General features: G+C 39.3%; 2 protein-coding genes across 3 annotated transcripts; one reads left to right on the top strand and one right to left on the bottom strand.

Moving 5' to 3' along the window:
• Positions 1-43,943: 43,943 nt before the first annotated feature.
• Positions 43,944-46,120, top strand: LOC133818290 (protein HIGH ARSENIC CONTENT 1, mitochondrial). Of its 2 annotated transcripts, XM_062251070.1 has the most exons (6): positions 43,944-43,994; positions 44,083-44,160; positions 44,942-45,015; positions 45,187-45,257; positions 45,687-45,740; positions 45,816-46,119. In XM_062251070.1, the coding sequence occupies exons 1-6, from the start codon at positions 43,978-43,980 to the stop codon at positions 45,927-45,929; spliced, it is 408 nt and encodes a 135-aa protein (XP_062107054.1). In that variant the 5' UTR covers positions 43,944-43,977; the 3' UTR covers positions 45,930-46,119. The 2 variants fall into 2 exon arrangements, with proteins under 2 accessions (XP_062107054.1, XP_062107053.1); XM_062251069.1 differs by lacking the exon at positions 43,944-43,994 and having other exon boundaries at positions 43,997-44,160; positions 45,816-46,120.
• A 130-nt stretch (positions 46,121-46,250) lies between these two features.
• Positions 46,251-48,674, bottom strand: LOC133818289 (cold shock domain-containing protein 3-like). Its single transcript, XM_062251068.1, has 3 exons — positions 47,991-48,674; positions 47,724-47,918; positions 46,251-46,826 (listed from the first exon to the last, which is right to left on the bottom strand). Exons 1-3 carry the CDS (start codon positions 48,486-48,488, stop codon positions 46,524-46,526), a joined length of 996 nt encoding a protein of 331 aa, XP_062107052.1. The 5' UTR covers positions 48,489-48,674; the 3' UTR covers positions 46,251-46,523.
• Between the last annotated feature and the right edge of the window lie 23,415 nt (positions 48,675-72,089).

Genomic DNA, 72,089 nt, shown 5'->3' with positions numbered 1-72,089 from the left:
GTGCAAGTTTGTAGGTGCCCGGATGAAGGACTTCTTCAATCTGGTAAGGTCCTTCCCAATTAGGTCCGAGTACTCCAGCAGTGGGGTCGCAGGTGTTTAAGAAAACTCGTCGTAGCAACAATCTCCGACGTTGAATTTTCTTTCTTTAACTTTGGAGTTAAAGTACCGGGCGACTTTTTGCTGGTATGCAGCAACTCGGAGTTGGGCCTTCTCCCGTATCTCGTCAATCGAGTCTAGGGACTCCATCATCAGTTGGCTGTTTCGGTCCTGGTCGTATGTTAGGCGTCGATGTGAGGGGGGATCTAACTCGACAGGTAACATAGCCTCATATCCGTAGGCCAAGGAAAATGGGGTATGACCTGTCGCTGTTCAGTGAGACGTTCTATACGACCAGAGGACTTCAGGCAGCTGCTCTGGTCATGCTCCTTTAGCTTCTTCAAGCCTCTTCTTCAGGGTGTCTTTAAGAGTTTTATTCACGGCCTCGACCTGCCCGTTTTCTTGGGGATGTGCGACTAAAGAACATCTTTTAATAACTCCATGTCTTTCGCAGAAATCGGTGAATAAGTCGCTGTCAAATTGGGTTCCGTTGTCTGAAACAATCTTTCGGGGTAGACCATACCGGCAAATAATGTTTTTGATGACAAAATCAAGAACTTTCTTGGTCGTGATGGTCGCGAGTGGTTCAGCTTCGGCCCATTTGGTGAAATTATCAACTGCCACAACTGCATACTTTACTCCGCCTTTCCCTGTAGGTAGGGATCTAATCAAATCTATCCCCATACTGCAAAAGGCCTCGGGCTTTGCATCTGTTTTAATTCGTTTGGAGCTGCTAGTGGAATCGTGGAGAACCTTTGACATTTATCACATCTTCGTACAAACTCCACCGAATCCTCGTTCATAGTTGGCTAGAAGTAGCCTTGCCTTAGAATCTTCTTTGCCAAACTCTGCCCCCCAGCGTGATCCCTGCAGAAGCCTTCATGCACCTCTTTCATGAGTTCTTTAGCTTTTTCCGGTGTAACGCATTTGAGTAGTGGCATTGAATATCCTCTTCGGTACATAATACCATCGACCAATATGTACCTAGCGGCTCACCTTTGTAGAGTTCTGGCTTTGTTTCTATCGGCTGGTAGCACACCGTTCGTCAAATACTCCAAGTAAGGTGCCTTCCACGTATTCTCCATTTGAATCTCCATATTGGTCTCGACCGCTTGTATGCTTGGCTTACTCAGTCTTTCTACTGGCATAATGTTCAAAGTGTTAGCATCCCTCGCGCTCGCGAGCTTTGCTAAGGTGTATGCGTTTGAATTCTGATCCCGCGGAATTTTCTGAAGCGTGTACTCCATGAACTGGGCTAGCAGGTCTTTTGTTTTATTCAAGTAGGCCACCATTTTTAAGCCTCGCGCTTGATATTCTCCTAGAACTTGATTCACCACCAGTTGTGAATCACTGTAAATATCAAGCGCCTTTATGCTCAAGTCTTTTGCCATTCTTAATCCAGCGAGGAGTGCTTCGTATTTTGCTTCATTATTTGACATGGTGAAGTCGAACCTAATAGCGCAGTGAAATTGATGCCCTTCCGACGTTATCAATATCACTCCTGCTCCAGCGTGGGATTCGTTGGATGACCCATCCATGAATAACTTCCACGAAGGAGCTTTGTCCTGAGGCTCAGGCGCTTTAGGCTGTTCGCACTGTTCGTTCTCTGAGAGTTCGGTGAATTCTGCAATAAGATCGGCCAAGACTTGTCCCTTTACTGCTGCTCGCGGTGAATAAGTTATATCGAATTGTCCTAGTTCGACTGCCCATTTTAATAATCGCCCAGCCGCCTCTGGTTTTTGGAGGACTTGCCGCAGGGGCTGGTCAGTTAAAACTGTGATAGGATGGGCTTGGAAGTAAAGGCGTAGCTTCCTAGAGGCCAGGATTAAGCAATATGCTAACCTCTCGATTGGTGGATATCTCAATTCTGCCCCGATCAGTCTCTTGCTGACATAGTAAACTGCTTTTTGTACGCCTTCTTCCTCTCGCACTAGTACCGTGCTAGCAGCAACTTCAGTAATCGCCAGGTAAATAAACAAAGTTTCTCCTTCGATCAACTTTGATAAGATGGGAGGTTGTGCCATATGGGCTTTCAAGGCCTGGAATGCTTGCTCGCAGTCTCCTGTCCATTCAAACTTCTTATTTCCCCTAAGTAGATTGAAAAAAGGGACGCACTTGTCTGTTGATTTTGAAATAAATCTACTTAGGGCTGCGATTCTCCCGGTTAAACTTTGTACATCTTTGATCCTTTCTGGTGACTTCATGTCGATCAGGGCTTTTATCTTGTCGGGGTTGGCCTCGATTCCTCTTGAATTTAAAATAACCCCAAAAACTTCCCTGATCCAACTCCGAAGGAACATTTGAGGGGATTTAACTTCATCTGGTATTTGTTCAATACATCAAAGCACTCTTGTAAATCCCTCACATGTCCTCCTACCTTCTTAGACTTTACCAGCATGTCGTCCATGTATACCTCCATGTTTACTCCGATCAGCTCCTTAAACATGTGGTTGACTAGCCGTTGGTAAGTCGCACCTGCGTTTTTCAGTCCGAAGGGCATTACTTTGTAACAGTATAAGCCCGTATCGGTCCGAAAGCTGGTGTGATCCTCGTCAGGGGGGTGCATGCTAATCTGGTTGTAGCCTGAATATGCATCCATGAACGAGAGGATCTCGTGCCCTGCCGTTGCATCGACCAGCTGGTCGATTCTTGGGAGTGGGAAGCAATCTTTTGGGCAGGCTTTATTGAGGTCTGTAAAATCCACGCAGGTCCACCACTTGCCGTTAGGCTTGGGAACCAGCACTGGATTGGAGACCCACGATGGATAAAATGCCACCCTGATGAACCCATTCTCCTTTAGTCTTTCAACTTCTTCTTTTAAGGCTCTCGATCTATCCTTATCAAGCAGCCTTCTTTTTTGTTGCACGGGTGGAAAAGTCTTGTCTATATTCAGGACATGGCTGATAACTGCAGGATCTATCCCAGCCATGTCTTTATGCGACCAGGCAAAAACCTCCTGGTTCTTCCGCAAAAATTCCACCAGTGCGTGCTTCGTGGTAGGTTCTAAGTTTTTCCCAACCTTTACGACTCGGGTCGGGTCTTTTTTGTTGAGTTGGACCTCCTCCAGGTCCTCGATGGATCCAACGTTTTCTTCAAAATCCCCAAAGCGAGGATCTAGATCTCTATCCTCACTTTGGGCAACACCCTATTTGGTGACTCCATCACCGGATTGGGCTTGTGTATCTAATGACATCTGCAACCTATCCGAAGTAATGCTCTTCGACATTCTGCTCTTCACCTTTGTGATTGAGGCGTTGTAGAATTCTCTGGCTTCCCTTTGGTTCACCAACACGCGTCCTACCCCTGCGTCTGTTGGGAACTTCATGGCCAAGTGCCACATAGAGATGACGGCCCGTAGATCAACCAATATAGTCCTCCCAATGACGGCATTGTACGCCGAAGGACAATCGACCACCACGAAAGTAGCGAGTAATGTCCTGGTAGCAGGCGTTGTACCTGTCGTCACTGGTAGTCTGATTAATCCTACGAGGGTGAGTCCTTCCCCAGAGAAGCCGTATATCATTTGGTTGCAAGGCTCCAAGTCCTTAACGGACAGTTTCATGCATTCCAGTGTAGACTTATACAGGATATTCACTGAACTTCCTGTATCGACCAGCACTATCTTCGCCATCATGTTGGCCATCTGGATATCCATGACCAGCGGATCGGAATGTGGGAAACGAACATGTTGGGCATCGCCATCAGAGAAGGTTATTTTGCCTTCCTCTGACCGAGCCTTTTTTGGTGCGCGGTCTTCCACAGTCATCATCTCGATGTCCTGGTCGTGGCGCAGAGTCCGAGCATATCGTTCCCTGGCCTTTCCACTATTTCCCGCGAGGTGCGGGCCTCCACAAATGGTCAATAAGGTGCCAGTCACGGGGGCAGGCTGTAAGGGTGGCGAGCGTTGGCGCGCGGGCACCTGCTCGTTGCTACCTGGAGCTTCTCGTTGGGAATTTCCCGAGGCCCGTACGTATCTTCTCAAGTCTTGTCTAATAAGGAACTCGATTTCGTCTTTCAACTGGTTGCATTCGTTGGTGTCATGTCCATAGTCGTTATGATAACGACAGAACTTGGTAGTGTCTCTCTTCGAAATATCCTTTCGAATGGGGCCAGGTTTCTTATAAGGCACACTAGAACTTGTGGCCTGATAAATCTCTCCCGGAGACTCAACGAGGGCAGTGTAGTTAGTGAACTGAGGTTCATAACAATTACCCTTGGCTCGTTTATTGTCGAAGGTGGAAGGCTCGTTATACGACCATTTTCCACCATTCTTGCCATTGCCGCTGCTGTTCCCGTTGTCGTTAGGTTTGGACCCATTGGCGCCTTTGGCAGGCTCAGCTACCTTCTTATCCTTGCTAGAAGGCTTTCCATCGTCGGCAATGGCATCTTCAAGCTTGATGTAACGATCAGCCCGGTCCAAGAATTCCTGGGTAGTTCTTACTCCTTCCTTTCGAAGGCTTTTCCAGAGAGGGGAGCGATGCCTAACCCCTCGGTTATGGCCATCATTTTGCCTTCGTCTCCCACCGTTTTCGCTCCAGCTGCTGCTCGCATAAAGCCCTGGATGTAGTCCTTCACTGATTCTCCATCCTGCTGGCGAATTTCAACCAGCTGGTTTGCCTCGGTCGGATGCACACGACCTGCATAGAACTGTCCATAAAACGCTCTTATGAACATTTCCCAGGAAACTATGCTTGCGGGAGGGAACTTAAAAAACCATTCTTGCGCGGCTTCAGAAAGTGTTGCAGGGAAGATCCTGCACCGAGCGTCTTCGGACACTTTCTGAATGTCCATTTGTATTTCAAACTTATTGACATGAGACACTGGGTCTCCATACCCGTCAAAGTTTTGAAGCGTAGGCATTTTGAACTTGCTTGGAGTTTCTGAATTAGCTATCCTCCATAGGAAAGGAGTGCCTTTCCTCCTATCGTGGTCGATATAAGATTTCCTTCCCCCGACCAGCTGTTGCACTGCCTGGTTGAGGGCATCTATCTGGGCCTGTACAGCGGCAGGTATCGCTGTGGCCTCTATTGCTGGGGTGACGTTCTTGCCATGCCGCTCACAGCGATCGTTGAGTACGTCTCTCAAATCCTCGTCTCTTCTCCGCTGCTCGCTACCCCCGAGCCGGTTGAAGACATTATTTTGCCTGGGCTGCCCCCCAGCATCCCGTCTATTGGGTTGGTCATCTTGAGGTACCTGGCTCCCGCCTCTACCTCCTTCTTCGTTCCTCCTACCAGCATTTCCCTTGCTTGAGTCGGCCTCATTATATCCATGGCCTTCTCTGAACCTCGATTGGCTATGGTGGGATCGACTGTTCCCTCGATTTCCATCCCTGGCTGAAACGTCCCGAGCGTTAGAGGGCGGCTTGCGCTGGTCGTGGTGTCCCCGTGCATTATCATGCCATGGGGGACCCCGAACCGCAGAGCCTAACTCTGAGTCCCTCCTGTTACCAGGGGGATACTGCCCTCTGTTCGGTAGGTTTGGCTCATCGCTCCTACGGCGTCTAGGACTACGAGGCTGATGCTCGGCCCTATTCTGCCTCTGTTGCGGGGGATTGCCGCGACCAGCCTAGGATGGAGGCTATGCCTCAGGGTCCATCGGGACATTGTCATGGGGCACCTGAGGTTGCTCGGGCCTTTGTGGGCTCGAGGGCTAGTTTGGTGGGCTAGGATTTGGACCCCTCTGGGGTGGCCCATTTGCAGGATGGTCAGGATACGAGACAGGTGCGACCTGATTCCTAGCCAGTTGCAAGGCTGCCTCGAGGGCTGCCATGGCTTCACTCTGGCGGCGGTCCATCTCCGCCTGCCTTTCGCTTAATTCTGCGTGCTGCCGTTCAATCTCCTGCTGCTGCCGCGCCACAACTTCGGCAGCAGTCTCTTGACTGGCTTTCAGATTAGCTAGCTCTTCCTGCAACGCCCCGAGGGTACTTTTCAGCGTTGCATCGTCCATCTCTTCCTCCTCGAAGTCCAGATGTGGCTCATCTTCTGCCACGCTTGCATGGGGAGGAGGAGGTGGGTTTGATGGCGCAGCAGCGGCCGCCTATCCAGCTTTCCTTCCAGTTTTTGCCATTGGTTTTCTCGACAATGATAAATCAAGCTCTCAATGAAAGCACCAGAATGTTGACCCAAGATTTGACCAACTGACACGGAGTCAGAATATGCTTGATGTGAATGAATATGTTGACAAGAATCAAATGACGAAAAGTAATAAGAATACGATATTTTATAGTGGTTCGGCCCCAGGATCTGGTAATGACCTTCGTCCACTTAGACTGTTATTGATATAAGAATCAAAGGAGTGATCAAAGAACTAGGGTTCAATGAGTTTCACCAACCTCTGAAGAACAATACAATATTTCAGATAGAATTATACTAGTATCCAGTAATTTGAAAGCCAAAAGTCCCTTTCTTGAGCTATCTTTCTCTATTTATAGGCTCAAGGGGGATACATGATTTAGTTGCCGATTTTCTCTCCTGAATAACCGGATATTCAGGAGATTTTGTGAGTTAAATTCAAGAACTACAAAGATCTTTACAGCAATATTACATTGCATGTGGAACTATCGACCAGACTGGTCGCAGGTATGACTGGGCTGTTTACTGCTTCTAATACGTCTTCTGGTCGATACACTAGCAGAGTTCCTCCAGGTGTCAGCTACGTGTCCAGGGATCACTTGCCACGTCATCAATGCCAATTTTTTGGATAACAACTACTATTGTGATTTCCGACATGGGCTTCGAGTAGGCTCATTTTCGTCCAATTTGAAAAACCCTTACTAACAAATGTGTTGCCACCATCTTGTTTTCCAATGCTTGATTTAAAAAGATAGCAACACAGACAAAATGCAGAATTCTTACTTATGCTATATTCCAACCAAGTAGAAAATTGATCAAACCATGCAATGTTGACTCGATGTTCCTTTGCTCCATAGAATTTCCTAGGAAATTCATGACTTCTTGGTTGACAAGGCCCTTGTTGTAGATAATGTCTATGAATTTCATCTTGAATATTTGGGTGGTAATTGGAAATTGGTGGTCGCAACCCAGGATCGATAGGAAGATTAGTCATATCAATTGAACTTGAAGTACAATTTCTTTTTGAATTGTCAAAATCTACTTCAGGAAAATGTGATATAATTGAAACTTTTGTCTTTTTCAATTGTCTACCTCCGCCTCAGGAAAATGTGACACATTTGAAGCTCTTTTATAATATTTTTCCATATCTGTGTCAAATATAACTATAAAATATCAATTTTATATAATTTGTATTCATATGTATGCTATATATGCAAGTACACACATTTATATTAATTAAAAATATCAAATAAATATAGCACAAATTTTTATATATAATTTGTATTCTTATGCATACATGTAATTACACATTTATATCAATAAAATTATCAAGTAAATATAGAACAATTTTTTTACATAATTTGTATTTATAAATTACACATTTATATTGATGAAGATAGCAAATAATTATAGGACAATTTTTTTTATGAACAATCACACATACGCATACATTTCTTACATAATTTGTATTCATAAATATACATTTATATTCATAAAAATATCAAATAAAATAGAGAAACAATTTTATTTTTATATAATTACAAATACATACCTGAAGAGATATCTCTTCTTCAAGTGATGAGTGAATCCCAACAATTCTTCTACTACAATTTTTTTTATATTATTATAATAATTTAAAATTAACTCAAAAAAACTACACTTCTTAAAAACTATAAAAGTTTCAAAGAAGTGTTTTTGATAAGCTAAAACCGAATTTGGTGATTATATAGATGAAAATTAGATAAAGTTTAACTCCAAAAATAATGTGGGACTTTGTAATTCTTTTTATTTTAGTGCTAGAAGCATGTTTACATGTAATTAAATATTAGCTATAACTACTCATTCCAAAGAAAGCAATTGGTGGGATGGAAAATGTGACTCTCACTCTCTTTATAAGGACCTAGGTTCGAATCACATGGGTCACATTTTTTTGTTTGCTATTTTTAACAAAAAAAATTCAAACACTTATATATGTAATATTTTTTTCAGTTGGTGCCTAGGCCCCAGCTAGTCTTTAGCTGGGTCCGCCCAGGTGCTAATTCAGAAAATATTAACGGTAGATATCCGTCATATCCGAGACGGCTGATCTCCGTCACACATCTTGTTTGATTTTATTATGTCCGGTTCACTACCGCGACGAGTGACCAAGAGGTGATGATTGCTGGTTTAAACCTAGGGGTGCCAAAATGAATGGGACCTAGGGGCCCTCATGCATACTTAATAATTGAACGGTTGGAACCCAATCAAGTGCTCTGATAAGTTATTCTCAGATAGTAGCTGTGAATATTGGCCATTCAGTGAGAGTGCCTAGAGATACTAGGGGTTGCCAAGTTTGAGTGAGGTTGAACACCCTAAGGGAAATTTCTCACCAGCACCACTGATTAACATAGAAGTCTTTGTAAACCCGTGTAACTTCGATTACACTCTTGAATAGTAGCAATGCCCTAGGTGACTTGATGGTTACCCTTGTGAGGGATTTACTCTTGGATAAGTAGCGATGCCCTATGTAACTTGATAGTTACCCTTAATGGGGATATTTATTGGCTAGATCTTAGTGTTGAGGCTCGATTCTCCTCTACTGATTAGCAAAATTGTTGGAGGGTTGGAAATTGTCGAGCGGTGGTCTCGAATTATATTGTGATATATTATATCTGCTTGCTCTAAGATTTTTTGAGTGCAGGGATTTATCTGTTTATATGAAATAGTTTGTTATTGGTTATCAAGCATAGCCATAAGTTTGCCAGGACGCTTTTGCGTTCTTGAAATTGATTGCGTAGGGTCCAGATGGATACGGAACCCTAATTTTTGTGAGCTATTGTTATTAATGGACAGTAACTTGGTCAGTGATCATCTGTCTTCTCTGCATGCTTTTGTTTAAAGTTGAACTTACTAAGTGTTTCACTTGCCTAGTTGTTTCCTGTTGTAGGTAAGAACAAGGGCAAAGCAGATCAGTGAGCGTTGGAGTCTACCTTGTGGATGTACATGTGGACTGACCTTTTGGGAAGCTGTTTTGTTTTTAGAAATGTTGTTTTATTTTCATAAACTAGGCTCAGTTTACTCTTCATAAACTATTTTTGTATTAAATATTAAGTATGGTCATACGACTTTTAAAAAAAGTTTTTTTTATACTGGTTTTTTTTAGGCATTTTGTTACATGAAAACGTTTATATTTCTGCATTTTCGAGTCTTAAAAATCTGGGATGTTAGAAATATATAATATGTTAATCAACAAAATATGTATACGTAAAATTTATAAGAAGTGATTTACCTCTTGTAGCCTATCAAGAGTCCTAGAATCTTTTCGTATATAATTCAATCTTCCTATCCTTGCTTGAGTACTCACACCAAGATCTTCCAAGAAGTTCTCTACACCACAAGATGTGGGTGGGCACATAGAGAACACTAATCAAATTTGTGAATCAAAAGTATTCTCAACACATGAGACTCTTGATTATTGGCTAGAAAGAGAGAGAGAAAGAGAGGTTTTTTTTTCTTTCGTGAGAAAATGGTGATCACTTGTACTGATACTTCAAAAAAAACTTCTCTTCATATTTTCTATCATAAAGAATATATATGTATTATCATAATAATAATAATAATAATAATAATAAGAAAATAGTGATCATTTTAATAATAATAAAAATAAATGAAGACAAAGTCTTACATTCCATTTTAAAATCCGTTTCAAAATGTTTTATTAATTAATTAAATAAAAGAAAAGACCAATAACTGATCACTATTAGTAGTGGTACACGCATAGGGTAGTCCAGGAAACCCTATGTGTGTAACTATTGGGGTTTTATGCCCTAATTAAAACTCAATTTCTTTGTAATCTCATTTTATTATCCATAAAAGAATAGAAATCAATTTTTTGACTTGTTCAATCACTTTGCTCACATGTTTTATTTTCATGAATTTTTTTTAATATAAACTTATATTAATTTATGACGTAATCACAATGGGATATAAATATGATTATATGTTCAAATATAAGTTAGTCCTAAGATTAGTCAATGCATATGATTTACATTGACTTGCCAATCTACGATATGATCTACTTACACATCGTAGTGCTATGTTCTTTCCAGAACATTAGCAAAGTAGATAAGATCGGATGTGTTTGTTACATCGGACTGGACCGACATTGACAGTTGATAGGATAAGTAAACATACCGTTATTATATATTCTAGTCATATCATATAGTTGACCATATGTCAATTCAATCTCAATTCTGAGTGGTTAGTATTCTAACTGATTGTATTATTTGAGTTCTTTGACTTGTTTGTTACCAGCATACCCTAAGGACTAGCCTATACTTACATCTTGGGATCTCAGTAGTATAATTGAGTGGGAGTGTTAATTAAAGACATGAACATCTATAGCTTCCAATAAAGAAGTGAAATGATGGTTTCCTTTTAGTTTGGTTCATGGTGGTAAATAATAGAGATCTCATTTCAGTAACTAATATTAGTTTACTGAAATATCATTTACAAGGAACTAAGTGTTTTACAGATAAAATAAAATGGGGGGTAAAACGTTATTTTAGTCCCATCTCATTGTAGACTGTCTATAGAGGATTGAGTGATAATTATGGTTGTAACAATGGATAATTAATAATGTATATATATTTTTATAGAGTGTTCTATGAATCCAAGAGTGCAATTCCGAGTCTTTAGTGGAGTCACAAGGAATTAATAAGTTAGTAAATTTATTTGTTAGATTTATGATAACTTATTGGAGTTTGATTTCATAGGCCCATGGTCCCACTGTACCTTGGATAAAATCATCTAGATAGTCTCAATTAATTGATTTAATTATCAATTAGAATTATGAAAGTTGATCAGGTCAATTTTGAATAGTTTCACAGAGTTATGTAATTTAGAGAAGAAAAGAGAACTTAGGGCAGATTTATTAATTAAGATAAATTGGTATCTAAATTAATAAATAAGTTTAAATCAATGTTCAAATTATAAAGAATTAATTTGATAAAATATTTAAATAATTAAATCAATAGAAAATAATACCGACCTTGATTTTAAGTCCAACAGACTTATAATCAAATGAGAAATTTCACGGGCCTAAAGCCCATGATAATTTCGACCTAGGACTATTAATTGGCTATTATTTTTTTATTTTTTAATTAAATAAATTACCTAAATAAGTCTATAAAAGAAATGGTTGGAGATAGTTGAAACATAAGTCAAAACACAAGTTGAAACACAAGTTTCTGATAGGTTTTAGATTTTCTCTGAACATAAGTCATTTTCTAAGCCTTATTGTCTTTTCTCTTCTTCTCTCTGCATCTATCTCATGTATTGATAATTGCCCACTCTAGTCTAGGTGATTCTAAGGATACTTTGGAAGGATTTGAAGAAAATTGAAGAACAGTTCAGTTTCTTGGTAATACTCTGCGACATAAATGATACAAGTGTTAGAGAAACTAAAGGAATGACTCATTCATTCTGCTGCGTATAATGTAAGTATTCTTATCATTATTTCTCTTTGAATTCAATTTTAGAAACATGTTCTAGGTTATCTCATATTAATTTGTTTAATATTAGATCTACATGAAAATAAATAAAGATCATGTATATGTTTTCCCAATAGACTCGTGGTGAGTCAAGGGGTATTTTGGGTATTTAGTACATTACCGGGATATTGGGTAATATGAATGAATATTTGATGATATATTTGGAGTTAGTGAGACCAGGACAGAATTCTAGGGTTTTTGACCATTTTATCATCGCAAACGTTTTTGGGTACCCGAGCCTTAGGATTTACTTGAGGTTACTTGAAGTCGAAGCAACCTCTCATAACTATAAAACTCAGAAAACTCTCTCGTTCTCTCTCCAGTTCTCTCATTTCTTGTCATTAGCATTTCTGGTCGAAGTAAACTCGAGTTTTAGGGCTCAGATCAAGCAAGGTTAGAGTCATAATAATTCTAGGGACAATTATAAGCTTGATAGCCAATGGATTTAGCTGGAAAACACCGTAATCAGAAATAATCAAAGCTTTAAGTTTCTGAGTTTCTGTTTCCTTAAGTTCCTTGAGTTTTGATTTGGATTTTATGGTTCGATGAGTTTTTGATCCATTTAAATGGCAGGTTTTGTTGCTTGGGACATTCTAGGGATGTTGTGAGATTGAATGGTGGGTTTCCTACAGATTTGGGGTGAGTTTTGAGAGGATTTGCATCTGAGAAATTTGGGATACCGGGGACGTTTTTCCTAAACTAGAAATACTATTCAATACGTCTTCTCTCTACCAAACCTCTTTAGATCTCATGTGTTGAGTACATCTAGAGAGTCCTAAATAAACCTGTTGAATCCTATGTGCCCACACACGCCCTTGTGTGTTTGAGGTTGGTCTGGAAGATCAAGGTGTGAGCCTTTAGAATCTGGATTGGAAGAATGTTGATCTATACAAAATGATCTATGGATTCTTGATAGGCTTCAAGAGGTAATCTCTAATCTATTTGTATATCATTTAATATATCTATATATGTATGATCCTGACTGGTATTAATAAATTTTCTAAGAAACTCATTCCATCGCGTATCTTTCATTTACACTTTTAATACCAACATAGGCACTGTCATTAAGTCAAACCAATAGGATTAAAGGTTTTGAACACATCATTTGGAGCTTAAAATATGTGTCTGTATGGACACATCAGGCGATGCATCCCCTACTAGCAGACGATGTGTCGCCAACTGCGATTCGCCAAACCCTAGGGTTTTAGGCGATGCATTGCTTCCAAGGAGGCGACGCAATGCCAAATGGGCAAGTCCAACTTCTCAAAAGTGATGTTAAACACCTCTAATTGCTCCCCAAAAATTTTGGGCATCCTTAGGTACCTTAATGTATCACTTTGGATCCAACAACACGATTTTTAAATGCCTACTAGGAAAGGTCAACTTTCACATCTTCACTATGTGAAACCATTTAGGCTTTTACACCTAGCTTGTGTAAGACCACTTGGACTTTGTATTTTAACAAATCCTATCACTTCTACTTTAGTCCTAGAACTCCTACAGTGTAATTGCGTATATTTAAGAAATAATCATCTCAGTACCAAATCTCCTATTACGAACTTTCAGTTTTTGACTTTTGAATTAAGATAATGAGCAACTTTTTGCTGCTATGCTACGACTCTAAGATTTCCTTGAAATCTTTTTTTCTTCAACCAAATCCAAGGATTCAGCCATTAGTTTATGATTTTGATCTATTTATTTTGTAATCTTCTCTAAAATGAGGGACTATGCTTGTAATGCCCCGGATTCCCTAATGTGGTTTAATGGCTGGATTAGTAGGCCGGGAGGGCCATAATTGTTTAATTATGCCATTAAATGTGTTTATTCATGTTTATGAGAATTATATTATAATATAATGTTAATTGTATGCATGTCGATAATATGTGTTGAGACCACATTATGATGTGGGTTTGTTCGAGCTATTCGACATGAGACGATCTTAGAATATTGATTAGCGGTTTAGTCACAACAGTTTTAAGTGTCGGGACTTGGGTTGAGTCTCGGGGTGATTTTGATGATTAGAGCGTTACCGGGAGATAAAGGGTAACGGGTTGTGAATTATTGGTGTTTGAGATTATTGAGGATAGCGAGAATTGGAGAGCGTTAATTATGATTAACGAGGTAGGAGGAAAATACCAAATATGCCCTTGGGAGTCTTTAGAAACTATTAATTGACCTAGGGGTAAAATGGACATTTCACCCCTAGGATAGATATAACCTTTGACAGCTGAAGAAGAAAGTGGAAAAATAGAGTATGCAAAAGAGTTCTCCCGTACCTTCTTCTCTTCTCCTTTCTTTGTGGTTTTTGAACCAATTTTGAGGATTCAAGCTTGGGAAGCAAGCCTTGGGAGTTTGGGAGTGTGTTCCACCATTGAAGACCATCATAAGCCGAGCTTTGGGTAAGTTTCTAACCGTGGTTTTCTCTGGTTTGCCCTGTTCTGCTTTTATTTTGAAACTGAGATTTCTAGGGTGAATTCATGGTTTTGTTGGGAGTTTTGGCTAGGGTTCCCATGCTTGTGATGTTTGGGGTGTGTTGGGATGGTTTTTGGGTTCATTTGGCATCAATAATAGGATTTGGAAGCTTGGAGATCGAGTTAGAATCGAAGGAGTTGAAGAAGGTCGGTTCAGGGGAGATTGGGTCTAGAGGTAGCGCTACAGCGCCCACCTTAGGGCGCTATAGCGCTCCTCAGAAGGCTTTCTGGCACTTGGGTGGTTCTGAGTGTAGCGCTGGGGCGCTAGGGGTTGAGCGCTATAGCGCTACCCTGTTCCTTCTTAGTCCCGTTTTGAGTGTTTTTAAGGGTTTTTGACTTGGGGTTTCAATCCTTAAGGCCCGGGATCGAATCTACTCACCGTGTGGGCATGTTTCAAGGTCCCGAGGGTGGTGCTTAAGTTAAGACCCTATTATTATGGATTCTCAATAATGGAGGTTATAATTGGTTGTGATTAGGTAACCGCTAAGGAACTAATGTTAGGAACGAGTTTCCTAATACGCAGCGGAAAGGTGGTGTGGTTGGCCCAGTGTACAACAAAATTTTTTGTAACATATTTAAACTACCTTTAAATATGCGGATCCATTAATATACATACATTAATCATAAACAAGATACTAATAGAAATCATACCTCTTGAAGCCTATCAAGTGTCTTTGCTATCTTTTCGTATATATAACGATCTTCCTATCCAAGCCGCTCCCACGTACTCACACCAAGATCTTCCAAAGCGTTCTCTACACCTCAAGAAATGTGTGGGCACTTAGAGAATGAAGGATAGTTTATTTGTGATTCTTCTTGATGTACTCAACTCATGAGATCAAGAGAATAGGCCTGAGAATTGGTTCTTTATTTTCAGGGAGAGAGAAAACTATCGTTCTATTTTTCACAGAGCGAATGTTCTTAGTTGTCTTATCTGAATAATTTTCTGATCAGTCATACTTATCAGAAAAAATTCAAAATTTTAAAATTAAAACTGTAACCATTTTACAATTTAATTTTAATTAATTAATTATTCCATTAATGGAAAAATACGAAAAACCAATTTTTTGAATTATCCATTAATTAATTAATTAAACAAATAAAATTGAAAATCCCATCCCTGAAAAAATACTGCTCTACACGCCACACACAGTCTATGGACTATGTTTGAACGTGTAGCTTCCTAATTTCTAGGGATAGTAGTTTTTCAAATTTTATTTAATTATTTATTCAAATTTCTTTGTCAGATAAGATCTAACAACCTCATAGCCAATTCAAATTTGAATTCAAATTAACTATCTTTTTAATTAATTATCAAATATAATTAATTATTTGAATAAATATCAATCTTTTAAATTCAAATCCAATTTGAACTTATCAGATTATTTTCTCCCACTCAAATAAAGATATTTAATTAATTCTACAAATTAATTAAACCCAAAATTTTCGAAAATAAATATTTAATTAATCATAATTTCGAAAATTACAATTAATTAATTATTTAATTAAATTTCGAAATTTAATTTAATTATTTAATATAATTTCAAAAATTATATATAATAATTAAATATTAATTAATTTTGTTAACTACAACTAATTTGTAATTAATTAATTAATCACTATTATCATATAATTGCATATTTGGCCTGAAGAACAAATTTCTTCCTAAATATGTCTTTAAACTATTTTCCCTTCATATCAACTCTTACCTTGAACAGTGTTGATAGAGCCGCTATGGGGACCTATAATTCCAAGCTCCAATAAATTTGAGATTATTAATTAAACTTTTTAATTAAATAATCTTAATTTATTAATCTCATGATTATTCCACTATAAATGTGAGACTGCACTCTTGTAATTATAGACATTTCATTTACTGAGTACTTTATAATCATAAAGCGTCCATTGATATAATCATTGCATACAACTTGACCCTCTAATAATGGTTCATAATTAATCGGGAATAAAATTACCGTTTTATCCTTTTAATTATCTCTTGTTTCCTTAAGTACCATTGACTCTACTAGTGAAGGTTAATTCATAACTAAATTATGAATTTGAGCTCAATAACCTTTCAGTCCTAAAAGTCAACCCTTAAGAGAACCATCATTCAATCTCTTGCGAGAAGGTATCGATTCCATATCTGTATACTATGTCCCCAGCCATCTATATTAATGAGTTCCCAAAACAAAAGTTTTTAGCCTGATCATTCTGACAGACCCTAACAAGTGAATCAAAGAACTCATATAACATAAACATGAGTTCATAGTAACTTCAGGATTAAGATCTATTTGTATATGATCATCAGTTGATATATTTAATTAATACTTCGAAACAGTATTTAACTAAGTATTAATAAACATATCTGGTCCAGTTCTATATATTCTCTAATATATAAAGCACCTCCACTAAAGTGTCATTCCACACTAGTGATCCGGATCTAGATCACATGTATTCATAATACTAGTGGACCGTACTTGCAGTAATTAATCTAAAGATTCCATAACTTTATTTTACTGCGAACTATTCAAGTTCATTTATCTCAAACACAATCCTCTCGTACTAATACGTGTTTGAGATTACATACTTGAACTTAGGAATTTTCCTGATATTTACATAATATTATCATAGAATAATATAGTCCATAAAATATATGCATAACAGATTCAATTTATTTATTTATTTCAAAAAACAATGTCTACTACATATGCTTTCAGGGCACATTTCCAACAACTAAAGGATCGATCGTTCTCAGAGGTCGTCTTTATCGTATTTCTCGCTCAAACTTGAGGTAAGAAAACAGTGTATGAATACAGTTGCACCCTGTATAGGTATATGACATGCATGGTTTGCTATTGAAGCATATTTATTGACATATGTGGACATGGATTGCATATTAAATGCTAGTGAACGCTGATTACCTGTTTATGGCACTGACTAGTCAGGGACCGCCTCTAAAGTCGATGAACACGCATTGAATGGCTCTATGGCATTAATGCGGGACCGACCCTAAGGTCGAGGAACTTATAAGCGCTTGACTGGTCTACGACCAGATGACTTTAGCCAAGGTATATGACCCCGGTGACCGTTTGTCACATGACTAAGGGACGTAGTCCATAGCTTCGACTCTAGGGTCGAGAGGAAGGTTATGTTGGTGACTAATCACCTTGCACCTGTCCTGATCAAACTTATGAAAGAACTACTTATCAGTTAAGCCCTGGTGACCCTATCATCACATGGCTGGAGAGAGCGATGCTCACTATTGTGACTTTTGGCTATTGTCACCTATTCGCTTGGACTGATAGTCCTGAATGGTTATTATGATCGTTGTTGATATTATATCACGCTTTATTGTGTTTTCTTGCTGGGCCTTGGCTCATGGGTGCTCTGTGGTGCAGGTAAAGGGAAAGAGAAGCTCACCCAACCCTGAGTGGAGAGCTTGGGCGATGTCGTGTACATACAGGGCCGCTTGACCGCCACGGTCAAGGAGTTCTCAGAGGGACTAGGGGTTACCCTATTTTTGCCGCTTAGGCCGGCGGGGACTGTAAATTTGAAACAATAGTAACTCTTTTGTATTACAAACTACTTGTAAACACTTTAAAGGGATCATGAGCAGTTTTTTTACTTAATGAAATGCATCCTTTCCCTTTTACTGGTTTTCCACCTTAACCTAATAATAACGCTTAGATCACGTTTTTAACCAAAGGACTCGGGTAGCGAGTCAAATTTCCGGTTCACTGTTCACCGTAACTGTTCTGGGGTAACCAGGGCATTACAATGCTCGACAGGTATCATGGCTTCATACCCTTATGCTAAGAAAAATAGAGTAAGGCTAGTCGTTGTTCGTGCTGTCATTCGATAGACCATAGAACTTCAGGTCACTCTTCTAGCCATCCTTCTTTTGTTCTTTCAAGACGTTTCTTCAAAGTATCTTTGGGGGTCTTGTTTACAGCTTTGAATTTTTCATTAGCATGTAGGTGTGCAATGGAGGAGAAACTCTTTGTGGAACAGCGTCGAGCACAAAAATTAGTGAATAGGTCACTGTCGAATTGTGTTTTGCTTCTGTCCATTCGGTAAAATGATTCACTGCAACAACCACAAATTTTACTCCTCCTCCTCCATTTGGTAACTGCCCAATTAGATCTATTACCCATGCAAAAAAAAAATTAGAAAGACTCTGCCCCAATGCATGATCACCATAAAACTACTCATGAACTTCTTTTAAAAAAGGGCCCTTGATTATTCTTTTGTCACACATCATAGTAATGGTAATGAAAACCCTCGTTGATACATAATGTTTGGATTTGTTAAAATACAAAGTCCAAGTGTTCCTACAAAAGCTAGGTGTAAAATACTAAATGGTTTCACAAAGTCAAGATGTGAAATTTGAATTTCTATTGTAGGCCTTTAATTTTATTGTTTTTTGTTTTTAGGCTAAAGTGATACAATGAGGTATATAAGGATGCACAAAAATTTTGGGAGCATTTGGAGGTGTTTAAGGTCAATTTTGAGAGTTTAGACATGCCTAGGTGGCGTTGCATCGCAACCTTGAAGGCGTTGCATCGCCTAAAACCCTAGGGTTTTGACGATGCCTAGCAGGAGATGCATCACCTATAGCAAGTGACATGTCGCCTGATGTGTCCATATAGACACATGTTTTAAGCTCCAAATTATGTGTTTAAAAAATCTAATCAATCCCATTTGTTTGACATAATGACAGTGCCTACACTATAAAAGGGTTCTTCTAGAGTTTTGATAGACTTGATCACTCTCTCAAATCTCTCTCTAACCTCTTTCTCTCTTTAGTTCTCAAGATCACAAGTTTTCTTTAAGAAATTCAAGTGTTTTTCTTTATTAAGGCTTGTTTAGTCCCAATTCTCATTTCCTCCTAGAGAAAGCCTCAAGCATCCATTAAGGACTAGGAAATAGAGAATTTGGACAGCGATACTCCTTGTTTATAAGCCTTGGTTTTGATTCTTATCAAGGAAGAAGAAGTTTCAAATGGTGTTCTAAATGGGTTTTGAAGCTTGCAAAAAGATCCAAGATTTTTGTTCTAAAACTAGGGTTTGCATTTCTCTATCTCAATCTCTTATTGGACTCTGTCATGCATAATTGTGTGTAGATTCTTATTGTTGTGGTGGTGTAATCTCACTCTCTCTCGACACATAATTCCATTTACAATAGTATATTGAGCAATTTGTCTCATCATTTTCTTGGCTTCATTCTGATCAGTAGGCAAAATACCTTACTTGAGATATGTAGTAATATGGGTTGTCCATGAATCAATAGTGTTGATGATTAGTGTAGATTCTTGCTTGTTGATTCTAAGTGTTGCTAGATACTCGATGAGAATGACATTTAATGTGTCTGCGTCCTTCACGCTAGGTAGTTTAGCAAAGGCATCGACATTTGAATTTTGGTTGTGTGGAACCTATTCTCTAGAATATTTAAAATTTAGCAAGCAACTCTTTTGCCTCATTTAAGTAAGCAACCATTTTTAATCCCCATGCTTGGTATTCCCCTATTATTTGGTTAACGACCAGTTGTGAATCAATGTATACTTCTACTGATTGGGCCTTTTCATCATTTGTTAATCTTAATCCAAGGAGTAAGGCTTCATATTCTGCTGCATTATTCGATGCACTAAATCTAAATCTAAATATCAATGCATAACAAATTCGATGCCCTTTCTGTACGACTAAGATTAACCTTTTGCCTGCATTGTGCTTGTTTGAAGAACCATCAATGAACATCTTTCAAACTGGAAGATAGATATGGTCTTCTGTACTATTTTTATTAGCATGCTTGTTGCTATTATTCATGACTCTAGTATATTCGGCAAAAAAAAATCTGCAAGGGCTTGTCCTTTTATTGTTGTTTATAGTTAATAGACGATCTTGAATTTTCCTAGCTTAACAACCCATTTCAATAGTCCACCAGAGGCTTCTAGTTTTTGTAATACTTCCTTTAGAAGTTGATCGATTGATTCTTTAATGGGATGTTCTTGGAAGTACAATCACAAATTTTGGGATGCGAGCAGTAAACGATTAGCTAACTTCTTGATCAATGGATATCTAGATTATGCTCCTATCAACTTTTTGTTAGTGTAATATACAGGACGCTATGTTCAATTTTCTTCTCACACTAGTACCGCACTAACTGCATGCTCTATAATTGCTACATATACAAACAAGTCTTCTCCATTGATTGATTTGGACAAAATAGGTGGTTGAGCCAGAAGACTCTTTATTGATTGAATTGCATATTCACACTCTTTTGTCCACTCAAATTTCTTGCTTCCTTGCAGTAGAATAAAAAATAAGACACATTTGTCTATTGACTTTGAAATAAATCTACTGAGAGTTGCTATCCGACTTGTCAAGCTCTGCACATCTTTGATCATGGTAGGCGACTGCATATTGATCGGTGCTTGTATTTTCTTGGGGTTTGCTTCTATTCTGCTCAAATTCTCTATGAATCTGGGAAATTTTCTAGTTGCAACACCAAAGAAGCACTTCAAAGGGTTAAGCTTCATTTGGTACATCCTCGCGATGTTAAATTACTTCTCGAGGTCTTGTACATGCCCCCTAGCTTCTTTTAACTTTACCCGCATGTCATCGACATACACTTCTATATTCTTACCAATGTGGTCTTCAAACATCTAATGCACTAGTCACTTATAAGTCGATTTGACATTTTTGAGACCAAACAATATCACTTTATAGTGTTAGGATTGGTTAAATACATAGTGAAACTCAGACCATGATCTTCCAAGATGTATCTCTACACCTCAAGACGCGAGTGGGCATGTAGAGTAATATTGGGAATTTTAGCGATTCTCAAGATATTCACAACGCATGAGATCTTGGAATTTTCAAGTTTAGAGAAAATGATACGATATATTTTTTTCTCTATGAAAACGTAAAAACTTAGGAAGTCTCAGGAAAACTCTTTTTTTTTTACCAAATAGTTTTATAAATGAATAATAAATTCTAGATTTAAAATTCAAATGCTTTTTTAGGGCATGTGTCTTAACCACTTTTATTTATTTATTATCCAATAATTATTGATTCAAACATTATAAAAATATCCAAAATCTGATAACTAATGTTATCAGAAAAACATTTTAATAATTGAATAAATTTTAAACCAATTCAAATCCAATTTGAATAATTTGATTTATCTTTTCACATTATTTAAATAAATATAACTAATTAATTTAAAATTAATTATTCTAATTATTTAAATATATATTTCAAAAATTACAATTATAATTAATTAATTATTTATTTTTGAAAATTTCTAATTAATAAATAAATCAATTTTTTTATCTCAATTACATATTTTCCTCTGAAGATCAAATTTCTTCCAAACATGTCATTTCACTCATTTTTCCCAGTTTCAACTCTTACCTTAAATAGTGTTGATAGAGCCATCTCGGGGACCTATGGACCTATAATTTCAACTCCAATAAATTTAGATTATTAACAAAATCTCTTCAATATAATAACCTTTGTGGATGCCAAAATTCTAGTTGAATGAGGCTCCCCCCTTGTGCCCTTCAAACCATAGGCTTGAGATGGAAACGGCGAAGCCCGACCTTGCACCTTGCACTAAGAGCCCCGTGATAGCACCAAGCAAGGCATGGTCTCGAGCCACATGCCCCTGCCTCGCGCGCGCATCAAGCCTTCGTCTCGCGCCAAGGGCCTTGCGCGCACATCAGGATGCGCCTCGCGCCATGACCTCACACCAATGGCCTCACGCGTGCGCCAGGATACGCCTTGCATAAGGAGCCTCGCCTTGCACCGAGCGTCTCGCGAGGCCACATCACACACCCCGTATCGCACCTTGTAGGTCTCGCGAGGCACAACCTCGCATACGGAGCATCGCCTCGTGCCGAGCGTCTCGCGAGGCCATGTTGTATGCCCAATCTCACACCTTGCAGGTCTGGCAAGGCAGAACCTAGCAAATGGAGCCTCACCACGCGCTAAGCATCTTGCGAGGTCACGTCGTATGCCCCATCTCGCACCTTGCATGTCTCGCGAGGCACAACCTCACCTACGCAGCCTTGCCTCGCTCTATGTGCCTCACGAGGACACCTCGTGTTCCCCGTCTCATACCATGCAGGTCTCGCGAGGCACATTCCTCACTTGTGGTGCAACGCGTCTCATGCCAAGGGTGTTGCGAGGTGAGCCCTCGCATGTGGCGTCACATCTCGCACCGAAGGACTCGTGAGGTGCACGCCTCGCCTACAATGTTGTACCTAGCGCCAAAGATATCGCGCTTAAGGAATGAGAGGTCCCTTACGTATCCTTTTCATAGGGCCATCTCGCGAGGTCCTTAACCCCCAGGCATATTGGGACCGTGTCATCCATGATAACGTATATGGATTTCAATACTTGAAGAATAAGGTACCTTGCGGGGGTGAAAGCCTATGTATGACTCTAGGAGCTCGTATAAGTACGAAATGCACCTAAAAACCAAGAGGAGTTAGAGTACAGACACGATGTCCACACCAGACACGTAGTGGCAATACAAGAATGGTTCATAGCAAGTACTCCCCTAGCACGCCTATGAGGTTCGTACCCAACAAGTAGTGGAGGTACAACATGGTACCAAGACAGGAGTACTTTTGTAGATTGTCAGCGTGTATTGGAGCCGACCACCACACTCCTGGAACCACTACCATCTGTAGACTGCATATACAAAATCGTGTTCTCAGGGGCCACCATGTACAGTGAGCCAATAGTGCTCTACTATAAATGTGACCTCCCTTCACCTGAGAAAGGGAGAGGAAGAATTTTGTAACTAGTTATTTCTAATGCTAAAAAGACATTCAACATTCTCTCCATTTTTCATTCTAGAATTCCATCATTTACATTTGATGCTCTTGAAATGATAAGGAAGTTTGCCTAACGTTTAGTGAGAATAAAGTTCACTTCTTTTACAACTCCAAAAGTTCTTGATCTAACTTAGTTGACGAGTTCTCACCGTCAACAACCATATTTTATTAATCTCAATTTTATTCCACTAAAATTATGAGAGCGCACTCTTGCAATTATAGACATATATGTACATATTACTTTTTAAAGATAAAAAGCATCCATCGATTTAATCATTACATACAATTCAATCCATATTAATGGTTCATAATTAAAGCAGGGATAAGATCACCATTTTACCTTTTTAATTATTTCTTGTTTCCTTAAGTACCATTAACTTTACTAGTGAAGGTTAATTCATAAACTGATTTATAAATTTGAGCTCAATATCCTTTTAGCTCCAAAATTTAATCCTTAAGATAATTATTATTCAATTCCTCTCGGAAAGGTATAGATTTCATATCTGTATATTATGTCTCCAAAACAAAAGTTATCAGCTTGATCATTTTGACCAACCATAACGAGTGAATCAAATGACTCAAATGATAAACATGAGTTCATAATAACTTTAGGATTATGATCAATTTGCATATGATCATCTTATTGATATGTTTAATTAATACTTATAAAACAAAATGGTATTCGGTTAAGTCCAAATCTTGTGTAAGCACATTATACAAAGTTCATGCTATCCCTCAAAATTCAAGAGATGACATGGCGAATGAGAAAGTGGCACGTGGCATCACAAGTCATGGAAAAATGACAAAGTAATGAAAAAAGACCGATGAACAAAAATGGATAGGTCCAGGACCTATAGGGAAGTCGACCAGGCCTAAACCTCCTAGGGGTGGTCAGCCTGGCCCTAGCCCCTAGGGGTGGTCGGCCTGACCCCAACCCCTAGGGGTGGTCGGCCTAGCATGCTCAAGGACTGCAAGAGGTGGTCGGCCCACCCTATTCTTCATAGGGTGGTCGACCTAAACTCCCAAATACACTTCATTGGATAAAGTTCATGCTCGTTCAAGTTGAAATCAACAGGCCTAGCACCCAGAACATCAACAAGCCTAGCACCCAGAGGGTCATCATACCTAGCACCCAAGCTCTAGAGGGTAATCAGGCCTAGCACCTAAGTCTCATAGGTAAATCAAGACTTAGCGTTTTCCTGAAGGTTTCAATCGTGCATCATCAACCACGATCCAAATAAATGACGAGAAGGCCCATGATCTCATAATCACGGGGAGGTGGACACGTATCTCCACTACCCAATGATCGTGTACAAAACCATGATCTCCAGTCTTGCCGACCATGTAACAACTCATGGGTACTATAAATAAAGGACCCAAGGCTTCATAAAAAGGGGACGAATATATTTTGGAGAAGAAACTATGGGAAAATTTGTGACGAGTGAACTCTTCAATTAATATTTGTAATTGTTAATCAAGTGATTCAATACTAAAGACTAAGTGAATTAGGTTATTACTGTTCAACAGAACAGGGCTGAACCACTATAAATTTTGGTGTGTTTATTTAGATATTTGTACTATGTCGTATATATATATTTATTTCGTTCAAAAGGTTTCGTATACTATACATACGACTATTGCCCAATTTCACAGGTCAACATTTTGGAGCTTTCATTGAGAGTACGAAATCAAAAAACACACTTTCATCAATTTTACGATGCCTCCAAAACCCAGTCAGACGAAGAAGACGGCATCCAGGGATTCCACCACTCAGGATCTCTTTGATCCCATTAACGAATCTCAAGTGGAGTTTGGAGATCAACCTGATGCGGAGGATCCAAATGATGCTTACCAGGAGGAGATGACACAATTTATGGCGAGGCAGGAGGCCTTTGCTGCAGAAATTTCCCTCCGTAAGGCGACTATGTAACGAAAACAACGGAAGATAGATGAACAGGTCTAAAGGATGATCCAGAGGGAGTAGGAAGCTGACTGAAGGCACGAGGAGGTTGTTGTGGCCCTGGAGGTGGCTACCCAGTTAGCCCAAGCAAACACTGAAGTTGCTACTCAGGTGACGAGGGAGGCTCAGGCCAAAGCAGCAGGGATGCGAGACAACAGTAATAGGGAGTCCCAGGGGAGGAGTCAAACCCCAAGGATGCTCTGAGAGCCACTTTCCCAAAGACAAGATGAAGAGGCGCAGTCCAAGACTGCTCCTTCCATTACTAAGAAGAATAACACTTCCTCTCAGAGTAATAGTGTTACCAACCCGAAGGCTCCTTCCCAGGGGGACTGACGAAACGACACATGTCAGACATTTGAGAGGCGTTACAAGAATTGAAATGGTTGCTCAAAGTCTCAAAGTCATGTAGGAGGAGAGGCTCGGGGGCAGGATTGCACTGGCAAGAGCAAGGCGAGCCTACCACCCCTACACTCTCTGTCTCGCAAGGGAAAGGAACCGATGAACAACACCAATACTGTGTTCGATAGGCTCAGGAAAGATGCACAACCTCAGGATCTGAGGGAAGTCATCAACAGGATGACCAGTGCTCAGGAAGGGGTGTCGGGGACGTCTACCCCACCTGGAGCAATGATCCCACCAGCAGTGCAGGCTCAGATAAATGCACTCACCAGGACTGTTCAGGGCCTGACAAAGAAACCTTCCGATATCGAGCTGGCTCATAGAAGTGGGAGTCCCTTCAGTGCCAAGATCGAAGCTACTTAACCACCACCGAAGTACAAGACCTCAAAACTTCCAACATACACTGGGAAGGAGGACCCAGTGCAACACATTGGAAAGTTCGAGGATCAGATGAATTTACTCGGTGTGGAGCAGGATTGTAGGTGTAGGGTATTCCCTACCACTCTCTCTGACTCAACCCAGGAATGGTATTGGAAATTCAAACCTGGATCCATCACTTCTAGGGAGCAGTTCAGGAAGCAATTTTCAAGGTCTTCACTACCGGACGGATTCAACCAGTTTATACCAATCAACTAGCTGACATCAAGCAAGGGAAGGATGAATCCATGAAAGACTACATTCAAAGATTCATGAGAGAAGAAAACTGAGCATCCACGGTAGGAGATGAAGGGAAGTTTGTTGCAATCTCAGCATGAATCATTTATCATAGTCCCTTATGAGATAGCATCCATAGGAACCCCATCAACACTTTGTAGGAGTTCCTGGACCGAGCAGACAAATACATGTAGCTAAATGACGCTATCATGAAGGAAGAAAAAGGCATAAACCATCCGACCACTATCAAGGTAAGCAAAAATAGCACAAACCCTCAGGGCAGCAATGGGGGCTACAATAAGAAGAGGAGTACCTCTGGGGTCGAGCAGAGTGGAGAAAAGAAGGCAAAGTTGGCACCAACCGACAAACAGTCTAAGCACCGGCCCTACCAGCCCAGGTTCACTAACTATACTGTCCTAACTACAACAAGGGCTGATATTTACTTGGCAACATACCAAGAGGTACCATACCAAAAGCCACGATCCTTGCACTCAGAAGGAAAGAGGGACAAGAACAATTTTTGTTGGTTCCATAATGATTATGGGCACGACACAAACGAGTGGAAACAGCTGAAGGATGAGATAGAGTTTATCCTCTAATCAGGAAAACTCTCGAGGTATCGAGTTAAGACCAAAACCCCAAGTAGGAATCCAGAGTTCCGAAGGCAAAGGAGTCTACCACTGGAGCTAGCGGCCATGGACTTCACATTGGACACCATACGTGGGGGGCCCCACATAGCAGGCAACAATAACATCACTCGTGAGTGATATGCAAGGACCCTAAGACCCGAGGTAGGGGATTCTTCCTAGTGCATGGCAATCAAGGAGCGATCTCCAAAAAATCCAAAGTATGAAAGTGAAACTCTCTATTTTGCGGAGGATGATGCCAGGCACGTGAGGTACCCCCACAGTGACCCTCTGGTCCTTACCATTCAAATTGCCAATTCTTGATTGAAGAGATGCTTGGTGGATACAGGAAGCTCAGTAGATATCATCTATAAATCATCCCTCGAGAAGATGAAGCTCACGATCAAGGACCTGACACCTTGTTCCCAAGTGATACATAGGTTCACGGGAGAATGCCTAGCACCAGCAGGAACTATCAAACTACCAGCCATGGTGGGGGATGCCCCTAGGCATGAGACTGTGATGACAAAGTTCTCGGTGGTAGATTGTTCACTGGCTTACAACGTAGTGCTCGAGAATCCCCTTCTGATGGCATTAAACACTACAGTGTCTATCTGACATCTCTCTTTGAAGTTCCCTACAAGCATAGGGCAAGGATGCGTACAGGGTAACCCAAGGGAAGCTCGAGAATGCTATAACGTGTCGGTGGTCAAAGTAAAGAAAGGACCATGCGTAAACAACATGGTGGTGACCTGTTGCGAAGGGAATGAAGGAACTGATGTGGTTTTCAACATGGAAGTTGACATTGAAAGAAAACTCTACTAAAGTCAGGGGCTCTTTTTAACGAAGACTTGTTATTGTAACAAGTTTCCCAAAGCGAGGGAAATGACATCGATCCTCGCTTTGGGGATGACGTCATGGGGGTAGGACCAGTCAAAGATCTTGACGAAGTCCTACTAGATGAGGAGGATCCGACTAAAGTAATCAAAGTCAGGAAGGAACTAAAGATGGAAATTAAGGCACAATTTGTAGAATTTTGAAAGAAGAACCAGGACGTCTTTGCCTGGTCATATAAGGACATGGTTGGAACTTCTCCGTCCGTGATAAGCTATATCCTCAATGTGGACAAAATCTACCCACTGGTGCAACAAAAGAGGAGAATGCTTGACAAAGATCGATCTCAAGCCTTGAAGGAGGAGGTCGAGCAGCTTAAGGAAAACAATTTTATAAGGGAGACTTACTACCCAGACTGGGTATCAAACCTCGTGCTAGTCCCAAAACCAAACGGGAAGTGGAGGACATGCATGGACTTCACAGGTCTGAACAAGGCCTGCCCCAAAGACTGCTTCCCACTACCCATAATAGACCAACTGGTCGATGCAACTGTAGGACATGAAAAACTCTTGTTCATGGATGCATATTCTGGGTATATTCAGATAAGTATGCACCCTCTCGATGAGGAACATACTAGCTTCCGGACAGACAATGGATTGTATTGTTATAAGGTAATGTCATTCGGCTTGAAGAACCTAAGAGCCACCTACCAGCGTTTAGTGAATGGCATGTTCTGAGACTTGATCGGCAAAAATATGGAGGTATATGTCAATGACATGTTGGTCAAGTCCAAAGAAGCTGGAGGGCATGTTTAAGACTTGGAGGAATTCTTTGCAATACTTAGAAAGTATCGCATCAAGTTAAATCCTCTCAAGTGCTTGTTTGGAGTTGGTTTTGGTAAGTTTCTTGGATACATAGCCAATACACGTGGAATCGAGACTAACCCTGAGAAGATCAAAGCATTGATCGACATGAAGTCACCTACCACAATCAAAGAAAGACAAAGCTTAACAGGGAGAGTAGCTGCGCTCAGTAGGTTCATATCGAAGTCTACAGACAAGTGTGTCCCCTTCTTTATCCTACTTAGGGGCAGCAAGAAGATCCAATGGACCGAGGAATGTGAGACAGCTTTCCAAGCATTGAAGGAGCATGTCGCTCAACCTCTCGTCCTAGCAAAGCCAATAGATGATGAGGTACTATTCATCAATTTGCAATCACCGAGCATACAATCAGCGCTGCTTTGATGAAAGAAGAGAATAGGGTACACCACTCTGTGTACTATATCAGTCAAAGGCTAGTAGGTGCGGAGTTTAGGTATCCCCCTCTTGAAAAGCTAGCCTATTGTTTAGTAATTGCCTCTCAGAAGTTGCGTCCTTACTTCCAAGCTCACTTGATCTGAGTCCTAACCGATCAACTGCTACGGCAATTTCTTCAGAAGCCATAGTCCTTGGGACGATTCCTCAAATGGGCAATGGAGTTAGGACAGTTTGATATCACTTATCATTCGAGGACGGTAATAAAAGGACAAGAATTGGTAGACTTCATAGCCGAGGGCACCAACCTTGAAGACCCTTCCAACCAATCGGAGAATGGAGATACCAAAAAGGAAGGAGATACTCCCGTATGGAAGCTATATGTTGATGGAGCATCCAATGAACACAACTCAGGTCTAGGAATTATGCCGATCACTCCAGAGAATCATCAAATCCACTACGCTCTCATACTTGGATTCAACGCTTCAAACAATGAGGCTGAGTAGGAGGAATTGTTAGCAAGGTTATGCTTATCTCGGGATGTGCATGCATAATCCCTATAGATATTCAACGATTCCCAACTAGTAGTGTACCAGGTACTAGAGGAGTATCAAGCTAACGGACTTAGGATGGTGCAATACCTGAACAAGGTGAAGGACTTGTTGGCACAGTTCAAGAGATACTCGATTACACTAGTCCCGAGGGAGCAGAATGCCAATGTTGATGCCTTAGACAAGCTTGCCAGTGCCACCCTTGACATCCTGAATGTTGTTCCCGTCGAATACTTGGCAGAAAGAAGCATAATTGAGTAGGAGATACTACCTGTTGAGTTAAGAGATACATGGATGATCCTTATTATTAACTATCTTAACCAAGGAGTAGTACCTAGTGATTGAAACAAAGCAAGGAAGTTGGTGAGACAAGCTACACAATATATGATAGTCAAACAGGTCCTGTACCGATGAGGGTACTCCCTACCACTTCTAAGGTGCGTTACACCAGACCAGTCAAAGCTGTTAATGATTGAGGAACATGAGGAGTTTTGTGGAGATCACGCTGGGGGGCAGCGCCTATCAAAGAAAATCCTAAGACAATGATACTTTTGGTCAACGATGAACGAAGACTCGATGGAGTATGTTAGAAGATGCCACAAGTGTCAGATGTTCTCCAAGATACCTTGGGCGGCACCTAATGAATTAACACAAATGCAAAGCCCTTGGCCCTTCGCTGTATGGGGAATCGACCTGATCAGGAAGCTACCCATGGGAAGAGGAGGAATCCAATTTGTTGTTGTAGCCATAGACTACTTCACCAGATGGACTGAAGTAGAACCACTCACCACCATCACCTCGAAGAAATTCTTAGACTTTGTGGTGAAAACATCATATGTCGATTCAGTCTACCCAAGAAGATAGTCTCAGACAATGGGAGTCAATTCGACAGTGATATGTTCACCAACTTTTGTATAAGGCATGGAATCACAAAGAGCTTTTCCTCGGTAGCACACTCCTAAGCCAATGGTCAAGTAGAAGCAATGAATAAGACTATTAAAGACACTCTGAAGAAACGCCTTGAACAAGCCAAAGGAGCCTGGCCAGAAATACTTACGGAGGTCCTACGGTCATATTGAACAAGGACTCGTACAGCAACGGGTCATACACCATTTTCTTTGGTGTTTGGTTATGAAGCCATGTTGCCAGTTGAAGTCACTCCTCCATCGCATAGACGAGAGACAAACGATCAAGGGAGGAACCATCAACTAATAGAAGAGTCGCTCGATTTAATCAAAGAAAGATGAGAAAAGGCAAGCTCATAGTAGCATCACATCAGCGAAAAGTGGCCAGATACTTCAACTCCAGGGTGAAAGATCAAAAATTCCATGTTGGAGACTTAGTACTCAGGAGGGTGTTCCTAAACACTAAGGACACTCAGCAGGGGTACTAGGTCCTAATTGGGAAGGACCATACCTTATGGAGGAGGTGATCCCACCAGGGACATACAAGATAGCTCGACTAAATGGTGAACTGATAAAAAACTACTGGAATGGCGAACACCTCCACCGGTAATATTAGCAAAGCTGTTTGAGGCGACACAAATTTTAATTTGTAAATGTATTATTTTTGAATTATCTATGCGACAGCCATTGTGCTTCAATGAATGAATGAATTTCATTTCTTAAGTTTCACTTAATTCTTTAAATTTCTTTAAACGATGGACTGGTCACTTTAGACCTATCAACCCCATTGGATCATGTTCAATTATGGTCCTTAAGGGACCTATCGACCCATAAGATCCAAACAAGAGACTAGTCTGAGGACCTGTTGCCATTATGGATCATGTTCGATCCTGGTCCTTGAGGGACCTATCGACCCATAAGATCCAAACAAGAGACTGATCTGAGGACTTGTCGCCATTATAGATCATGCTCAATCTTGGTTCTTGAGGAGCCTATTGTAATGCCCTACTACCCAGGGAACGTTACAGTGTGCATTTTAAACAGTGCTAAACTCGTTAACCGAGTCATTTGGCCATAATCATGTAACTAAATGTGATTAACGGTTTAGGGTTAAAATTTTTGGTTAAAGATACAACGTTTCACTAAAACATTTATTGTATACATTGGGATCCTAAAAATATATTTTAAAGTTTAATTACAATAAAAGATTTACAACCAGCCGACCTAGGCGGCAAAATAGGGTTTATCCCTAGTTCCTCTTTAAACCCTCGGCCGTGGCGGTCGAGCAACCACATATGTACATATCGTCACCTATGCTCTCTAACTCAAGGATGGTCCATCTTACTATTGCCTTTACCTGCACCACATAGCACCCGTGAGCCGAAGCTCAGCAAGAAAACTCAATATGCTCATGAGCAGGTAATAACATGTTACTAAATCATAATAGGCATGCCTAGCAATAATAGTCCTATTTATGCATGAAAATAAGTCCAAATAATGACTGTGGGCCCTGCCCTTTGTATAGATGACTTATGGGCCCCGCCCTTTTGTATAGATGACTATCAAGTTATATCGAGAATAGATGGCTAATGTGTCCATCTAAAATAAGTGACAATTAAGTCACACACTTGGGCTCTGCACCCTAATCAGATGAGTGAATAACACTTTATGATTTTGGTAATCATATTGGGGCTTGTAGCCCTAATCAGATGAGTGAGTCACACTTTGGGCTCCGCACCCTAATCAGATAGGTGACTAAAGAGTCACACTTTGGGGCTCCGCACCCTAATCAGATAAGTGACTGATGAGTGAGTCACGAACTTGGGCTCAGCACCCATAGCCATGTGACGTTGCAGTCACCTGAGCCTTTTGGCCCTGGCTCTAAGTAACTAGCCTTTAGACTAGACAAGCGCTTTTAATTTTCATCGAACATGAGGTCAGTCAAGCATTAATGCTCATGATGATTCATTCAATGCTTATGTCGATTCGATCTAATCATTTCAGCTTGTGTTGAACACATCAATGTCGTTCTTAACTCTTAAGCCAATACCATACGGCTCGTGTCGATTTCTGACTCGCGGGTCAGTGCCCTACACAAGTAAGCAATGCAACCAGGCATATATCATATGTCAAATATCCAAATGTAGGGCATTCAACATGCTTACTTAACAATCACTAGCATAATTATGTTCATGCACATTTACAGAGACTCAAGCTCTGATCAATCTCATATTCAATATTCATGTCATACCCTAATTACATGTATCTCATGCATCACATACTTGATGTAATTTTCTTACCGTTGGCTCGAGTGAGAAACAAGTTAAAAATGACCCTTGAGAACGATCAATACTTTGATTCCTTAGCAGTCTCCTTGTCATAACCAAATATGGAATTCCATCAATAAAATCAATAATAAAAGGTTCATGATCGTCACCAAGGGAAAAATCGCCATTTCCTGTCTATCTCGTTAATTATAACTAACATCCTCCAATTCTCATTATTTCCAATATTCTCAAATAATAATAATCAATATCCCATTACCCTTTAATTCCCGGTAAAGCACTAAACATCAAATTACCCCAAAACTCACCCCGAGCCTGGTAAATAACCACGTTATGACCAAACTGCTAACTTGCATTCAAAGATCGTCTCATGCCGAATAGCTTGAACAAATCTACATTATATCGTGGCCTCATCCATAATCCACCAACATGCATGAAAATATATAAATATGCCCTCAACAGGCCAAATTACCAAAATGCCCTTAAAATGAAAAGTGGACCCACATGCATGCATTTATCATTATATAATAATATAATTCACATAATCATTTAATTGCATAATAAATCAATTATGGCCCTCCCGGCCTCCTAATCAAGGTCCTAAGCCTTATTAGGAAATTTGGGTCATTACACCTATCGACCCATACGATACAAAAGAGAGACTGGTCCTAGGACCTTGTTACCAAATTATTTGATCATGTTCAATCCTGGTTCTTGAGGAACCTATCGACCCACACGATCAATAAGAGAGACCGATCCTGGGACATTATCGCCAAATTATTTGATCATGTTCGATCCAGGTTCTTGAAGAACCTATCGACTCATACGATCAACAAAAGAGGTTGGTCTGAGGACTAGTAGCCATTATTTGATCATGTTTCTTGAGGAACCTATCGACCCATACGATCAACAAAAGAGACTGGTCTGAGGACCGGTTGCCATTATTTGATCATGATCGATTCTGGTTCTTAAGGATCCTATCTACCCATACGATCAACAAAAGAGATTGGTCTGAGGACCAGTCGCCATTATTTGATCATGATCGATCTGGGTTCTTGAGGAACCTAACGACCCATACAATAAAAAAAAAGACTGGTCTGAAGACCAGTCGCCATCATCGAATCATAATCAAATATGGTCCTTGAGGGACCGATCAATAATTTGATCTAAGATTCATTACAGGCTCGATTAGCCCATTAAGACCTGATTGGTCCAACTTAGACACTTCTGTCTACAATCATTATAAGGAGTACACAATATATTACATAGATCGTGATCAACAACTTCTACACAATCTACATCTGTGTATAGGTATCATTACTACTGAGTATGAAATCATCACCCGACTACCAATGAGGGACAAGCATTTGTTGCTTGCATCATTGGGTGAAAAGGATAGTACTACATGTCTAAACGTTCGAAGTAAGGCATGGTCAAGTAGCAAGTGACCCTTCTAAATCCATGATCACTTGCGGAGCATATAGTACATACTGATCGGGGTATACACAAGCAATGAGGACGTGACCTTAAGTAATAAGCAAGCTCAAGTTTTTCTAGGACATTTTTTTAACATATGTTCTGAAAGTGCAAAAAAAAAAAAAAAACAAAGAAGGCATTGGTAGGGAGACTCCTAGCCAAGTCCTTATAGGGTGGTCGGCCTATCAACCATGGGGTGGTTGATCTGACCATTTTGTTCATGGTACTTGGTGAAGTATCGTACTACTCACATTACCATGGTTGTTAGCATGAAAAACGCAAAGGAGTAAGGTTAGTATGCTCCGTGAAATACATATTGATACCTGAACCAATGAGGGTTGTGAGTTTATATACTAAGTAAGCATTGGAAATAAAAAAAAAAAAAATTGATCAATACACTGAGTACTCATAACAAAAAAGCATAAAGGCATAAAATGTCATATGTAAAAACTATCACATACAAGATGCCCAATGGCACAAAAGGAAAGACAAAGAATAAAAGACCAAAAGAAGACTAACTAGGGCGAGGAGTATCATCTGAAAGACAACCCTGAGCCTCGGTAGACTCACGAGCCAGACACTTCTTAAGCTCCTTTACTCGCGTCTTCTCGGGAAGAAAATCCAAGTTCAAATCTTTGTTGGACTTCCAGATCAAGTAGAAGCAAGAGAAAGCAGTCTCTGAATACTCCTTTCGAGCCTTGTACCGGGCAACCTTGACCTCTTGCTCCTTCTCAACTAGAGCATCCTTCTGTAGTTGGTCCATATCAGCAATCAACTTCTCTTTCTCAACTTTATACTATTTAAGATGATCGACAAGTTTCCCCTCCACCTAGGTTATCTTGAGAGTCAACTTGGTCACTTCCTGCTGTTTGAACTCTAAGGTGTTGCGGAGAGTGCTGATCTCTTCATCTTTCAAAGCAATGTCTGCATCCCTAGAGCCAAGAACGTGTCTAAGGTCCAGTACCTCCTGGCAGACAACTTTAAGCTCAGAATGAAGGTTGGAAAATGTAGGGGTATACTTCACATACCTATCACGGACATGCGAGACCAACATCAGCGCCTTCAAAAAACATACAAGTGTTAGATAACATCAACACACAAACTAACTAGACAAAAAGAAAACTTTAGGGGACTTACACTCTGAATTTCAAGGAGTGACTTCGTGAGGATGGTGCTCAAGTCCTCATTCTTAATCCCATTAAAGGTTGTTGTCATCTGTTCCAGATGGAACACTTGGTCCATAATGTCACATAACTTCCGTATGGCGGACTAGTGTGGCTTAGATAAGGGGGCAGGGGCAAGCATAGAGGAGGAGGCACCCGCATCAGTGATACTGGGAGGAACCGCATGGGCAAGGATGGCTCTACCTCTGCAATAGGAATAGACGCCATTGGAGCCGAAGGAGGTGCCTCGGGAGGGACCTCCATTAGCGGCTCACGCTCAACCCTGGCCCTCTTGGCCGCTTGGATGGAAGGGCTAGTCTTATCTAGAGTCGACCTTCATTGGGTGTGAACAAAGCCGAACATATCTGAACCTGCAAAAGAAGTTCAAATATTAGTAAGATATCAAACACAGACGAAACATAAAGTAAAGATGATAAAAGTGTCGAACCTTTTGAATGAGACTCGGGTTCGAACATGGCTTCATCAAAGTCATCTGAAGCAAGTAGTGAGTGCCCAGATGCACCCACCTCATAACCCTCCTGTCCAGCTAACATGGGCGAAGAGGGTACCTCCTTGATATGAATAGGCCCTGGGGAGTCTATGGCGTTCACGGGCTCGGTACCATCTTCATCTTGAACATCTGCGATAGTATAAGGAAACAGCCTGACCTTCCTAAGGTTCTTTGAAGTAACGAGAACCTCGCCATTATTCTCCTCAGGGGTCATGGCAATCAATGCCTTAGCCCTAACAGTCATGACCTGGGTCAGGAGCGGTCTATAAAAAGGTCCGACGTGCTTAAACTTGGAGTAATTGGCCTCTGCATCCTTAGTGAAGAAATAGTTGTCGACATATCTAAACGCCTTGTTTTTTCCAGTGATCTCTTCCAAGAAGGTGTCGATACCCTCGCTCATATAATGATGGAAGTAGAAGTACCCCAAGTTGCGCTGAGAAGGGTTCGTCTTCAAATCAAATAAGTAGTGGATCCCATGAGGTACTGGAGCAGCCCATTTTCTACGATGATAGATAATGTACAATGCAGATAACACCAAGATAGCGTTGGGAGCCAACTGAGAGGGACTAATACTAAAATAATCTGCCATGCTCCAAAAATACGGATGAAGAGGGAGTAGGGCGCAAAACTTAATGGCAGAGCATGTCCAAGTGCACATACCCAAAGGGGGGTCTTCAACTCTGTCATCCGCCAGAGATAGTAATGGAAACGCCAGAAAGGTCAACAACCTTCCTTAAGTTCTTTACCTTCTCTTTAGTCATGTCAGAGGCACCCCCTTTGAAGCAAACCACCTTGTAATCAGCAGGGCGAGGCTTCTCAAACGGATTCCATATGATCTCATTGGCAAAGGTGGCCCCATAATCTGATGAATGGAACTCTTTTTGTCATCTCTTCTTCTGCTGCGCAGCTGGTGAGACTGTCTTGATCTTGGGATAAAAGCGAGCCACCTTAAGCCGGAACATGTGAATAGAACGCTCCTGAGGGTGAGTTTCCTGGCAATGAGAGCCTAGGTATATTCTCGCTGAGAAGAAGAGTGATGGGGAACTCGACTGGTATCCTGGTGCAAAGGGCATTGCGAGGAGTCTTGCTGACCAGACAGACCCCGCTAAGAAGAATGACTTCACTAAGATGTGCCTTAAGTGCCATGGGGAGTACTATGCTAAAGAGAGATCTGAGAAAAGCCAGGCGAAGAGCCTTGAGTGATGTGCCTAGCAATGTGAGGATTATCTTCGGAAGGATACCGAGTTGTCTGTTTTACTCTTGCCATTGGGCTATACCTTTTCAAGAAATCTTCATCACTGAATAAATATAGAGCAGAACGAGGGAGAGCCCTTTTCACCCTATCCAACAACTCTTGAGGAGTACGCTCGCTCAAAGACTTGTCAGACGAAGAGGAGTTGGACATCTGAGACAAAGAAAGGGCAAAAAGTAAAGTTAATATATCGACGTAATGAAACTCCCTACCATGAGCCATATAGGCCAATGGCTGGGGGCATATACTTTACTAAGGAGGAAAAGTGAAAAAATCAAAGGAAAAAAAAATTAGGGTCCCTGGTGGTCGGCCTATGATTGGGCCGACCACCCTAGATCTTGGATCCCTGAAAATCGCCCAGGGAATATGGCGGTCAGCCTATGCTAAGGGTTGGGCTGACCACCCATGCTTGAAAACCTTGGAAATGACCTAGGACATGGGAAATGCAGTCTAGACTTGGATTTGTAACCCTGGGAGTCGCCTATGCCTAGATTTGTATCCCTGGAAATCACCTGTGCCTGTATTTGAAAGCCTGGAAATTGCACAGGCAAGGAATCCTAGGGGTGGTCGGCCTATGATGGGAATTGTAGGCCTGGAAATCGCACAGGCGAGGGAAACAGGTGATCGGCCTATGATGGGAATTGTAGGCCTGGAAATCGCACAGGCTAGAGAAACCCTAGTGGTGGTTGGCCTATGATAGGAATTGTAGGCCTGGAAATTGCCCAGGCTAATGAAGCCCTAGGGGTGGTCGGCCCATGATGAGATGTACAAGCCTGGAAATCATCCAGGTTAAGGAAGCCCTAAGGGTGCTCAGCCCATGATGAAATTCACAAGCCTGGAAATCGCCCAAGCTAAGGAAGCCCTAAGGGTGCTCGGGCCATGATGGGATGTGTAGGCCTAGAAATCGCACAAGGTAAGGGAAACCCTAGGGGTGGTCAGCCTATGATGGGAATGGTAGGCCTAGAAATCGTCCAATCCCTGAAAATCTATGAGTGGTCGGCCTACATACCTCTAAACCCTAAAGTATCACGCAAAAATGAAACAAAGATCAAGCCATTGATTAAAAACAAGTTTCTTTTATTCAAACAAGTCAGTTGTTTTAAATCAAAATAGAGCAAATCAAGGAAATTAAGACAGATTCATGAAAGATGTAAAGATTGGGAAAGAATACTTACCCAAGAGAAGATGCGCAGAGTTGATTAAGACTTGGAGAATTTCACAACTCAGACTTTCCCTGAGATAGGCACATGGGTATGGGATGTGCTGAGTGAGTCTTTGCTTATAGCCTCTCAAGTTAACCATATTTCTAGGAATTCAAATTCCTTGAAAAATATCTTATATTTTTAGGAATTCAGATTCCTTGAAAAATATTTTGTATTTTTAAGAATTAATATCCTTGAAAAATATATTATATTTTTAGGACTTCAAAACTCCTTGAAAAATATATCATATTTTTAGGACTTATACTAGATTTTTAGGAAATTAATTTTCCTTGAAAAATATAATTATTTTTAGGAATTACAATTATCCTTGAAAAACATGTGCTGAGAAAATTATCGATAGTTGATAAAAGTACTACGTAATGTCCCGAGGGACTTTGCTGTTATAGTACTGCTATGATATGTTTCTCGAGCTAGATCAAGTTTACCGTAATGTTGATCACAGTACAATAAACTTGAGGGAAAATATTATCCCTCAAAATTCAAGAGATGACGTGGTGAATGAGAAAGCGACATGTGGTATCACAAGTCATGGAAAAACGACAAAGTATTGAAAAAAGACCGATGAACAAAAATGGATAGGTCCAGGACCTATAGGGAAGTCGACCAGGCCTAAACCTCCTAGGGGTGGTCGGCCTGGCCCTAGCCCCTAGGGGTGGTCGGCCTAGCATGCTCAAGGACTGCATTAGGTGGTCGGATCACCCTATTCTTCATAGGGTGGTCGGTCTAAACTCCCAAATATACTTCGTTGGACAAATTTCAGGTTCGTTCAAGCTGAAATCAATAGGCCTAGCACCTAGAAGATCAACATGCCTAGCACCCAAAAGATCAACAGACCTAGCACTCAGAGGGTCATCAGGCCTAACACCCAAGCTCTAAAGGGTTCAAGCCTAGCACCTAAGTCTCATAGACCAATCGAGACTTGCATTTTCCCGAAGGTTTCAATCGTGCATTGTCAACTATGGTCTAGAGAAATGACAAGAAGGCCAACAATCTCTGTAGAGTCCTAGAATGTTTACTTAGCTAGTTAGATAGTAGTAGTAGTTAGTATTAGTTAGTAGTATGATAGTACAGTGGATTTTGGTTCAAGTCGAGACTTAGTTGGAAACTCATAGCAACAGTTGCGGATTTTATAAGTTTAACCTATAGTTTAAGAATATTAATTATAACATGAGGTTTGATTAATATTGCTGGTATAGATGTATTATTTATTATAACCTAAGGTTTAGATAGAGCCATTAAGAGCATGACACTTGTCATAATCATGATTATTAAGGAATTAAGTATTTTTTATGAATAGTTTTAATAAAAGAAAGCTCTAGAACCTTTCAGCAGCTGCCAGGATCGTATTATGACTTAGTCAAAGCTGTTTATCCAATTCAAATTATGCTGAAAAAGTGCAATTACATGTTTAATATATCAACGTAGGCCGATATATCGCAGCTTAGGGGTCGATATATCGCCTACGGAAGATACGGAAAACACGATGACTTTGCACGAACGATCGAACAAGCCTCGAGAATACAGGGGGAGGCGATATATCAGCTCCATAAGTGTATTTTTGAAAGTTTGGTTTTTCAATTTTAAAAATAGCCTTAACCTCTTAGACCTGCCTTTGAACGGCTTTGACCGAGTTTTGGGCATCAGTTGAACGAAAATTCAAATCTTTTTCATTTTATAATCATTTATTTATTCAAATTAAAAGGATTTAGTTTCACTCCTTGAACTCTATAAATAGGACCTAGTTCTCAGCCATTTTCTTCATTCTTCAAGCATTTTATCAGAGCCTCCAAGGTGCTAGTGTTACTATAGAGAGATACACTTGGGTTTTTGGGTTAAAGCTTTATCATTCTAAGCTTTTATAAACACTTGGGAAGTGAGAAATAGTGTGATTTCGGTATTGAGGTTTAGACTAATCCATAAGGTCATTCAAGGTATTCCTATTCGTTAAGTCTAGTTCTTTATGATTCTATAGTTTTCTATAGTTTCTTTTATTCAAATCCTAACTCTTGTTATTGATTCTTGATTAGGTATTTAAGTTCTTGAAACTTAAGGTCCTTCTTGGTAAGTTTCTTCTTGATGGTTTAGTTCATCTTTATTATTTAAAGATTCTCACCTTTTCTACTGTTGGTTTATAGGAGTTTCTAAATCTCGTTCTTGTTCCCAAATATCCCGGCTTTTGGTAAGGAAAATAGGATAGATTTTATATGCTTATATGTTATGATATATTTATGTTATGATATATATATATATATGAATTTGTCTTGTAGTCCTTGGGGCTTATAGTTTCTTAGCAAGCAAACCTCAATGCTTTTATGTCGCTTGGGGCTCATAGTTGCTTAGCTAACAAACCCCAATATTTTTATGTTGCTTGGGGCTTATAGTTTCTTAGATAGAAAACCCCAAGATTATCATTTTTTAAGGGTTAAAGTTATGATACATGTTTTATAGTATGTGGTTATGATATAGTTTTATGCTTATGATTTATGATGTATGTTTTGTTAGTAGATTTTCCTTGCTGGGCATTAGGCTCACTCCTTTATTTTTAGTGTGATACAGGAAAGTGATTATGGAGGCGGAAGAATTCTTGGCAGCTTGGCTTGTGTGTTAAGGATGAATGGACTGAATGGACTGCGTGTTGATCGAGGACGACATTATTTGTTTTATGTCTTTAAAATTATGTTTTGATGTAATTCCGCAACTATTATTTAAATTTTATGTTTTATTAAACAATGGGTACCCATGCCAAATTACATTTTAAATTATAATTTTATGTTATTGATATAATATTTATGTTGGAATTTTAATAAAGTTATGATTATTTCTTATGTATGTTTTCTAAAAAATAGTAGCTATGTCTAGTAGTTTTAATGGTCCAAGGTCTTAGAAATAGTTGTGTCATTACAATCTCATAATCATGTGGAGGTGGATACTTATCTCCACTACCCAATGATCGTGTACCAAACCACGATCCCCAGTCTTGCTGACCATGTAACAACTCCTTCGTACTATAAATAAAGGAGCCAGGGCTTCATAAAAAGGGAGCAGATATTTTTTGGAGAAGAAACTCTGGACAAATTTGTGACAAGTGAACTATTCAATTCATATTTGTAATTATCAATCGAGTGATTCAATACTAAAGACTAAGTGGATTAGGTTATTACTGTTCATCAGAATAGGGTTGTGTTTGTTTAGATATTTGTACTTTGTTATATATTTATATTTATTTCGTTCAAAAGGTGTCGTATAGCGTACATACGACCATTGGCCAATTTCACAGGTCAACAGTTCATCCACTAAGATGTCCTACTACATCCGTAGTCCGAATCTAGGTTACATGTATTCATAATACTAGTGAACCATATTTACAGTATTTAATCCAAAGATTCCATGTAACTTTGTTTTACTGTGAACTATTTAAATTCGTTCCCTACAATATTAATCCCTTTGTACCAATACAAGATTGTAGTCACAATAACAAATTTGAGAATTTTCTGATAGTCATATAATATTATTCAAATAATAATAATAATAAATAATCAATATATTCAAAAATTCATCTTAATTATTTATTTCATAAAATATTTTCCAACACATGCTTTCAAAGGCACAATTCCTAACAATCTCCCAATTTCCTTAAAGAAAATGAGTCATCTCTCTCAAACCCATGTTTCTAACATGATCCTTAAAAGACTTAGTAATTAAACTCTTAGTGAAAGGAACTACATTGTCATGTTCTGAAGCTATCTTCATAACTGCTACATCTCCTTTGTGAACTATATCCCTAATCAAGTGGTACTTCCTCTCAATGTGCTTTCCCCTCTTGTGACTTATTGGTTCCTTTGAGTTAGCTACCACCCCATTGTTGTCACAGTATAGGACTAGTGGCTTATCCATATCTAGAACAGCTTCTAGATCAGTATAGAACTTTTTGAGCCACACAACATCTTTAGCTACTTCACAAGCCGTTATGTATTCAACTTCCATGGTAGAATCTGCAATATTGATTTGTTTGATACTGCACCAGACGACAACTCCTCTACCAAGTGTGAACACTGTTTCAGAAGTCGATTTCTGACTATCTTCGTCTGATTAAAAATTAGAATCAGTGTAAACAGTGGGGTTCAGGTCACCACCTGAATATACAAGCATATATTCTCAAGTTTTCCTAAGATACTTGAGAATATTCTTTACTACAACCCAATGATTCAATCTTGGATTAGATTGATAACGAATGATTATCCCTACTGCATAAAAAATGTCAGGTCTTGTATACAACATGGCGTACATAAGATTGCCTACTATAGAGGCCTAGGGATATTGTCTCATGTCCTCTTCTTCTTGAGGTGTCTTAGGACACTGTTCTTTAGAAATGACTATTCCATGACGGGTTGGCTTGTCACCCTTCTTGGAATTTTGCATACCGAGTTCCAACACCTTATAAATATAAGTTGTTTGAGACAGCTCCAAAACTTTGTTTTGTCGATACCGTAGCATCTTTATGCCCATAACATAGTTTGTATCTCCCAAATATTTCATTTGATATTGCTTAGCTAGCCATTTCTTTACTTTTGTTAATATTTCTACGCCATTTCCAATCGGTAGAATATCATCAACGTAAAGAACTAAGAAGATCACTATGTCATCTTTGATTTGTTTATAGACACCAAGTTCATCAACATTTTGTTCAAAACCATATGTTTTAATTGTGTCATCAAATCTTATATTCCAATATCTTAAAGCTTGTTTAAGTCCATAAATGGACCTAAGAAGCTTGCAAACCTTTTGCTCTTGACCTTTGACTTCGAACCCTTCTGGTTGAGACATATAAATGATCTCGTCAAGATAGTCATTCAGAAATGTTGTATTTACGTCCATTTGTCATATTTCATAATCCATTCAAGTAACTATGGAAAAGATTATGCAAATTGATTTTAGTGTGGCCACGGGAGAAAAGATTTCTTCATAATCAACCCCTTCTCTTTGGGTATAGCCTTTGGCTACAAGCCTAGCTTTGAAAGTTTCGAATTTCCCATCCACTCCTCTTTTCTTGTTGAATATCCATTTGCAACAGATAGGTTTAACATTTTCTTGTAGATCTTCAAGAATCCAGAAGGAATTTGAATACATCGATTCTATTTCCAGGTTCACGTCGTCTTGCCATTTTTCTTTGTCAGAATCTCTCATTGCATATTTATATGTCAATGGATCATCTTTGTTTGTGTCAGACACAAGCATTTGAACTTTGTGTTCATAGCGACTTGGCTGCCTGACAACCCTCCTACTATGATGAAGCTCTCTATTGTTCTGACTAGGGCTTGTGGTTTCTTTTGGTCATTATTCAATCTCTCCTGTTAGGAGACGTGGGGGACGTTGAAAGTCTCTGCTTTTGGATACCTTTCAAAGGTGGAATGTCTCTCACATCTCCTAACGAGAAACATTGAAAGCTTACTTACGATGATTGCACTTCTAACGTCTCCCCTAGCGGGAGATCCTAGCGGGAGACATTGTAAACTTTTAATGTCTCCCAAATAAAGTAATAAAACTCTTATATTGTTGTAGTGTATGGTCAAGGGAAATGAATTAAATTTATAAACACAAGCAGGCTAATATATTATTGTCATATTAGTACACGAAGAAGGTACTGTAGATGAAGGTCAACTCTTGCATTTTATTAATTAAGTACCATTTGAGTAATAATTTATACATATGTATGTATAATATATCCATAATTGAATTGATCAACACAATATATATATATTATATTGTACATTATAAATGTGTATATATATATATATCCCTATATAAGCTAGTCAAATCAATATTGTATATTGAAGTCGATCTAGTACTAACTAGAGCTTCAGTTTCTGTTCATCAATGGCAGCCGCTAAGAAGTGAGATCTAAGAAAATGGAATTGAAATGAATATAATTTTGTTTGAAAATCCCAATTTAACTTTATTTGTTAATAATTTTTTTTGCAGTGCTGAAGATGTTGTGACTGTCGATGTATATACAGCCAAAGGTGTTCTTAGCATAGGTCATCGTTATTTGGACGTCAGGTTAGTGAGCACTCATATTTCTTTTTTTTTTTTACATAATTTACTTTTAAATTTGACACTAATATTAAAACAAACCTCACTGATCATATTAATTTTTCAGAAAATTGAGACTTTTCCTATAGATGTTTTAGTTATATTTCCATATTGTGATGGTACTGTCAATTTCTACTTCTACTTCTAGTTTTTTTTTTCAGGAATTTCTAGTTTAAATAGATTGAAAATCTCTTCTAATTCTATATTTGGAACTTGGACTTTAGGGGAAAAAATGAATTTCGAAGAATTTTATTTTCTTTTGTTGTGATTCAAACCAAAATGATAAAATAGTTTTTTAGAAAATTTGAGAGTTAAATTTAATGCAACTTTAAAAATTTATAACATATTTTTTATTTAAAAAAATCTACAAAATTACTTTTTATTTTCCTAGTATTTCTCTACCGAAAATGAAAGCTTCAAAAATTGATAAATTTAATATCTTAGTTTTCCAAACAATGATTATTACAATTTGAGGGTTAGAAATATCACTACGACAAGGATTGAGGTTCATCTTAAATTGTTCATATTATAATTTAAGAAAAAAAATGTCATTAGGACTAGGATTATGGTTAGACCTTAAAATTAATTAGTGTTAAATAGAGTAATATTTTGTTCTTATATATTTTGGACACTTTTTCACATCTAATAATGATAGAGAAGAAAACTTAAAAATAAATATATATATATATATATATATATATATATATATGAATGCGTTATGAAATTAAGTATCATAAATGATATGCAGAACCGTTGAGGAATTTATTAAGAGTCATGTTGAAGGCGCCTTGAACGTTCCTTACATGTTCATCACCCAAGAAGGTAGAACTTTGGCATCACATTCCTTTACTATCTATAAACGAAGATTTCGGATTAATTTCTAAGCTTTTGAAGAGGGAAAGAAGTATATGCAAAAGTAATTGGCCTGGCCTGGAAGATGAATATCCAGATGAGATCTAACTATATTTTATTTATGGGCTGGTTGATCACCAGGTAAAGTGAAAAATCCTGAATTTCTGACCCAAGTTTCGGCAGTTTTCAAGAAGGATGACCATTTAGTTGTGGTAATTTTTATTACTATGTTTATGATTGAAGACACGGTTTTACTGATTGTTTATTATTTTCTAAAATAGTAAAACATAAAAATAAATCAAATTAAAGTATAAGGGTTTTGCATTTTACAATATCGTTTAATGATTTTTTTTCAACAAAGTTTTTTTTTTTTGGGAGAGATTTTTTCAACAAATCTTAAATCATGCAACGCTAGTGTTAATTTAAGGGATTTGTTATAATTATATCACTTAAAAAAATTCCCTAACTTTGACATGAAATATCGGGAAGAAAAATAATTGCACAAAAAACAATGTTACAACATTAATATGAGTTCAGTAAGTTGTGTGTAACATATTAATGACGAGAAAACAAAGTAAACTGGAACTGCCATTTCATTTCATATCTGACACGTTAAATTTACTTATATATACTCATTCAAGGGTTGCAATAGTGGGGGCAGATCACTTCGGGCATGTGTGGAGTTGCTTAATGATGTAAGTTAATTTAAGGTTTTCGTATACTTCTTTAATTGGACAAAATGTTCAGAAGTTGGAGTAATCAAATGGCAGGGTTATGAGCACGTGAACAACATGGAAGGGGGTTACTCCAAATGGGTGGATAGTGGACTTGCAGGTGACAAACCAGGAGAAGAGTTAAAAACAGCATGCAAATTCCGCCCCTAAATTGCTCCTTTGGAGCCAACTAATGCTAATAATAATTATTTATAATTGAGCATTAGTTATCATTTAGTACTCTCCATTTGGTTTTTGATTTCAACTTTGTAATAATTATCAGGTACCCTATGTTCATCTAATGAATGGGTCTGCATTTCCTGGAATTCTATATTATTTGAATTTAAAATATACATATATTAAACAAAATTCTTACTCTTCTTTGTATTGATTCTTCAGCTCCTCAACCCATCTTTGTATCCTTGTAATTACACCTGTTCTTTGATGTTACTAAAACCAACAGAGAGCATAAGAGACTCAAGATATACAGTATGAGAGAAAGGTTGTCAGTCAATTCAAAGAATATCCATCTATTCTTCAGAATCTTCTCTGTTCCTTTACATCAAAATGTATTCAAAACAGTACATGACGAAGAAAACTTGCATAACCCTGTTTATACAAATAGAGCTTCCAGGAAAAGTCCACGTTCTACCACATCCAAATTGATATCCCTCCACTTACCCTGCTCTACCTCTACTGTCATATTGGCACCTACTTCACAAGGAACTGACTCAAGTGTAGATCAGGCATTCAGTCACGCATTCCTCAGACTTGAGAAGAAGTGCAGTCCCTGGACCAGTGCCCAGGCTTACCACATTTATAGCATGTGCCAGAAGAAGCAGAAGCAGATCTTCCTACAAACTCAGCAGGAGGGTTCGATGGAGAAACGGAGCAATCTCTTGCCCAGTGTCCTTCCTTTCCACATTTAAAACAGGAAGACCCAATTTTTGCAGTGAAGCTTGTGTTGTTTGTGTCACTCAAGTTATAACTAAGCTTCGAGGCAGTGACTGAACGACCAGCTGATGCCACTTGGTCGTTGCACCACTTAAAGAAACCACAAGAACTTCCCTGTAAAGGAAACCCATAAACCAAAATATGATACATTAAACACAGCAGAAACAGATCCTGATAAACTATAGATCACTGAAATTTTACTTCTTGATAATAGGAAAGGAGTAACTGCTAAAGTATATACCAAGCATAAATGCAAATTAGCATCCCTTTCTATATCCATTTAAGGCTCTGCTTTGTTTTTAACTTCCAAAAACCTTGCTTACAACAATCATCACACAATAGTTCCAATTACAAATGAATGATTCTTTTTTAATGGCATACCTTCTTCTCTAAGACATTCTTACTATACCGTTTTGAAAAAGAAAAGTGGAAGAGAAGAGTTTAGAAAGGAACAAGAATAAGAAATAGAATTTGATTCCCTTTCTCGAGTATACTTATCTATTAGAAGTTAGGAAATGGAATTAACCTAATCGATGTTCTAGTATTTACATATCCTAAGAAGTCTGGAAATAGCAGTCAATATAACTGAATCACTATACTATGCTTCTACAAAATTCATTTATTAGACATAACAAAATAAAAAGCCATGAAATATAGGTAATTGTATGATCATTTTCAATTGGATAGGAATTAAAGAAAAAAGTGCTAATTATAATTATACCACTCTTTCAAAATTTCTTTCAACTTATTTCCTAAGTGTAAATAAACACCTGGAGAGAAATGCACTACTGCATTAGTCAACATGACCTTTAAATTGAGTTTCTTTTAGGTACTAAGAAAAGCTTAATAATTTATTAACATTTGGTAGAGAAATAAATGAGGATGTTCATTGCTTACCTCCAAAAGAAATCTAAACTAACTAATGATCTATAGCAAACAATGGAAGATGAAAAGAAATTAAATCGGGCATTTTAAAAAAAAAAAAAAAAAATAGCACATACAATATGTTACCTGGTTTGCAGGACAGCGATAGAATTGCTGGCCGACATTGTTGCCTGTTTTTGCAGTCAAAATTAAGCATAAACCAGCTCCACAAGGACATTGAATGCCCGGGTAATTAGAATCACTCGTATATTTCCCACCCGCCATGGAATTAGTTCCAGATGCATTATCACACCACTCAAAGAAACCACATCCTCCATTCTCCTGCACAAAAACATTAACAAGAAAATAAAATCCGAAAAATGAGAAAAGATTAAACTAACAATCGATCCCTACCTGTCGAAGAGGGCATTTGTAAAACTTTCGGCCCCGATTCTTCTCAGTATTTGCCGTTAGAACAATACAAATTCCCATTCCACAGGGGCAATTTTTCTCAGGAATCGAAGGGTCGGATCCTCCATAATTACTATATTGCCCCCCTCCACCACCACTGGCGCCGCCTCCTCCAGGTACTGCATCGCAATCGCGAGCCCAGTGCCCCGATTTGCCGCATTTAAAGCAAGAATCGCCGCCAGAGACGACGTCATTGGCGGCTACTCTCCCACGCAGAGGATCGGGGCCCGTCCTCTGGCGAAGGAGGCTTTGATTGCCTTTGAGAGCGGCCATGTATAGGCCATCGTCGTCGGAAGGTTGTTTGGTGGAAAGGACGGAGCTTGCAGTGGGAGTGATCCTTCGGCGCTTGGAGGCGAGGGCCTCAGCGGCAGCCAACTGAGAGAGGAAATCGTCGTCGTCTTCTTCGAATTCCATGGCGGGCTTCTGTCTTTCCATCTTCATTCTCTATCTATCAGTTTCACTTGACCATCCACTCGCCACTCTCCTCATTTCTCTTCGTTACTGTCAAATTTGCCCCCTTCCCTTTCCTCTTTCCCGCCCAATAATAATGATAATTTAAGATTGAGCACTTATTTGTAGCTGTATAACGCAGAGGTACCTAGTTTTAGGTTTTTAGCGCTAAAATCCCAATCTCATATATTCGCACTTAATTATATATGGACTCGTTTGGAATGCAGAATTGAACTATATTAGTTTCGACTAGAGTAGATTATCTACCAAACTAAATAATTCTTTTTATATATATTAAAATTTTATCAAATAAAATATTTTTTAACAAAATCAAATAAATAAATTTCAAAATAATTCAATAATGTTTTTAAAATATATATTAAAAATTAATAATGTTAATATTAAAATACTAAAAATTATTATTTAAATTTTCACAAATATTATATATATTTTAAATATAATATACAATCTATAAAAAAATAAAAAGAAGCAAGTCACGTTGTACTATTATAACCCATAACCCATGAATTAGATGGGTTATAATAGTCCCTTAAATATGGGACTAAAATGGTGGGTGACTGAAATTATCCCAATTTTTGGAGAGTGTCAAACACAGGACTATATAGTTAAGTCCAGTCCTCTAGTTTTGTCCTGGTTAACAAACACACCCTATATAACTTCTTAGTTAGCCAAGACTATTACGTGTGTTTAAAATAGTATTCAACTCGATAAGCGAATTATTTAGACTTAAACGTATAATTAAAGACTAGTTCAAGGTTAGGTATTAAAAAATTTGGTCAACGAAGTAATTATTTTTCATTAAAATATTGAGTTTATACACGAGATCCTAAAAAGTGTTTACAGACTGATAAAAGACAAAAAGGAATACAAATTAGTCGTCCTAAGCAGCAAAACAGGGCTCAACCCTAGTTCCTCCTAGGGTATCCCGACTGCGGCGGTCGAGTAGGCTGCATATGTACACACCACCCCTGAAGCTCTCCAACTCATGGTTGGTCCGACTATCCCTTTCCCTTACCTGCACCACATAACACCCGTGAACTAAGGCTCAACAAGAAAACTTAATTCAACAGGCACAAATAAGAAACACTATATAAACAGTAAACTTAGATCAATACATTTAATCAACAATAGGATATAAGCAATAAGCTTAACAGTAATATTCATCTCAATCAAACACATAACCCAATCTCCTTAATCAATACAATTAGTTATGTGCAAACAAGACTTCTGTTTATTGTATAATATTCAGGTCCGACGCCCTTAGGCCAAGTCCTTTGATCTTATAGCCAACCTCGGCACGCTTAGGTTGGGTTGCATTCTACACGCTTGCTATCTGCCCCCTGTGCCCTTAGCCCAACCTTTAGAATAGATATAATTACAAATATACATTGCACAACAAGCAAGCAAAGGCAACATATACAAGCATGCCCTACCAGATATTTTCAAACACTATTATAATCATATTCTCACCTATAATCATAGTCATACTCATACTTATTAACAGAGGGTCGAGCCCCAATCACAACCCAGGTGCAGTTTTCTTACCTCGAGTCTCGAGCAGCTAGCGTATGGCAGTCCCGAGCACGATCCCTATCCTTGAGCACTAGCGGTATAACCTAATCACAAGCAATAACGGTAATCATCAATCACTTAGACTATTCAAAAGTTTCAAGGTGTAATTCTAACCTTCGGGATCTCGAATTTTACAAAATCGGGTAGTAGAATCCTTCCTGAGCCTTTAGATTTTGAGTTCCCGAGCTTAAAAACCTATTTCGGCTACTTCTTCTAATTTGAGTCGCGACCCAGCCCCCTAGGGCCGCGATGCGCTACAAGTCAGAGAGCCCCAAGGCTCTCTCCTAGGGGACATAGGTCGCGCCGTGCCTTAACATGTGCCGCAACGCCTGGGCGGTTTCAGAAAACCGCCAAGCCTTTCTACGCACACGGGTCGCGGTGCCTGAAGAACAGAGCCGCGACTCGAGCCCTAAAATCAAGAATTCCTAGTGTTTCCCCTACATTTCTTCCGAGCTAAACCCATCCAAATTCAACCCAACAATAGACTAAAGCTAGAATTGAACATCCCAAGCATTTCCAAACATCATAAACAACATATGAACCCTCAAAAGTCAAGCCAAAACATTACCAAAGCCTAAAATCCAACCCTTGAGTTCAAAACTCAGGAGCACCAAAACCAAGCTTTAAACTCAATAAGAACAGAGGAATTTACTTACCCCCATAGTAAATTACAACCCTAAGCTGGCCCTTGATTCAATCCCCAACTCTATATTCCCTTCCAAGCTCACCAAACCCAAGCTTTTGCTTCCAAATATCAAAGGTCTCCAAGGCACACCAATTGAGGAAGAGGGGAACATGAGTGTAACACCCTGGATAGCCAAGACCGCTACACTGTGTACTTATAAAGTGCAAGACTTGCTAATCAAGTCATTAATTTAAAAACGTGTCATTAGTTTAGGTGTTCTAGGGTTAAAAGACATTTTGGCCTCAAAAGATACATTTTATAAATTATAAATAGTTTACAGAAAGGATCCCCAAAAGATCAGTGTTTAAAAGTTGTTTTGCAAAACTCAACAGTTAAAAGTAAACATTAGCCATACTAAGGCAAAACACAAGGTTTTGGTCCTCTTGTCCTTGTAATCTCCTCAACCGTGGCGGCTGAGCAGCCTGCCATGTACATTCACCCTGCAGAGCTCTCCAATCAGGGCTGATCGATCTTGCCTTTGCCTTTACCTGCACCACGCAGCACCCGTGAGTCGAGGCCCAGCAAGAAAACAACATACATAACATATACAGCAATCTCAAATAGATATTCTAGTAAGCATGTTCAATTATTCAATCCATAGCATATAAGCATACTCCAAGGTACAAACAACCTCCTCTACACTTAGATTATTCAACAATCTCATCTATAGCCAAATACAATATTCAATTTACACAAATACTAGGGCCGACACCTTAGGCCACACCCTCTATTTAACCCACTGACCCCGGCCCGCTTAAACCGAGCTCAGTGCATAATAAGCTGTCCTCGGATACCAGTGTCCAAGCCGTGCCAATTGCACAAGTTAACCGTGGCACGCTTAAGCCATCGGTTTACAATTTACATGGCATAATACCATTCTTTCAATCATATATATTAGGGAGCCCTTAGTCCCGTTCAAATATTCAACTGGGTGTAGTTTTCTTACCTTTAATCTTCACGGTTTTGGGATTACGAGCAACACCCCTCAAGCACGATCTGTTCCTGAGCCTAAGCCTTTATCACCTAGTCACAACCAAACTATAGGGTCTCATTAAAACTCAAGTTAGGGTTTCCGGTCACAAAACTAACTTCCGGGCAAACAAATCCCACCAAACATGGTGGTGGAATGGTACCCGAGCTTCCTAGACTCAATCTAAGTCCTTAAAAACCCCAAAAGATCAAGCAAGCAACCAAGGGTTGTGGCCCTAACCCCAAAACAGAACCAAGGTCACCCTGGCAAAGACACGCGCCGCGGCGCTCACCCCTGGCCGAGCCTCCTTGGCTTATTTTCAGCCTAGGGCCGCAGCGCTCTAGAACAGAGTCGCGACCCTTCCCTTTGAACCCAGAAAACCCACCATTTCAAAGCTCAAAACCTCAGCCAAAACCACCCCTAAACTCCCTAATTCAACACCCAACATTACCACAACTTATTACACAACTTATGCTACACCATTCAACAGAAATTCAGCTCAATAACCCATAGAAATCTCACTTTCAATCCTTGAAACTCTAAGAACATAAACACCCAATTTTAATCAGTCAAAACTCAAACTCAAATCATCAATTCATGAAACAAAGCTTACCTTCTTGATAGAACCCTTCCTCCAACCGAAACCCAGCTGATTCACCCTTGATTTCCCAGCTCAATCCCACCTTAAACAATAATTGGACAACACCTCAACAACCAGTTGATACACAAAGTTAAACTTCAGAAAGAACTCATGGATTAACCCTTACCTTAACCTTGATTTAGTCATTAATTGTTTACTGAGCTAAACCTCTAAGTTTCCCTTGAATTCCTCCAAGTTTCCAGCAACTCTTCAGCTCCGATTCCCTAATTTTCCTCTGTTTTTTCCTTTGAGTGTTTCTAGTTTAGTTTCCTTTGTTTTTTTCTTGAGAGTGAGAGAGAATAAGCAGCTAAGGGGAAGAAGATAATGTCGGTTTAATTCTTTCTAAAGGCTTCCTAGGTCTGTCTTACTTGTTAAGTTAATCCCAAGGCTCGGGGTGCCAGAACCGTCCCTGAGGCCAAAACGGTAAAATCCCTCAATATTCCCGCCTAGACATCCTAACCTCAAATATATCTCCATATATTTATTTTCATGACCCGATAGTCTAAATCACTACCCGATACCTAAAGTACTCCTGACTTGTCCAAAGTCATATTTTAAGTCCCGTTGTGACTTTTCCCGCTATCTGACCCTAGGATCGCCTTGAGTCGTGCTCTGCAAACCTACCCACATAATAATGTGGTCCTCACATATATCACATAAATATTTCATATTATCACATAATATCATTAATTATCATATAATCATCATCAATCACATATTCACACATTTAAGTCAATAATATTCACTCTAATCTCATTTATGCCCTCTTGGCACACTAATCAAGGCCCTTAAGCCTTATTAGCGAATTTGGGTCGTTACAGTGAGAGTGGGAGAGACTGAGTCATGTGGAGCCATCCTTAAGTTCTGAAAGGTTCTAAGGTATTAAGTCTATCCCTCTAGCCAAATTATCATTATACCCTTGCCTTACAACTCTCCCATCAAAGCCCCTCAAGGGCAAAACAGTCTTTGTGTCCCATTTCCCGCTAATCCTCAAATAACACTGTAAATTCCCAAGTGATCCCGACATACCCAATTAACCACCAAATAACTACCCGTTACCCGATAGATCCCAAGTACTCACTATGTTTCCCAAAATGCCCCTAGGCTCACCCCGAGCCTGATATTTAACCCCATTGTGATTATTCCGCTAATCCGCTCACTAGGATTACATCGGACCGCGCATCTCAAATATATCCACATAATAATGTGGTCTCGATCATTTAACACATATAATCACATTTATACCCTCAATGGGTCAAAATTACAAATATGCCCTCATTAACAAGAATGGGCCCACATGCATAGTTAATACACATAAACATGCATAATTATTCATATTACCATATAAATCATGTATGTCATGTAGTCACACATTTATTCGATTAATCTCACATATAAATCTGATTATGCCTTCCAAGCACAATAATCAAGGCACTCAGCCTTAATAGCAAATTTGGGACGTTACACCCTAACTTTACTATTTTACTATGATTAAATACTATTTTGGTCCTTGTGTTGTGCAAAATTTACCGATCAGACCCTCTGTATTGTTAAATGACAATTTAAAACATGTATTTTACAAAATGAAACAAAATACTACCTTGAATCCAATTTTAGTAAAAAAAAAAATCAATGTGAAAAAATACTCTTAAATTAAAATAATTATCAAATATTTTTTTAATATATTTTAAAAATAAACTAGATAAATCAAAAGTTTAATTAATTATAAATTATTTTTTCTCTCTCTTCTCATTGTCATCATCTTCACTTGTAAGCCTTAGTTGCCCTTCCATCTCCCATCCCGACCAAAGAAGACAGTTGCAATATAGGTCCACCGTAGATTGATGAAGGACTGGGTACTGCCTGGACTTCTTACATGTGTGTACCTGTTGACATGTGAAATCATCAATCAAAGGTGCACAAACTTCTGGGAGAAGACTTATGCCAGAAAATAAGATCTAAGTAAAATTTGTGAAAAATAAAGAAAGAACACAAGCAATTTATAGTAGTTCAGCTATAATCTTGAGCTTATGTACATTATTTTGACTATAGAGAAAAATGATTAAAAATTGAGAGAGAATGTGTTCTAGAGAACTAGAATTCAAGTCTCAAGCATAGGGGTATGCTTGGTAATTTGGGAGAATATATATTATAAATATCTTCTCTATTGTTATAATATAATAATCATTTAAATTCAAATATAAACTTAATTGAAATTATGTTACAAAAATATTAATAAAATAATACATGCCCCCCCCCCCCCCCCCCCCCCCCCATTTATTGAAACAAATATGATGTAGATTGGACCTTCTAAAGCAGAGCTATAGTCCATTGACCATTTAAATTTATAGAATCTTCTCTTTCTTAAAATGAAAAGATTAAATTAAAATTTAAAAGTCTATTCCTACTCACAATATAAATAGGAATTCTCATATTATTTATTTACTTCCACTCTAGGAGATCCACTCTTTTATTCTTCTTATTTGACAACTTTGAAGTTTTGAAGAAAATTCTTGAAAGACGAGTTCGTGATTTTCTTCATACTTCTCTTCACTTTTGCTTGAATCTTGATGAATAATTGATGCTTGAATGCCTTTAGTGTAGAAAAATCTAGAATGTTGGGAGGAATTTTGGAGAGATTTTTTGTATTTTTGGAGAACAAACCTTCTTGTATGTTGGTGTTTCGAAAGCTATATTTTGGGTTTAGATGAAGGAAATAAATTTTCAAGGTGGGAAAAAATATTGTTTGATTTTCTTGGAGAAAAAATATGTTGGAGCTCGGGTTGTTTGCTAGTCAAGTAGCTAAGTTGTAGAATAACAACTTGTAATTGAATTTTTGCATAAAATTCCTATTTGCATTTCTTGATCAAAAAGAGTTTGGGCTGGACATTGGAAAGTAGTGAGGAAACATAAAAATCCTTCGTGAGAATGCTGAAATGTATAGCGAGGTGATGATGAGTCAAGTTGAATTAGTCGAGGAGTATTACGAAGTGCGTAGTGCAAGATATTTTATAATTTTTACAAAAGTGCTTAATGCGAAGCACTCCCGCACTTCACTATTTTCTGAATATAAATTTATAGCCTCATACTCCAAGTACATAGTAAATTTTTGATGTAGCTTCTTGAGCTTTCCTTCTTGAAAAATATAGTAAACTCATTTGAAGGTTAGGTAGGTGAGCATCGCTTGATCATACGAGATATTATGTAAAGGATTTTACAAGCAAGCATTTCTTCCTTAAATAAGTTTAGGAAGTTTAGATCATTCAGGTGAGCATCATCGGCTCAACAAGAGATCATGTAGATGTGATCCTACATGTAAGCATGTCTACTCATAGGAAATCATGTAAGTTGAGCTTTCACTTCTTGATAAGTTTTTGCTCTAAAGAAAATCAATTTTTCACTCCAAAGTGGAATTTCTACATTTAATAAGGTCGAACTCTCACTCTAGGGTAAGGTGTCTACTCTTAGAGAAGTAAAGCTCTCACTCCAAGGGGGAGAAGCTCTTAAAGAGATGGATCTCTCACTTCGAGGTGGAGATGCTCTTAAAGAGGTGGGTTCTCACTCCTAGGTGTAGTGTATGCTCTTGGCAAAGGTCGAACTATCACTCTTGGGTAGAGTGTATGCTCTTAGTAAAGATGGAGCTCTCACTCCTAGGTGGAGTGTCTACTCTTAGCAAAGGTTGAGCTCTCACTCCTAGTTGTAGTGTTTGCTCTTAGAGAGGTGGAACTCTCACTATGGGGTAGAGCTACTCATAAAGAGGCAGAGCTCTCACTATTAGGTAGAGTGTTGGCTATTAGCAAAGGTGGAGCTCTCACTCCTAGGGAAAGTGTATGCACTTGTTGAGGAAGTTGAGCTCTCACTCTTAGATGGAGTGTCTACTCATAGCAAGGGTCGAGCTCTTACTCCTAGGTGGAATGTCTGCTCTTAGCAAAGGTCGAGCTCTCACTCGTAGGTAGAATTTATGCTCTTTGCAAAGGTCAAGCTTTCACTCTGGGTAAAGTGTCCACGCTTAGCAAAGGTCGAGCTTTCACTCCTAGGTGGAGTGTTTGCTTTTAGCAAATGTAGAGCTCTTATTCTTGGGTAAAGTGTATGCTTTTGATGAGGTAGTCGAGCTCTCACTCCTAGGTGGAGTGTTTGCTCTAAAGAAGGTTGAGCTCTCACTCCTCGGTGGAATGTTTGCTCTTAGAAAAGGTGGAGCTCTCCTAGGTGGAGTCTCTGCTCGGTCTATAACACCTTAATAGGTGTAGTGTTGGGAGAGAGTGAGATTACACCACCACAATAACAAGAACCTATACACAATAACACTTGACATAGTCCAAGAAAATATTGAGATAGAGAGATGCAAACCCTAGTTGTAGAACAAAACTCCTTGTTCCTCTTGTAAGCTTCAAACCCTTTGTTAGAACACCACTTTAATCCTTTTTTATGGAGAGATCAAACACAAGGCTTATACATGAGATGTATCATTGTCAAAATTCCTAATTCCCTAGCCCTTTATGGATGCTTGAGGCTTTTTCTAGTAGGAAAGGGAATTGGGATTGAAGAAGCCTTGAAATTCACAAACATAATCACTTTCTTTAATTCTCTTGGAGAAAAAATTATGATCTTGAGAGCCAGAGAAAGAGTTTAGAGAGAGATTGAAAGAGTGGTCAAGTCTATCAAAACTCTAAGAGAACACTTTTATAGTGTTGGCGCCATCATTAAGTCCAACCAATAGGATTGGAGCTTTTGAACACATCACTTGGAGCTTTTGAACACATCACTTGGAGCTTAAAACATGTGTCCGTATGAACACGTCAGGCAACATGTTGCCTGACTATAGGTGATGCATTGCCTGCTATGATTACCAAAACCCTAAGGTTTTAGGCAATGCATCGCTTCCAAGGAGGCGACAAAATACCACATAGGCTAGTCCAACTTCTCAAAAGTGACCTTAAACACCTCCACATGCTGCCAAACTTTTTGGGCATCGTTAGATAACTCAATGTATCACTTTGGACTCAAGAACACGATTTTTAAATGCATACAACAAAAAGTCAAATTTCACATGTTCACTATGTGAAACCATTTAGTCTTTTACACCTAGCTTGTGTAATACCACTTGGACTTTGTATTTTAATTAATCCTAACATTCCCCCACTTTGTTAAATACAAATGTCTTCATCTAGCTCAAATATAGTGTTGGTGCCTAGAATAAAGTGTCTTTCGACTTGAACTTTACCTTAGTGAAAATACCACAAAGTCTTATCGAAATCATTGGTTGCTTAAAAGCTTGAACCAAGTATTCCTTATGATAAAACCGATGATACCTCACACACCTCCACTTGATCATTCATTTTCCACATTTCTCGCTTAGCACTAATATGACCATGTGTTCATCCTTTCATGAACTTTTATAGAGAGACACTCAAACTCCCATGAGAAGTGGCCCCGCCTCTAAGTTAAAATAAGTGAAGTTTTTACATCTTTGCCACATTTAGAGATGTTTGTTGCACTCAACTAAACTTCATTGATAACCTTAGGTTTAACCCTCACTCGGTTGTAACCATCACTAACCATCTTAGATGGAACTCAAAATTGTTTTAGTATTAAAACTATCCACTTATCAATGACTTGTTCGTACCCATTGAACACTTTCCCTTGATGTTAACAAGGTTGGAGTTGGGTTTCCATCATTAGTGAATCTCTTACTCTAAGAGTTTTAGTCCCATTCCTCTTGAAGTGGAACTTACTAATCTTCTCACAAGAGGTTTTGTAAATGGATCCGCTATGTTCTCCCTAGTCTTATCATATGAGATAAATATGATTCCAACTTGAATCAATTGTCTCACATATTCATGTCTTAGACTTATATGTCCAAACTTCCCATTACACACACTATTATATGCTCTAGCAAAAGTAGTTTAACTATCACAATGTATAGAGATTGTCGATACCATATCCACAGTAAAAAGGATGTCCAACATGAGATTCCTAAGCCACTCGACCTCTTTGATGGTTGTCGCTAGAGCTATAAACTCTACTTCCATGGTTGAGTGTGATATTTGTTTCTTCAAACCAAAATAAATAGCATCTCCTCTAAGAGTAAACACCCAATCGATGGTGGAGAGATTGTCTCCCATTCTCAATATCCAACTAGCGTCGGAATATATTCTAAGTATCCTAGGAAAATTTGAATAGTGAAGGCTATATTATTTGGTACAATTACGTATCCTAGAATCCTTTCAATAGTCTTCCAATGCTTGATACTTGGGTTGCTAGTAAACCTACTAAGTTTACTAACCGCATATGCAATGTCCGCTCTAGTACAATGAGCAACATACATTAGGCTCCCTATTGCACTTGCATATTCTAATTGAGCCACCACTCTTCCTTTACTCTTTTCAAGCTTCATGTTTGAATCAGATGGTGTATTTGCCTCTTTGATTTTGAGATGACTAAATTTATCAAGCCTTTTCTCGACATAATGAGCTTGACTTAAAAAAAAACCCCACCATTTCTTCTAACTTTGACACTTAGAATGGTATCGACCTCTCCAAGGTCCTTCATCTTAAAGTTAGAAGATAGAACCTCTTTGTTTATATTATTCCTCTCATCATAACTCAAAATCAACATATCATCTACATAAAGACACACTAGTATGACATAGTCATCACAAGCAGTTGTCCGCATTGTTCTATCTAAATTCATCCAAAATAATGACTTTATCAATCTCTTATATAATGATTTAACAAGTTTACACACTTTATATTAATTTCATTGAAGAACAAAACCCTACAGATGTTCCATATAGACCTCCTCCCTGATATCTCTATTTAGGAATGGCATTTTGACATTAATTTGGTGAACATAAAGGTTATATATAGATGATTATGCAAATAAAAATCTAATAGAAGTTTTTCTTGCTAGTAGTGCATAAGTGTCAAAGTAATATATTCCCTCATTTTGTTTGAATCCCTCAGCTGTTAATCTAGCCTTATAGATTTGTGTTGTGCCATCGGTATGATATTTTCTTCTAAATACTCATTTGCACCCAATTTGTGCAGACCCTTGTGGAAGGTCAACTAATTCCCAAGTGTGGTTAGACATAATTGAATCCATTTCATCATTTATTGCCTCCTTCCAAAAAGCGGAGTCTCTCGAGGACATAGCTTATTTAAAAGTTTTGAGATCATATTCTATTTGAAGTTCTATTGGATATTTCCATGTAACTTCTTCATTATTTCCTTCAACTAGAACAATGTCTCTACTTGAGAGCACTTTCACTTGATCCCAAGTTTTTAAGCCTTTGGCTTCTTCTAGGCAATAAAGATTTCCCATCAACCATTTTAGGAGTCTTCTCTTGAGGTTCTCTAATTTGAATAGGTTATTTTGATATGTTGTCATCACATGACATGTTCTCAAAGAACTCAATCTCCCTGGATTCAATTATCTCATTAGACTCCAAGTCAAACAATCTATAAGCTTTGATATTTGAGGCATAGCCTACAAATCCACATCTTATAGGCCTTGGACTCAACTTGGTCCTTTTAGGGTCCGTGCTCTTGCAATAAGCAAGATACCCCCACACTTTAAGATAACTAATGTTTGGTTTCTTTCCTTTCCATAACTCATATGGAGATATATTGTTTTTCTTCATGGGAATACGATTCAAAATATGACACGCGGATAACAAGGCTTCACCCCATAAATAAAAACTTAATTTTGAATGTAATAGCATAACATTATTTATTTCAAGAAATGTTCTATATTTCCTTTCTACTATACCATTTTGTTGTAAGGTGTTGTTAGGGTTTATGCCCTAAAAGCATGTAAAAAGACATTTTATTAATTTAAATAAAAGTACAATTTTATTATATTTGAATGTTATAATTATTATTTAAATCATTTGTATAATAAATATAAGAAAATTCCATATTCAATTATGAGGATATGATCTTGTATTAGTACGAGAGAATTAAGATCATATACAATGAATAAAATAGTCAATAACATATTAAAGTATGAAATCTTTAATGAATGGTTACTAGTACGGTTTACTGAGCATATGCGATGCAAGTAGTCTATATTCAGCTTACTGATGTAGATAGACATCTTGGTAAATGTGTTGTATATAATAGTGATTATATATGACATGACCGGTATGAATTAACTATCTTTATAAACTTACCATTTTCCATGAAGATTTCATTCTTATTATAATATATGAACATTTGTAGAACAGTCTAAATCCTGTGTGATCATGAACTTCTGCTTATGTTTAGTGGATCTTTTGATTCATTTGTTAAGGTCTCCAGATATAATGAGGCTAGTGACTTTTGTTTTTGAGATTCAATGTCATTAAAGGCTAAGAACTTGATTTTACAATAATAGAATTCATACTTTCCTAACGGATCGAATATTGGTTCCCTTAAGTGTTAATACTGGAATTGAGAAGTGCGCATCCGAGCTCTAATATTTTCAATAGCCTCAATGGTCCTCTGAACTACCTCAGGACCCAAATATTTCCTCTCACCCATCTCATCCCAATGAATGGGTGATCTACACTTCCTACCATACATCATAAGGTGTCACTCTAATAATCAACTGGTAGCTATCATTATAAGAAAAAAAATCATATTAGAGGAAAATATTCATTCCAGGACCCTTCCAAGTCCAATATACATGCTCTCAACATGTCCTCCAACATCTGGATAATCCTCTCTGATTTATCACCAGTTTGAGGATGATAAGTTGTATTGTACTTCAGTTGTATACTCATCATCTTCTGTAACCTTCCCCAAAACTTGGAAGTAATAATAGGGTCCTTATCCGATAGGATAGACCTCAAATCCCATGAAGGTGTAATATCTCTCTCACAAAAACATCTGCATACTAGTCAATTATATTGTTCGTCCTCACTAATAAAAAGCGAGCTAACTTCAAATATCGGTCCATAATAACCCGAACTGAATCAGACTGGCCCACTATCCTAGGCAACCCAATCACGAAATCCATCGTGATATCCTCCCACTTCCACTTTGGGATACTCAAAGGTTGTAATGGCTTTACTAGTTTCTGATACTCTACCTCGACCTGCTAACAGGTCAGACACTTTGCCACATACTCAATTATGTCCCTCTCCATCCTAGACCACTAATATAAAGATTTCAGATCTTGGTCTAGAATATCATCGATGAAGATGATCACAAACTGGTCCAAATAATCCTTGAACACTCTATTCATCAAATCCATAAAAGCAGCTGGGGCATTAGTCAATCCAAAGGACATAACTAAAAACTCATAATGCCCATATCTAGTGCAAAAAGTTGTTTTCGGTATATCTCCCTCCTTGACCCTCAGCTGATGATAACCAGATCGAAGGTCTATCTTAGAGAATACTCTTTTACCTTGAAATTGATCAAATAAATCATCTATTCTTGGGAGAGGATACTTGTTCTTGATTGTTAACTTGTTTAGTTCTCTGTAATCAATACACATTCTTAGAGAACCATATTTCGTCTTCACAAACAAAACTGGTGCACCCCACAGTGAGAAACTAGCTCTGATAAAACCTAAGTCTAATAGCTCTTGCAGTTGTACCTTTAGTTCTTTTAATTCTATTGGGACCATTGTATAAGGTGCTCTAGATACTAGTTCTGTCCCTGGTGCCAGTTCAATCACAAATTCAATCTCTCTATGTGGTGGCAACCCTGGTAAATCTTCTGGAAACACATCCAAAAACTCACAGACTAATCTGGTCTCCTCTGGTCCCATTGGCATGACCTAAGTGGTATCAACCACACTGGCTAAGAATCCTATGCAACCTCCTTGCAATAGATCTCTAGCCTTCAGAACATATATCATGGGTATACGGGGTCCATGCACAGTGCCAACAAACACAAAAGGATCCTGACCTTCATGCTCAAAGGTTACCATCTTCCTTCTGCAATCTATGGTTGCCCCATACTTCACTAAACAATCCATACCCAGAATCATGTCAAAGTCGGTCATAACCAACTTTATCAAATCAACTGATAACTCTCTACCCTCTACTGTCACTGGCAGTGATCTGACCCATCTTCTGGATACTACTAACTCCCCAGTGGGTAATAAGGTTCCAAAACCCCACAACATAATAATCACATGGTCTACATAGTCTATCAATAATTCTACTAGCAACAAAAGAATGTGTAGCACCATAATCAATCAAAACAGTATTAGGGGTTCCAACATTAAAAAGCTTACCTGTCACTACTGAGGGTGAAGCCTCAGGTTTTGTCTGAGTCAATGCGAACACTCGAGCTGGGGCCGAGCTGTCCGCCTTCCTTGGCTCTTCCATCCTTGCTTTTGGGTAATCTTTCTTGAAATGTCCTACTATTCCACATAAGAAGCAAGCTTTTTCCTTACATTCCCCTATATGGCACCTCTAGCACCTAAGGCACTCTGGATAAATCCTCCATGCCTCACTGCCACCCTGGCGGCCCATTGAAATACCACATGGTTGCTAGTCCGGACCTAGAGCTAGGAAGGCGTCAAGGGCCTTCCTCTTCTGATCACTGGGGCCTCCCCCCTACCTGAACCTGTAAATGGAGGTCCCACCCTCCTAGTGTCTCTCCTAGCTGCATGTCACGCCGGATCTTGTGCTCTGCACTCTTAGTTGTGAGCGCCTTCTCAACCACCTGTGCAGAAGTAGTAACTCCAAACACAGTGGTAATACGAACATCATAGGCTATTCTAGGTTGTAGCCCTTGGAGAAACCTCTCCCTTCTGGTCTTATCAGTGGGCACCAATTCCATTGCAAACTTTGCTAGCCTATAAAACTTTAGAGCATACTCAGTCACTGACAGACTTCCTTGAAGTAATCTACTGAACTCTTCAGCTTTTGCAGCTCTGATGACATCATTATAGTACTTCTCGTTAAAAGAGTGTAAAACTCTTCCCAACACAGGGCATTAACATTTCTGGTCTGGGATATCACTTCCCACCAAATTCAGGCTTCCTCCCAAAACATGTATGTGGCACAAGCCACCCTCTCATTACCAGACACCCTCATAAAATCAAGGATGGTGGTAACCATGCTCATCCACTGTTCAGCCTTACCTGGATCTGCACTACCCTAAAAAATTGGAGGGTGTTGTTTCCTAAACCTTTCATAGAAAGGTTCGCATTTACTTTCAGCTTCTAGCATCTGCCCAACTGTTGGCATTGATACAGGTGGTGCCTTCGGCAAAACGTTCCCTACAGAAACCTGTTGTCATCTTAAGAGGCAGATTTCTTCTTCCTACCTCATAACTCTGGCTTGTAAATCAGCAAACAACTGCTGCCAGTTATCAGGAGCTGGCTAAGGGATCGGACTCTGGTCATTTTCCTGACCATGTCCATCATTCTGGCCCTGATCTTCTTGGCCAGCTGACGAGTCTACTTGTCTTGAAAGCATATTTTCAATCTATACCTTGCTGCAATAATCAATACGACCAATTAAGTAGTGAAAACTAAACCTTTTGCCTCCTCACGGTCCAAGATTCAATAGAATTCCTCCATGTTCCACAATCACACCAATAAACATGTTGATTTATAAACATAGCAGTTAACGTTTAGCACTTAGCATTTAACAGTTAACAATTAATGATGCTAATAAGCATGTTTTAGCAATGTCAGTGCTAATAAGCACGTTCTTGCTCATCATGCAGCAGTCAAGGGCCAACCCTATTTGTGTATCATATACATGCAGGTAAAGCATTTATATTCTATTTAAGCAGTTAAACACATAACCACATAAGTAGTTATCAAACCATGAGTCGAGCTTGTCTTCAGTAGCGAGTGTACATGCCCAACTAGTCTACAGGAACCCTAAATCTTGGCATGCTTTGATACCAAGTTGAAACGCCCTGGTTACTCCAAGATCGTCACATTGTGTACTTTAAATAGTGCTTAACTCGCCAAATGAGTCATTAGGTTATAAACGTGCATCTAGGTATTATTAACAGGCTAGGGTGAAAATCTTGGTCAAAAGTAATGGATATATTTTATTTAAAATATTAAAATGTACATGGGCCCATAAAAGTGTTTACAAAGTTATTTACAATCCAAAATGGTCATTACAGTATAAAAATTACAACTCGCTGATCTAAGCGGCAAAAACAAGGTTAACCCCTAGTTCCCCAGAGAAACACCTTGGTCGTGGTGGTCAAGTGGCCACATATGTACACATCGTCACCTAAGCTCTCCACTCAAGGCTAGGTAAGCTTTTCTTTCCCTTTACCTACACCGCATAACACCCGTGAGCCAAGGCTCAGCAAGAAAACTTATTACTGCATGTATACATCATAAATAAATGATTATGGGGCTTGCAACCCTAATCCGATGGTGACTAGTAAGTCTTTCTAGGTAGATGACTAATAAGTCTCTCTCTGGATAAATGACTAATAAGTATCTCTCTGGATAGATGACTAATAAGTCTCTCTCTGGGGGTCCCGCGCCCCAAGCCCTGTGACGTTTCAGTCACCTGAGCCTTTTGGCTCTGGCTCTAAGTAACTAGCCTTTAGACTAGACAAGCGCTTTAGTTTTCTTTGACCAATAGGTCAGTCAAGCATTTAATGCTCATGTTGATTAGATCTAATCATTTCGCCCTGCGGTTAGAATGCTAATGCCACCTTTGATTCATAAGTCAATTCCATACGACCAACGCTCAGTATTATTGCCGATCATGACTGATAAGTCAGAACTTCTCGACCCGTACTAAACACCATTGTCATTTTTGACTAATAAGTCAGTGTCATTCATAAGTAAGCAATGTTGCCACACATTTATAATGCAACCAATGTCCAAATATAGAGCACTCAACATGCCTCGTCAATAGTCATGTATGTCACATACTGGGTGCAATTTTCTTACCTCTGGTTCGAGTGTGAAATAATAAAAGAACGACCCTTGAGAATGATCAGTCCTTAAGTCCCTTAGTGGTCACCTAATCATAACCAAATATGAAATCCCATCAATAAAATAAGTAATGAAAGGTTCATAGTCTAAAATCCCGTTCCTGGGACTTCGAATCCTACTAAAACGATTAGTAGATTCGATCCCGAGTTTAGATAAATGAAAACCCGTGCTTAAAACTCATTAAAATCCTTTCTGACGCAAAAGGGACGGGCGGGCCGCGACTTGCCCCCCAAGGACCGCGGTGTGCCCCCAAGATAGAGAGCCCCTGTCTGGGGTGCCAGGGGTGGGCTGCGACTTGACCCTGTTGGATGCGACGCGACTGCTAGACAACGCCTAAGGGAGGCTCTGGAATGGATTCAAATCGCGACTTGCATGAACTAGGTCGTGACTTGACCCCACAAACCCAGCTCCCCTGCATTATTCTCAATTCAAACTCAGCCAAACCTTCATCAAACCAATCCCAAAATCACTACCAATTATCACCACAACATATCCACCATTCATACCACAAAACCCAAGCTTTAAATCACCAAGAACATCATCAAACACCCACTTACACAACCAAACCACCAAGCTTACAAACCAAACTAAAAACAGAGCACAAACCAGGGATTTAATATGAAAATCCTTACCTCAAATATAAATTGAACCCTCTTCAGCTGCTGATCATTAGCCTAAACTCTCAAGCCTTAATCCTCTAGCTTGAATTCTCAAGTTTGCTTCAAAAATCCCAACCCGAGAGAGAGAGAGTGATGATCGAAAAAGAGATAGGAAAAAGGAACTCTGTTTTCAGCCTTAACCTTCTACAACCCACTAATTTTAAACATATCCAATGGTCAAATGACCAAAATGCCCGTAGGGTCATTCTAATCCTTCAAGGTAACAAAGGCAAAACTAGTATTTCCCATCTATCCCGTTAATCATAATTAACATCCTCCAATTCCCATTACTTCAAATATTCTTAAATAATTATTAAATCATATCCCATTACCCGTTTATTCCCGGTAATGTACTAAGCATCAAATTACCCCGAGCCCGGTAATTAACCCCGTTATGACCAAACTGCTAACTTGCATCCTAGGATTGTCTTATGCCGAATAGCTCGAATATATCCACATAATAATGTGGCCTCACCCATAAATCACAAACATGCACATAAAAATACAATTATGATCTTAACAAGTCAAAATTATGAAAATTCCCTTCTAATAGGAATTGGGCCCACATGCATGCAATTATCATCATATTGTAATATAATTCACATAATCATGCATAAAATCACATAATTGCATATTAAATCAATTATGGCCCTCCTGGCCCCCTAATCCGGGCATTAAACCACATTAGGGAATTTGGGACATTACACCTAGGGCTGAATCTGTGGAGAAGTTGAAAGAGATTATTCTGATGGAGGAATCATTGAGAATGTTGAAGGTGGGAAAAAACCTTCAAGGCGACATAAAAGAGAAGTTAGTACAATTTCTGAAGGATAACATTGATGTATTCGCTTAGAGTCATGAATACATGGTAGGGATAAACCCTTCCATCATGTGCCATCACCTAAATATAAACCCCAAGGCAAGACCTATACGGCAGAAGAGGCAAGCACTTGATCCAGAGAGGTATGCAACCATGAAGGAGGAAGTTGACAAATTGAAAACAAATGGATTCATCCGCGAAGCATTCTACCAGTATTGGTGTCGAATCCCGTACTAGTCCCGAAGCCAAATGGATAGTGGAGGACTTGTGTGGACTTCACCAACCTCTATAAGGCTTGCCCCAAGGATAGCTTCCCGCTTCCGAGGATAGATCAATTGGTGGACGCAACAACCAGGCATGAGTTACTTTGCTTCATCAATGCTTATTCTAGATACAACCAAATACCCATGAACCCAGCTGATGAGGAGCGTACTTACCTTTGTCAACAAGTCCATCGTCTGCAAATATGGAGTTCCCTAGAAAATCATCTCTGATAACGACACTCAATTCAAAGGGAGGACATTTGAGGATTATTGTAAGGATAAAGGAATAAGGAGGAATTTCTCAGCTGTGGTACACCCACAAGCCAATGGGAAAGTGGAGGCCATTAATAAGGCCCTCAAGAAGAACCTAAAAACGAAGTTAGAAAACCTGAAGAGAGCATGGGTCAATGAGCTACCTTGTGTACTTTGGGCTACAAAACCACGCCACACTCGACTACTGAGGAGACCCCTTTCACCTTAGCATATGGATGCAAGGCTGTCCTCCTGGTAGAAATGAAGATCAATTCTTTCTGGGCACAGGCTTACAAGGACAAAGTTAACCATACGACAATGGTTGAAAATTTGGACATGTTGGAAGAAAGAAGGGAGAGGGCATAGCTGAGATTGGCAACATATAAACAACGAACCACGAAATACTACAACTCCAGAGTGTGAGAGAGAACATTCAGAGTAGGAGACTTGGTGCTGAGAAAAGTACTTCCCAATACGCGAGACCCAGAAGTAGGCGTGTCAGGGGCAAGCTGGGAAGGACACTACTTAGTCGCCCAATTGATACCCCTAAACACTTATAAACTAGCACGATTGGATGATACCGTGGTACCCCAGGCATGGACTGTAGACCAGTAAGACTCTCACCTCCAATGCAGGAATGTCCATAGTTCAGTTATTTTATGTTGATGTCAATAGTTAAAAATCAAAGAGGTCGCCTAGGCTACCTCATGGTAGATGCAATGTAGCCCATACATGCCTTTGTAATCTTCCTACTATAGTGTTTCTTACCTCGCGTGTTACACTCCTCCCCTTATGCAAGCACACATGCACTTTTCGGCAAAGTCGATGTTGAGAAGAAAATGATTTAAGTGCCTGGTGGAATGAATCCCACCAACCACTTGGGGGGCAGGATAGGAGAACACTCCAAAATAAAAAAAAATAAAAAAAAGGATTCTGGCAAACTATCTCTTTGTTTCATAAGGATTAGGGCTTATGAATATCCAAGGGATTAGTAATCCCAAATAAAAATGTATCATTACCTCCTAACAAAGGGTTAAGACTTCAAGGAAAGCACTTGCTAATAAGTCTAAAGCGGCCATCAAGCCGTCTAGCCAAAAAGGATCCTAAAGGGGACCCTTGCAAAAATAGTAATGTGCGTAATGACGAAAATGACGCTTCTCGCAAAAAAATAACAAGCGCGCACAAAAATATATAAAAGGATAGCAAGAACCCAAAAGGTCAACATATCCTTACAAGTAGTCAAGGTGCACCGACAGACACGAATCACACACAGTAAAGAGGTGAAACCCACATGCATAAAATGACATGATAATGTTCCATCACAAAATAAGCATAAGAGATAGCAGGACTTGTTAAAGTTCCTCACGAAGAAAACAAGAGACCTAGAGAAATCTCTCAGGCAAAATAAGTCAAGTATCATTACAACCAAATTGAAGTAAAAAGAAATAAGCTACCCACACATGGGAGAAAAAGACGGGATAGGAAAAAACTTCATGGTTTCCTGCCGCAAGCATTCCATTTGGCAGCCTTAGCAACAACATGGTCACCGAATGAGGAGAAATCAAAGCTGAGATTTTGTTTCCACACACCATAGAGGGTGCGCTCCACTGACTTATACTCAACCTCTGCTAATTCTACCTCAAGAGCAACGATCCTCTCCTGCAGTGCCTCCGCCTTGGCTTCTGCTCTCTTCCTACTCTTAGACAAAGAGGAAGCCTTCACAATAGCCGCTTCTACCTTGAGGTTGGTCTCATCAAGCTGCTTCTTGAGCTCCTAGATCTCAACAGTCAGCCGAAATTTTTCCGCCTCGACCAAGGACAAGTCTCTTGCTTAAGTTATTAATCGCTGAGCCGCGAGAGAAGTCTACAAAAGAAAATGGGTGTACGTATAAGAGGTCAAGATATAGGAAACATATGTATAAGAAACCACACACAATAAAGTATCACAAGATACAAACTTACCCAAGTAGTGGAATGCATGAGAGTCTCCCCCAACTCTGTCATGTTAAAACTCTTGAGGCCCCTCCACTTGGCCTTTACAATATCCTCAGCCACACGGGTAAACCTCTGCATGTAAGAAGTCGACATGTGATTCACCCATGGCACTTCACTCGAACCAAGGATGTCTAGATGGACAGGGATAGACGACGCACTGGCTAAATGTGGTAGAGGACCTCCAGAAGTGCCATAGCCAGGGAAGTGGCTGGGAGCAACATTAAACTCATCATAAGAGGGCAAGACAAAGCATGAGGATATGAAAGTGGAGCTCGTGAATGGGAGGCTGTATCTGGGTCCACAAAAGTAGGAGACGCGCGGGTCAGTCACTTGGAATCAGGAGAGGGTTCATCTTGAACCCAGTCGTCATCTCCGTCAGAGGAGTTTGTGCTTGTTGGAAGGACCTTTTTCTTCTACTCCGTAACATGCTACAACAAATCAGGATCATAAACGCCAGAAAGACCATAGGCATTAAGGTTTGTCGTAGTAAAAAGGTAAGCCACCATCTTCTCCATAACGTCTACCTTAGCCAAGGTCTCCACACAAAGAAGTTGTTGAACATAAATTTTTGGAGGAGGGAGGTCCCCTGAACCACAAGCTCAATTGTTAGCCTAACACCAACGAAAAAACAAATAAATGAAAATAGGTACAATTCTTACTTGGAGAGGTGTGGAAACGTTCACGAACCGAGGAGCGGCCTGTGATGAAGAAGAAATCCTGTTTCCACGAGCAAGGATTGGAGACGCCACCCTCGATCAACAGAACTTGAGTGTTGGCCTTTTGTGGAAAATAAAAGCCCTTCGACTTAGGATTTGGCATGAGATTGTACATGAAGTGAACCTCCTTCGCAGTGGGAGCATGAACCGCACATCTCATATTAGCCATATACTAACAACTGAGAGCCAGCCAGCTATTTGGCGCCAACTGAAGTGGAGCAAGTCCGAAGTACTTGAGTACTTCTTCAAAGAATGGATGAAGAGGAAACATGCCTCCATCCTTCAATATATGCTCACTTAACACTATAGAACCAGGGGGTGGCTCATGAACCCGACACTTAGGAGTGGGCACATAGCATTGGAACTCACCACTTATGCAGTATTTCTCCATTAGTTCCATCAACTTATTCTCCGACATATGGGAGACAAGGGGAGCCGCTAGCAGGGGACCAGAGTCTGACTTCTTGATAACCATGTTTCGACGACCTCTCTTTGACATGTCTACAAGACCAAAATAAAAGGGCGACGTCAGTATAGAGCATTTTACCTTCCATTTACATCTCCACTGTTGTCTGCCCGTGAGAGTTTTCCACCTAAGTGTTGGAGGTGGAAGCATTACAAATGGATACTCTATAGACAATGGCTGAGGGGATCCAGAGGTGGCTTTGAAATCATTATAGAAAGCTTCCTCATAAAAACGAGAGCTAGGAGGTGGAGGTTTAGGCAGAAGGTTCTCTTCTATAAACATTAGCTCCATTTGTAATTCCAGAAGGCTTGATTTAAAACTAGCAATGTAGTCGTTGAGGTCCCCAGAAGAAGCAGCCCCCTCACCTCTCGAGACAGAGTCTATCTTACTTTCAACAACCCAAATTTTTTGCCTACGGGTGATTAATCCTTCCAAATGATACATACGAGCCTTCCTTAAGATCTCGTACACATGGTGTGGGTTATCTATAGAAGGCTCTAAATTTGACGAAGATAGCTCTATGGGTTCAACACTAGGTGGTACGCTAGATGAAACATCAAAAGCCATGGAACGTCGTCTCATGAAGAGTACGAGTGCAAATGTGTGTGCAGTTTATGAGGTGCTACAAGATACAAAAGAGCGACTTTAAAACCCCCATACACTTATGCATAAAAGGGGGGGCAACTATGGGGTGCGGTAGTGTCTGCGTGAGGTGAACATAATAATGGACGCTAGCACAGAGCTCCGCGTGAAGGGGTACTGGGGCTAAAATAACACCACTCCCGAATGGTAACCTAAACCCTTCGAGCATGAAAATGTTAAGGGAGTGACCAAGGGAATAACTCGAATAGATAAGGGGCAGTTACTAGAGGCTCGTAATCACTAGGGATGCCCACCACCATCTTTGCCTTAACTCCTCGCACCAAACACCTGCAAGCACCACCGGTACCTTTATACCTCGCTCCACACGCTTACAAAAAGAAAGGGGATAGAAAGAGACAATTTTTTAGTATCCAAGTGAACATACGAAAATCTATATACATTTGTAAAAAAAAAAAAAAGCAAAAAACAACAGAAAAGAAAAACAAAGTTCTCTTGTGGGGAATAGAACCACCCATCTCTTGGAGTTTTAAAGACTAAAGCACCACCAAGCTAAGAGAAATGAGAGTGTAGTAAGTATCTTCAAGAAGAAGGCCTATTTATAGAAAACTCAAACCCATCCTAGCTATTGAATCCAATATTCGATCCATGGTAAAAAATGAAGCCTAACACTCACATTGGGATCCGCGAAGCCAAATGATAGGATCACATTCAATCTCAAGGAATCATGAAGATAACCACCTCCAAAGTGTGTTTCTTCACACCACCAAATCAAAGAAACACACTAACACCACATGTGGTTTGAAGACACCATACTGAAAAGTCTACCAAAGCACCTAAAGGCCTTCTCGTAGACTAGGGGGAAAGTTTGGATTGCAAAAATTTGCGTTTACAAAGGCCCAATGTGGATGCAAAAAATTTGACATGCGCCCAAGATGGCCTCCTTATCACCGATACCCCACAAGGCCAAAAAGTGAGACCCTCACCTCTTGCGACTTTAAGCACTTCATCGA

This window comes from Humulus lupulus, chromosome 2, assembly GCF_963169125.1.
Source record: "Humulus lupulus chromosome 2, drHumLupu1.1, whole genome shotgun sequence".
Taxonomy (NCBI): Eukaryota; Viridiplantae; Streptophyta; class Magnoliopsida; order Rosales; family Cannabaceae; genus Humulus; species Humulus lupulus.
This window is presented reverse-complemented; position numbering and strand designations above follow the sequence as displayed.

Excerpts from the sequence above, each read along its gene's own strand:
- LOC133818290 (XM_062251069.1), top strand. The coding sequence starts at position 44,021 with ATGAATATAATTTTGTTTGAAAATCCCAATTTAACTTTATTTGTTAAT. Across the intron at positions 44,161-44,941 it reads CATCGTTATTTGGACGTCAG|AACCGTTGAGGAATTTATTA; the intron begins GTTAGTGAGCAC and ends AATGATATGCAG. Across the intron at positions 45,258-45,686 it reads AGGATGACCATTTAGTTGTG|GGTTGCAATAGTGGGGGCAG; the intron begins GTAATTTTTATT and ends TACTCATTCAAG.
- LOC133818289 (XM_062251068.1), bottom strand. The coding sequence starts at position 48,488 with ATGAAGATGGAAAGACAGAAGCCCGCCATGGAATTCGAAGAAGACGAC. Across the intron at positions 47,919-47,990 it reads ACAAATGCCCTCTTCGACAG|GAGAATGGAGGATGTGGTTT; the intron begins GTAGGGATCGAT and ends GTTTTTGTGCAG. Across the intron at positions 46,827-47,723 it reads ATCGCTGTCCTGCAAACCAG|GGAAGTTCTTGTGGTTTCTT; the intron begins GTAACATATTGT and ends TTTCCTTTACAG.